The sequence below is a fragment of the Canis lupus genome, chromosome 31 (assembly GCF_011100685.1).
Source record: "Canis lupus familiaris isolate Mischka breed German Shepherd chromosome 31, alternate assembly UU_Cfam_GSD_1.0, whole genome shotgun sequence".
Classification (NCBI taxonomy): domain Eukaryota; kingdom Metazoa; phylum Chordata; class Mammalia; order Carnivora; family Canidae; genus Canis; species Canis lupus.
In genome coordinates, this window is record NC_049252.1 from 29,326,005 (window position 1) to 29,398,093 (window position 72,089).

A 72,089-nucleotide genomic window follows, 5' to 3' on the forward strand; every position below is an offset into this window, starting at 1 on the left:
TATGAAGAGAAAAACAAAACAAAACAAAACAAAAAAAGAAAAAATGAGTCTCATTTTTTAACTTTACTTTTTTATGATTAGTGAGTGGTAACATTTTTATATGTTGTAAATTTTATGTCCTTTATGTATGTGTTCACTTAAATAAATTGGTCTGTAAGGGTTCATAATAAAATAAGGATAATCAAACCCTGACCATATAGGTTGCAGATATCCTATATTTTTCAGGGAATTTCTTGATTATTTTTTGAAAGAGATTTGACATAGAGTCAGGTCTGTCTCTTCCCTCTCTATCCCATGAGCCAGCTACAGGTTAGCAGCTGTATTTCTGCACAGGATCTGGAAGCCCAGAAGCTGAGAAATGCTGGTGGGGTTCTGGGGACAAGGCTCTGTTAGCAGAGTCTGGTCATGGACAACTGTCATTCCATAGGATCACAAGGCAATGGGAGCTCTGGGTAAGGTTTGCTTTACCTCTGCCTGCATTGCTTGTTGAGTGTCTTGCTGTGATTCCCCTCGAACCTAGTGATCCAGGATGGAGGCTGCCCTGAATGCCCTGGGATGTGGAGCATATTGTTTCCACATTCCAAGCTGGCCGCTGTGATATTGAGCCTCCTTCTTTGTCCTTGGTGGATGCAGGGCCAGCAGGCTGTCTTTTCTTGGTTTGTCAAATGTTTCCCTGCACCTAAATGTCACTTTGGGCACTGGGACCTTGGATGTTGTCCTCATTCAAAACCCATTCATCTTTAGTCAGCAGTACTTGAGTGGCATGGAATGCAAAGGCAGCTGTTTTCTTGGTGGGGGTCATTATTAGAATGCCTAGAATTCCTGCAGCCGTCTTGATACCAGACAGAGAATGAAGCCCACACCAAAAGCAGAGAGAGAAAAGAACTGGGTTCTTGTTGACATTCTTGAACCACTTATTCAACTGGCCCTGAAGCTCCCTACAGGGAATATTTATGATATAAAATAATACATTCCCATATTGATTATGCTGGTTCCAGTGAGGGTTTCTTTTATTTGCGGCTAGAACCTCCCAGAGGATGGAGTAGTTATAATGCCAAAACCCCATAAAGCCCACAGCTTCTTAGCGTGTCCCAGGAGCAGTATCTGAAAATGCACAGTGGCATTATTCATTTGCAAATCTTCTCTGAGATGAAATTTTGTTCACTTTCTCCTCTTGTGAACCAGTGCTCCCACCTCTGCTAGCTTCTTTTTTTCTATTCTCCTGGCTCCCACTCTTCTAGGAAAGTCCAGAAGACCCTTCCAACAAGTGGATGTCTCCCCCTCAGGTTCCTGTTTGTGAGGAAGGATGAATCACTGCTTGTTAGTTGGTCCCAACTCACTATAGTGGGGCGGGGGGGGGGGGGGTGCGAGGGAGAAGCTCACTACGGGGTGGATGGCTCAGTAGTGGAGGTGACTTATCCCCTCAGGGGATGGCTCGCTAGTGGAGGGGTAACTCATTGGTGGGAGGGATGGCTCACTAGTAGAGGGGGATGGCTCACTAGTTGAGAGGGTCACACACTAGTTAGGAAGTGACTTATTATTGGGAGAGATGGCTCATTGGCTGGGGAGTAGCTCACTAGTGGGAGGGGCAGCTCACTAGTGGAGGGGCAAAGATTTCCAGCTGGAGAAGACTTGAAGAAAACCAGTCACATTGAGTGTATCCGGTTGGCAACATGGATGGTATTGTTCTCCAGGACCCAGTTTCTTTCCTTCTCTATGCCTTGTCATCCTTGGAAATTGGCCTCATCCTCCAGCTGTTTTCAAGATGGCAGCATCAACCTGAGAAATAGCATATTGAGGAATGGGGGACATTTTTCCTATGGCTTTCCCTCAGGGGAGAGGACCTTCCCATCCTGCTTTACTGTACCCCCAGCTGCAGGTTCTGTTCATGTCTTACTGGCCACCAGTGTGTTGCAAGGTCATCATGAGGAAATCACTCCACTAGAATGGAGGGCTGCTTCCTGAGGAGGCCCAGCCTTGGGCTCACAGCTACATGGGAGTGGGGCAGATGTCTGAACACAATGGGCATACTTTTCAGAGGGAGGATGGGAATAATAGATACTGTGACAGTCCAGGGTGCCGTCTATAAATATGATTTGCAGAGTTTCACTATGTTCCAGGACTTGATCTACAATATTTCTAACACCCACCTCAACCCCATGAGGTTGTAGCATTACCTCATTTTACAGAGGCGTAGACTGTGCTCGGAGGTTAAGATCTTTTTTTTTTTTTTTTTTTTTTTTGATAGTGTTAACCAACCCTTTTTCTAAAATGCTGTGGTAATAGAGTTTGTGAGTGGGCAGTTCAGGGTATAATTTCCCAGGTGGTGAGTGGAGATCAGCCAAGTGCAGTGTGATGCTCTCCCACCCTTTAGTCAAGTCAGGAACTCCCGGGGAGCAGGCTCTCCCCTGGATGCTCCTCACCACGAACCGTTGAAAACCACTGTCAGGCAAGACAGGCCTGTTCATAATAATGGGAAGGCTTGCCAGGTACAGGACAAAATTACATCGGAGAACAAGTCAGGCACAAACCTTTCTAGATTGACATGTCTCTCCACCCCCACTCCAGCCCACTCAGGGCCACCCAACAAATGATGCCCTGGGGCCTTGGCATGCAATTAAAAGTGAAGAAATGCTTAATCAAATCATGCCACTTGAAGTGAGTTGGGCTGGAAAGAGAATGCTGTGGAGCGTTGGCCACAGTGGAAATTTACCAGGCCCAAGCCGACACCAAATACTCCCAGGTTGTTTTGAAACAGATACCGTTGTGTTCTGTAAAGTTCTGAGATCCTTTTGCAAATATTTAAAAACCTTTCTATTAACAACGATTGCTTTAGGAGATCACACACAGACATATACACACGCATCTGCACACACACCTCACTCCCCCTGCTCCAAAGGTTTCTACTGTGTGCATGGGGAAAGCAGAAACCCACAGCAGGCACTGCAGGCACCCCGAGCATCTCTTCAAACTGGCTGAAACCCATGAATCCCCTCTATCATCTGTTGAGACAGCTCCATTAAAAAAAAAAAAAAGTTTATTTATATTTTCCCCCCTCAAAAATGTCATGACTAACTTTCCATTCATTATCAAAATATTCTTTTGCCACTAATTTCCCTTCTTGGTTAAAATAAACAAAGAAGCAAACCCTGTTGGCATTGCATCTTAGGATGCACTCTGCTGTAAACAAGAGAAACTTTTCTTAACAGATCTTGAAGAGCCCTCCCGTGAGAATTTCCTCTGTTTATCAGCTTCATGTGGCACAGAGGGCAAGCAACCATCATGAAGTGCAGGGGAGAGGGGAAGCTGTCTCGAACATGCCAGGACTCAGCATCTCCTCCTTCAAGGTGATGCTCTAGTTTCTCAGGTCAGGTGCTTCCTGCCCCCGTGTCCAGCTAAGGGCGCAGAATTGAGGGACCTGGACCTTGGGACTGGCTATTGTATATCCTCGGGCAGTCCTTTCACCTCTCTGCCACTCACTTTTCTTACCCATAAAATGAAGCTGTAGGATCTTATGATCCCCAAGCCCCCTCTAGCACTGAAACTTTAGGATTCTAATCCAGCAATGTCTGCATGAAAAGAAGGGGGGACTCTTGACAAAAACAACAACAGCAAAATCTTAGTTTTTAGGATTCTGGAACATGCAGTGAAGAATCCTATGTGAAATTGAAACATTTCATTTTTGAAAGGCGGAATACAAGAGAAGAAGAGAAGTCAAAAAACTAACTCACCCAAGGCTTCCTTTCCAACAACACAGCTGAAAGCCTGCCCCAATGCCCCAAGGATACCCTGCTATGCACACTTGAACTGTCACCAATGGTGGGAGATTAAAAAAAATCTGCAAATGGAGGAAGAGGAAGGGGGTACAGAACACCCCTTTTTAACTGCCCTGAGCCAGGAGGGCAGTTCTCAACCCTTTAGCTTCACTTCTATTCCATGACCTAATCTGAATGCCTACCTGTGAGGCTTCTAGAGAAATGTTGAGGGGTCTGAGCGTGGGATGACTCTCTTGACCGTAGAGAAGAGCAGAGGTCTAAGGAGGGACTTACCTTAAGGGAAACCAAGACAAACCATTGAGTCTTTCTGTGGTAGATGTGACTGTTGGTAGATGAGACCCTGCTCAGCATCCATTAGGGTCTTCTGGGCTGGTCTCCTGGACTTGTTCTACATGGAAGGGATGTGGGGGAGAAAGAGGGGCCACTGTTAGAAAAAGTAGGGGCTTTTCAAGATTGGCCAAAGGGAGATGTTGTTGTCTCTGCTGAGGAAAGTCCCTCTTGGGGTGTGATGGCAGCAGTGATGTATATGGCCATGCTTATTGGAGACCCCCGATGTATTGTGAGATCCTGTAATGGGATTAGGTCCTGCAGCTACAGCAGTGAATGTGAGATGCCCTGGGGGCATTTAGAAATGCGAAGGGACTTGAGGTGGTGGAGGCTTGGATTTCTGTAGTACTACCAGGTGGGAGCTATCATAGTCATCCCCCTAAATCAGGGTAGTGTAGAGAAATAAAGATGAGACTGATGATGCTCTAACAGCCATGCCTCAGTCATGGCTTCCAGTTCAGGCCAGGAGATGGATGCTTGTGCCAGTTTCAAGGGAAATGAGAACAATGAGGATGATACAGTGCTGTCTTCCATAAATCTAAATTCATTTAATTTAAAAGACTGTTCTCTATTTTGAGATTATGTCTTCTCCAATTTTGGTATTTAAAATGTCCTTTCTTTTTTGAAGTGATGGCACTAGGTGATAGTTTTTTTAGAAATGTCCTTATTTGACAAAATAAAGAATTGGCAAATCCAGCTGATGCCTGTGGCCAATTCTACTGGTTTTTCTCTAAGTATTGGTTTTCCCTTTTTCCATGCCAAAAGAAATGTAAGGGGGCATGCGACCACCCAGAATAAAGCCTACAGTTCCCAGTTTTCTTTGGAGCTAGGTGTGGCCAGCTATTGAAGTTATGGCTAACGGGATGTTTGCAGAAGTGATGCCTGCAATTTCTGGGTAGTGTCCTTAAAGAAGGGACTTGTCTGCTCCCTGCTACTTTACCTCCTCCTGAAGCCTGGAATATAGGCATGGGGTTATCTGGGACTATGCAGATGAATGCATTGAGAGTGGCAGAAGAACCGGACGGAAGGAGCCTAGATGCCCCCAAACCATAGCATTACCATTTCAGCTCAGGATGCTTATGTAATGTGAGAGAAATGGACTTATATTTCATATCTCTGCAGATAAAATGAATCAGCATTTACATGATATTTGCAATAATGAGAATAGATGAAATTATCCAGGAATAGAGAGTAGAGGGAGAAATAAAAGAGCCTAGAATGGAGCCTTAAAGAAGCATAGTAGTTATATACAGGAGGAAGAACCCTTAAGGGGACTGAAAAGGGAAAGCCAGAGAACTACGAAAGGAAAATGGTGGAGAAGAGGCAGTGAAAGAATATATTTCGGGGAGGAAAGAGTTCCAATTCCAGTGATGCTGAGAGGTCAAGGAAGAAGAGGCCCAACATAGCCATTCTGTTTAAAATAGAAGTAATTGGTGGTTTTATCAAGGATTGTTTCATTGAAGTGGTGAGATGAGAGCCAGGGGGAGGGAGTGAGGAGTCAGCAGGGTGAGAGAGAGAAAACGTGCTCAGAAAGTGTGGCCATGAAGGAAAAAGCAAGAGGGTAGGAGCTGAGAAGAGAGGAAGGGACTTCTTTTGTTTCTCTTGTTTTCTTCTCTCCTCTCCTTACCTTACCTCATCTTACCTTTCCTTTCTTTTTTTATTTTTTTCCTTTTAAAAACTGCAGAATCCAGGGCACTTACCTACAGATGGGAAGGACCCAGAACAGAGAAGAGATGGAAGGAACAGGAAAATAATACCTACAAACAGTTCCAGGGTAGATGGGAAGCAGGGGAGGCAGGGAGCATCTGCAGAGGAACTGGCCCTCAGCAGGAGGACAGAGAGTTGGGTGCAAACTCAGCAATGGATGTTAGGCAGTTCATTCTCTTTTTTCAGTGCAGTAGAATCCAAGGTGGTCCATGCATCTGTGGGATTTGCCTCCAGCAGCACTCTGCTGGCTGGGGGTGGGGGGCAGGTGGAGAAGATGGATGCTCATGTTCATCCAGGGTTGGAATTTTGCTAGATGGGTGGGATGTGAGGACAGAGGAATAAGAGAATACATAGTATTTGGAAAAGAGTAATTAAACGAGTAGACCATTGAATCTAAGCAAGATAGAATGGAACCTGAAGAGAGTGGAAACAATGGACAAGGAATATCTGTAGAGGTCATTGATCAAAAGACGCCAGTGGAGTTGAGTAACAGATGTAGTAGGATTATGGAATTGAGGGGAAAGTTAGGATATGAGGCTACAGAGAGCGGGAGCACTTGGGTTTGAGATTCAGAGGTGGAAGAGCCTCGAGTGTCAGTCAAATCCAGAAGAGCATGGGAATGGGAGCTGAGGAGGAGGAAGGAGGAGGTTACTGGAGATGAGAGGACAAGAAGCCAAGAGGCTAGGATTGAGGCTGGGCCAACTGTCAGGATTCTGAAGCAGCAACATGAATGGGGGTGGAGAAAGTTGTGAATCATTTGCTAAATATTGGTTGGATGAAGAAATGTACCAAACAAAGTGCAGAAATGACCTAGACTAAGGCAAGGAAAAGACCTGAATGACCTTAGCCTCAGTTGAGCAAGAATTTGTAAAATCATGAAAGAAATGTTCTGGAAGTGACAATGCAGAGCAAGGAAGATATGAGCCCAACTCCTAGTCCCAAGGTCAAGAGATAAGAATAAACAGTTTCCATTTGGAAAGTAGATAAAGTATCTCTCTCTGGGTCAGCCAGCAGCAGCCAGCTTAGTCACCTTAGCACTTCCTAGGAAGCCTTTAAAATGCAGATTCCAGGGCCCCATCCAGGCTAATTAAATCTGAATGTTTAGGGAAAGTGCCTGGGCCTAGAGCTGCCTTCATAGGCACAAGTCCCACTAGGCCCAGCATTCAGAAGAGCCCCATGCTTAGTTTAATGCAATCTTGAAATTCTTAATAACTTTTGAACAGGAAACCCTGTGATTTCATTTTACACTGGGCCTCCCAAATTTAGGTAATCAGGCCTATTTGGGTAGCAGTATCCTTTAGAAATCTCCTCAAGGGAGGGGCACCTGGTTGGCTCAGTTGATAGAGCCTGTGACTCTTGATATTGGTGCTCTAAGTTCGAACCCCACATTGGATGTAGAGATTACTTAAAAATAGAATCTCCCAACAAATTGAAACCACAATGAGATACCACCTCACACCTGTCACAATGGTTAAAATTAACAACTCAGGAAACAACAGATGTTGGGGAGGATGCAGAGAAAGGAGAACCTTCTTACTCTCTTACACTGTTGGTGGGAATGCAAACTGGCACAGCCACTCCGGAAAACAGAATGCAAATTCCTCAAAAAGTTAAAAATAGAACTACCCTGCAACCCAGCAATTGCACTACTAGGTATTTATCTGCAGAATACAAACATAGTGATTCGAAGGGGCACCTGCACCCCAAAGTTTATAGCAGCAATATCCACAATAGCCAAACTATGGAAAGTGCCCAGATGTCCATCAACAGATGAACGGATAAAGAAGAAGTGGTCTATATATATATATGATGGAATATTACTGAGTCATCAAAAAGAATGAAATCTTGCCATTTGCAACAACGTGGACAGAACTAGAGGGTATTATGCTAAGCAAAATTAGTCAGAGACAGACAAACACCATATAGATTTCACTTATATGTAGAGTTTAAGAAACAAAACAGATGAACATAGGGAAAGGGAAGGGAAAATAAAATAAGAGAAACAGGGAGGGGGGCATCCATAAGCGATGCTGAACTCCAGGAAACAAACTGAGGGTGGCTTGAGGGAAGGTGAGTGGGGAGATGGGGTGACTGGGTGATGGGCATTAAGGAAGGCCCTTGATGCAATGAGCACTGGGTGTTTATGCAACCGATGAATCACTGGATTCTACCTCTGAAACTAATAATACACTATATGTTAACTAACTTGAATTTAAATAATAAAATAAAATAAGATCCCCCTCCCCCAAAGATAGAAAGAAGACCCCTCAAGGGATTCTAATGTGTGGCTACAGTTGAGAATCCCCAAGTTAAGCCAAGAGTTGGAGGGAACACATGAAGAAATGTATAGGGTGCAGAGTATAGGGTATAGGGTGGCAGACTGAGTGGAAGGAAGGTGGCAGAGGGTATGAGGAGGAGGGCGCATGTGTACAGAGATTCCAACACTAGAGTTATGCTTGGTTCCTTGAAGAAGGGTGGGTGCTGGAGCCTACCAACTTTGTCACGGCCTGAAAGAGGCACGCTGGTGGGGTATGGGGCTGGACAACCTTTGCCTTGCTGTCTTCTGGGGAGTGCATGGGCAGCTGGGGAGGGGGGCAGTGGATAGAAGAGCCTATGTAGGGGTAGCGACAGGTGTGAACAAGCTGAGCTGAGGCACTGTATGACTGTCTGGGGTGCTGGGGCCGGGTGGGTGCAGACTGTCCAGGGCTCCTCAAAGCTGCGAGACCCAAGATGTTTGGCTGGAGGTCTAGGTTCCGGAGCCGCCATCACATAGATGGAACATGGAGCAAGGCCAGACTCAAGTTTCGAGCACTCACAGTACTCAGGGAGCCTTACAGAGACGGGGCATGTCCATGAGAATCTTGCTTTCCCCTGGGAGTCTGAGAGGAAGTGAGCAGAGCTATGTAAACCGAGACAGGGCTCTGGGAAGAGGAGGCTCCCCAGAGAAACGAGCCACGAACACAGGCGCCACGGGGTCACTTGTCAATGAGATGTTGGTTGTTTTTCTAAACTACAAGAGATAAGAGGTGGTGAAATCTCTCAGCTTCAGCCCTTTAGTATAAATATTTCCTTCAAAATCAACCCAGACAAGGCTGGGTCTCAAGGAGAAGCCAGGTACATGAGCCCCATTGTCCCATCTCTGGGAGCTCTGTCCGGGGCTGGCCAGGTGCATCTGAGGCTCCTGAGGCCCCTCCAGAAAGGATGCTGACCTAAGGGCAAAGGAGAAGCTGCCAGAGCAAAGCTTTTATCAGTGGTCATGGCAGCAGCAGACACCATTGTCACTCTGCCCAACTCAAACATGGCTGGGGAGCGGGAGGGGTTGGGAAAGGTCGTCTGAGTGGAATATCTACAGATTTGCCAGAGCAAAGCTAAGCACTTGATCCTTTAGGAACGGCTGAGGCATGAGGGCAGCTTCTCACCTGGATACTTTTCTATCCACCTTGGCCTCATGAGAGCCTAGCCCTTCCTGCTCGCTGGCCGTCGGCGTCTTGTGGTCCAGGGGGATCTGTTCCAGGAGCAGCTGTGGTTCCTCTCCAGGGGTAAGGTTGAGTTGACCCCAAGTGTAGTCGGGCTGATGGGTGGCTGTCCAAGCGGTGAAAGTCCACCTGCCTGTTCTCATCCAACAACAGAATCAGGCAGCCACGTAGGGAAGACCCAGAGCATGCTGGAGAAGGAGGTGTAGTTTCCAGGGACACAGGCCACTGTGAATATTCCACTCTCCACGGAAAGGTCCTAAAATTATAGGGGGCCACTGAGAACTGCTCTGAAGTCTGACTCTGTATTTTAACTTGGCCAGGGATAAAATGGTCAGGACAGTCTACCCTACTAGTGGGTTGGTTGGGTGGTTGGCAAGGGTGATACCCTTTGGCTAACCCTCCTTAGTACTGAAATTTCCTTAAACCACTGTTGGAGAGGATGGGCTCTCCCTGCCTCTGCCAGGTAAACCTAGACACAGCACGATGAATAAGGTTCCATCTGCTCTCGACTTCAGGCTGACGCTATCACATACCTAAGCGTGCGGTGTCCAAGAACTTGGGTGTCGTGCTTCTCATGCAGCTGATTCATCCCTGTGTACACGAAGGAGTGTTGTGTGGGGAGTGGGCTCATACCTCCTGAGCATCTCCAGGGACTTCACTTGTGACCCATCCCCTACTTCTCACACATTCTCCTGTTACCCCCAAGTCCCATAACTTTATCCCTTCCTGAAATCTCTCTCCATTTTTTTTTGCCTGACAACCTTGCCCTAACCTCTTTGCTCCAAAGAGCTTCTTGCTTTGCTGGCTCTTTCCCACCTAATTCTGCCTTTGAGTTAGAGGAACGTGGGGGGCTTCAGATTAGGAAGTTGGGGAAAGAAAAGAAGGTTCTGGATTCTGGAAAAGAGTAGACTGTCCCCCACCAGCCACCTCCTGACACACGCACTCAACTGTGGGTGCTGAAACGTCCTGCTCTTCAATGTTAATTTGCTGAGATTTGCTGAGCTCAGGAGGCCCATACTTCTCAAGAATGTGTCTCCTCACTGACCTTGAAATGCATTAAAAGGTCACTTTCTGCTCTCTGAGGATTTTTCCCCTTCACTGCAACAGGTAGGGGGAAGCCATCCTGACAAGTTCTTTTCCAGGTGGAAAGCTTCGTGGCTTTGCAGCGTTGAGAACTGGCTCCCTCCTCTTTTGTGCGTGGGTCAGTATGGCTGTGTGGCGCGCCTGTGCACATGGGGAAGTCCTCTCTGGTTCTGACCATTGTGTGTCCCTTCCTGGCAGGCAGTGTCAGTCCTCCTGCCAAGCACACAGAGTCCTTCCCTGATCTGGGGAACTAGAGCACTTTATCCCTGGGGCATTTCCTGGTTCAGAACACCTCTGATGTCTCCACTGCATCTGTTTCTGCCTCAGGGTCAGATATCGGGGCTCCAGCACCTCTGGTCTGGGTGTGGGTGTTGTCCTATGTCTATCTGCAGCCCTTGTCCTAAGCCAACAGTTTCCAAACTTTGCCCTAAGTCAACAGTTTCCAAACTTTTCTGATTATGTCCCCGTTTAGTAAAAAGTTGGAGGGGAGGTACATATTCTCCATATGTTTACTTATAAGCCACGCACTCTGTAGATTATAAAACACATAAAGTTGAGGTTAAAAGAAGGAACAAGATGACATAAACACGGTTTTAAGTGTTGTTACTTGCGGTGGCTTTGTATTACCATGAGTTATTACCTCAAGGCAGAATATGAATCTAGATTTAGGAGTTCTTGTTAACAAAAAGGGATATAAATGCACAATTAGAATAGTCTTCTTGTTGATTCAGAGTCATTTTTGACCAGCCTCCTGTCAGTTCTGATCAACTCCCCAGGGTTTTTATGGTGCCATGGGTGAGGGGGGTCCACCTGTAGGGGACAAGTCAGCTCTGCTTGACCCTTTGTTCCCTGTCCATGCAGCCTCAACAGTATTTCCAGTCAGGTTTTTTTTTTGGTAGTAATCCTAAAACTATTCATTCACTTTGTGAGAATCGATTCCCTCACAATGAGATGATCCAAGTCACAAATCCACTTCACTGGATGCAGGCAGAGTGTTCCTAGTCTCATTCCGCCCAGGAGCTAGCTCCTCCATCAGGAGGCCTCAGATCCTACATGTGAGGGACTAAAGTCAGAGACCTATGCCCACCTTGATATTAAATATTAGAACATTAGCTTGCTAGAGTTGCTGTCACAAAGCACCGCGGATTGAGTGGCTTGAACAATAGAAGTTTACTGTGTCACAATTTTAGAGGCTGCAAGTTTGAGATGAAGGTGTCAGTAGGGTTGGTTCTTCCTGAAGGATGTGAAGGAGCATCTGTTCCTAGCCTCTCTCCTGGCTTCTGGCGGTTGCCAACAGTCTTTTGGTGTTCCTTGGCTTGTAGGCACATAACCCTGATGTGTCTTCATCTTCACATGGCAGTGGGTGTGTGTCCAAATTTCTCCTTTCTGTAAGGAGAATTAAGACCAACCTTAACAACTTCATCTTAACCTGATGAGCTCTGTAAAGACCCTGTCTTCAAATAAGATCATGTTCTGAGATGCTCGGGGTTAGGGCTCTAACCTATCTTTTCTGGGAGCAACATCATTCAATCCATAATGATTAGTAAAACTCCTTATTTTCTTGCTTTTAGGTAAAAATAAATAGAAGTAGAAGTTCTAATGGCTTCTTGGATGTTATCCCAGTGGATTATGCTCTGGTGCACCCCTGAGGTGTGTGTACTTTTCTTTGGAGACCACTGCCTCATGAGTTTGGTACCTCCTCCTCTTTTCTTCATGATCATTCACCCCCAGTTCTCACTGGGGGCAAAGAGAGTGTGAGTGTGTAGAAGACAGGCCTTGAAGAGAGCCATTTGGAATTATACAGATTAGTTTAATGATGGACTTCTGGCATCAGGATGGCCAAGTGAGCCACCAGCAAGCCTCGTCTCCCTTCTTCCAAACCTCAGAAATAATAATAAAGACAGTTTTAATGCAGGCATAACTTCATTCAAAAGCAAAAAGACAGAAAGCAGTTTAGTGGTTCTTCAAAATGTTAAACCATGTGACTCAGCTATTCCACAACTAGGTATATGCCCCAAAGAGTTGAAAATGTTTTCAAACAAAAACGTGCATGTGAATATTTATAACAGCACTATTCGCAATAGCTAAAAGGTGGAAATGACCCAAATGTCCATCAGCTGGCGAATGGATAAACAGAATGGGTCGATCCATACAGTGGAATATTACTCCACCATAACAAAGATTGAAGTACTGGTACCTCTCATATCACAGAGAAACTTTGAAAAACATGTTGAGTGAAACAAGCCAGACAGAAAACGTTGCATATTGTATGATTCCATTTAAATGAAATGTCTGGAATACTTCTATGGGGGTAGAAAGCAGATTAGTGGTTGCCAGGGGCTGGGGGCAGGTGTTGTTGGGAAGAATGGGGGGTAGTTGCTTAATGGAAGGGGTTTCTTTTATGGCCATGAATGTGTTTCACAACCAGATAGAAGTGATGGTTGCAAAATATTGTGAATCACTGAATGGTGTACTTTAGAGGGGTTGGTTTTGTGTTATATGAACTTACCTCAATTAAAAAAAATTAAAATCAAGAAGGGGACGTCTTGGGGGAATCCTTAACCATAAAGGGCTTGAAAGGCACTGTGGGGACCCTCTGGTTACAGGTGAACAACAGCCCCAGGAGGAAGCACTGAGTGATACCTTCCAGTGTAGTGACAACCCTGCAATTCATTGGCCAGGACAGCCTCTACCAAACTGTCCATGGGAAAAGCCTAGCAACAACATGGAATTTTTTTTTTTTCAAATCAAATGACTTAGTATTGTCTGCTGTTCAGAGATCTAGAACAATGTCAATGTATTAGTAACCATGACTTATACGACCCCTTCATGTCTTCTCTATCTCACTCCCAAACCTTAAAATCTTGTATTGTTAAGTTCCTCCTGTTTTCTTTGGAATGCAGTTCATTGACTTGGAATGACTATAATCTCCGGTGGAGAATAACATGCTTACTGGGTAAATAGCTCCTTCTCAAAAGAGCTGCAAAAAGCAGATTATGTGCAAATTCAGAGAATGCTTTTTGGTGCCAAGCTCTGGTTGGATTTGAAAGGTCCTGTCAAGTTTCAGATTCACAGCTTGACATTTACATGGTTATTTGTGCCACTTATTAACTGTGGTGTGTTAGTAGCAATCTAATTATGACTGCCATCTTCATTTGTCTTGTGAATGACAAGAGGAGATTGCTTTGAGACAAGAGTTCACCCTGGGATGTTCTTCTTGAACACATCTGGGAAAGGCTGGGGGTCAAAAGGGCTGATGGCTTTGGCATGAGTTCCTTTTTGGTCTGTTACGTTCTTGAAGCTTTTGCCCCAAGAACCCTGGTTGCTGGGCATTTCTGCTGTTCTGGGTCCAGGAAGAGGCAGAAAGATATGCTCTTGGGACCTGAGAAGCTGCTCCAAGTGCAATGTCTTGAATAGCCTTTGTTTCTAGGAGATTCTGAAGCACACAGATGGAAGCTCTGCCTTTCTTTAAGGTGGTTCAGAAAGCCAGCCTAAGTAGGGAATTGTGAGGAGCCAATATCCTGCTTTTTGAGAAATTTGTTCTAAGTTTTTACATTCTGACATTAAAAAAAGATCTTGAGCTGTGATTCCCAGCTTTGTGCCTGCAGTGCAAAGGGAATCTGCTCTGTTCTAAAGGGGCCTGGCCTCTCCAAGCTTCCGGTTATAACGGTTGCCTTCCCTCCACCTTCCCCACTCTGTGGGGCTGTAGGCTGAAATGGTTCCTGAAAGGTGGGGGGACGACTCAGTGGTGGGATGAGAGAGAGAGCACAGGCCAGCAGAAGAGAAGATCTATGGGATCTTGGCTCAGAATGAACTTCCTCCAGCTCCAGGTGAGCTTCTCAAAAACAGATTGAATCCTGACACTTTGCAAGAGAATCAAAAGAATAAGGAAAGCATATCAGAAAGTAAATAAGGGACCTTGGACCATATGAGTTTCTAGACCTGACACCAAAAGCATGATCATAAAAGGAAAAATTGATAAATGTTGCCTCCTTAAAGTTAAAGCACTTGTCTCATTGGGTCATAAGACCCTCTATAAAAGATGCATCCATCCTGTTACTGCTGGCTGGGAATGGCTTTGTCTCACACCCATGTGATTTCACTGCGTCCCTCACAGCCCTTGGAAGCCTTTGGGGAAGACTGTAGGGAAGGGAAAATTGGAATTGACTCACATTTTGCCACCTTCTTGGAAAGAGACCTATCCTCCTAGTATCCATTTTTGTAAAATCAAATTAAGTTGCTGATTGATACTTCCCCTTCCCTAAACCATCTTCATTGTTTGCTGTCCTTAAGTTCGGATGCCATTTGCCACACCCCTGATGTGGTGTGGCACTGGGTGAGAGTTTGGAGCAATGACCACCTACCTATCTAGAGTCTCTGAGACTTCAGATATGTGCAGCCATTTGCATTTCTGCCAGGCAAGGAGTTTCTAAAAAGAAAAAAAAAAAAAAAAATAGGCAAGACAAAAGTCAACTGAATGCCCACACAAATACATCAAACTGGGTTTTGACAAAGGAGCAAAAGCAGTTCAATGGAGGAAGGATGGCTTCAAAAAATGGTGCTGGAGCACTTGCTGTCCACAAGCAAAAATACCAAAACCAAGACCAAAACCTCCAACCTCTACCTAAACCTTACACATCAGGACTCATTATTGTTACTCTTACTCATTATCACATCTCATACATGTTTACACAAAAAAATCACTCATAATGGACATGGGCTTAAATTTACAATGTAAAAAACAAAGCAAAATAAAAAACCTTCTAGGAAAGAAAAAGGAGATCATAGGGACCTAGGGCTAGACAAAGAGCTTTTTGGACTTGATGTCAGAAGCATAATCTGTAAAAGGAAAAATTAATAAAATCCTCAAAATTAAAACCTTTTCCCTGTAAGGAGAATGGAAAGACAAGGTATGCCTGTAAGAAAATACTTGCAAAATGTATATCCGACAAAGGACTTATATCTAGAATATATAAAGAACTCTCAAAACTCAATAATAATAATAAAAAAAAAACCCCTAAACAACCCCATTAGAAAATGGGCAAGGACATGAACAGACGTTTCACTAGAGAAGATATGCAGAAAGCAAATAAGCAGAGGAAAAAATGTTTAACATCGTTAGCCATTGGGAAAATGGAAATTAAAATTAAAACCATAATGAGATATCACTATCACCTTTTAGAATGGCTAAAATAAAAACCAGTGATAACACCAGTTGCTGGCAAAGATGGGGAGAAACTGGATCTTTCACACATTGCTGATGGGAATATAAATGGCATAGCCACTCTGCAAAAGTCTGGCAGTTTCTTACAAAACTAAACATGCACTCACCATATGACCCAGCAATCACACTCTTGGACATTATCCCGGAGAAATGAAAACTTATGTTCACACACACACACACACACACACACAAAACCCTCTACGAAAACCTTCATAGCAGCTCTATTTGTAATAGCTTCAAGCTGGAAGCAACCCAAAAGTCCTTCAATGGGTGAATGGTTAAATAAACTGGTACATCCATATCTCTGTCAATTTCCTGCTTGTGATAATATATTATAGTTATGCAAGATGATGTTATCATTGAGAGAAACAGGGTGAAGGGATCTTCTTGAATGATTTCTTACAACTGCATGTAAATCTACAATGATCTTAAGTCAGTTTTTTTTTTTTTAAATGTTATATTGAGAAGTCAAGTGGATCAGATCCTAAGAACTAGAGAGCCGTGGCACCAGGACTGGACTCTCCGAAGCTCTCATGAGGCAGACCGCAGAAGATCCGGGAGCTAAGGAGGAGGAGCCTTTGCTTGAAAAGTGCAATTAATAATAGCATTGCCTCTTAGGATCCACCAGTTATTCTCCTTAGTATTTACTTAAATGAGTAAAAGAGCTTAAGTCCATACAAAAACCTACACACGGATGTTTATAACAGCTTTGTTCATGATTGCTAACACTTGGAAGCCAGCACGGTGTCTTTCAGTGGGTGAATGGATAAATAAACTGTGGTATATCCATACAATGAAATATTAAACATTGCAAAGAAAAGAGCTATCAAGCCGTAAAAAGACATAGGGGAATTTTAAAGTGCATATTATTAGATAAAAGCCTCGTTCTGAAAAGGCTAGATACTGTATGGTTTCAACTGTGTGACATTCTGGAAAAGGAGAGACTGTGAGACTGGAAAAAGATGAGTGATTGCCAGGGATTAGGGAGAAGGGAGAGGAGGATAAAGAAGCAAAGTGCAGAGGATTTTTAGGACAGTGAAACTACTCCCTGTGGTACTCTAATGGTAGATACATGTCATTATACATTTGTCCAAACCCACAGAATGCACACCACCAAAAGTGAACTTTAGTGTAAACTATGGACTCTGGGTGCTAATCACATGTCCATGTAGGTTCATTGATTGTAATAAGCATAAAACGTCTAAAAAATAAAGCCTATTAAAGATAATAACAGCACTGCCTTTATTAACATCTTCACACAATTCAAGGTGCTTTTAGGAACATTTTCTCCTTTTAAGGACCATCCTCAAGACCGTGCTGTGGGGTGAGTGGAAGGCAGAGGATGTAAAGTGAGAGTAAATGCTGTGCAGAGCACACCAGCAAGGGGCCAGGCAGTGGGCAGGAGGTGCTGATGGGGCCGGGGACACACCTGGCCTCCTAAAGGCAGGGATGGGTGAGGAGAAGACTCCCTGGGGCTCACTGGTAGGGTGAGCGGTGGATGGGGTCCTTGAAGCTCCAGTACAGGCAAACCAGATGGAGGCAAGGAAGAGAGGTGTGTGTGGTTCAAGAGAGGGAGGACCAGGGTGGAGAAGTGATAGGGGTCTACTAGGATTCTCTTTCTGTCACTGAATGCCGTGCTAGCATGTCAGTGGGACTGTGCAGTTTACCCAGATTAGGAAGGGGAAAGGGAAAAGCAGAAAAGGGAATTAGGAGTGGGGTCAGTCCAAATTCAAAATGGAAAGGGTAGGAGTCGGAAATCTCCGATGGATCCATTAATTAACCCAAAACTTCTGTGTACTCTGGAGACTTCATATATTGCCAGCGAATGGGAGAGAACATGGTGGGAGGGATTTTTTTCTTGGCGTCATGACTTCTAGGGTTGTATGCCTGCTGATTTCCCTTATGCATGCCTTCTTAAATGATCTCTTTCCAAGCACTTGTTTGGGGCACACGGTTGGGTACACAGGCCTGCCAGCTCTTCGTCCTGGCAGAGAAAGCTGTCTCCCTCTTGTGGTCCCTTGGGGAAACCACTCCTGGCATCTGGGACCTTTGGAGCTGGAAGGGCCCGGCTGGTACTTCCAAGCAAGAGGCACAGGCAAGTGGACACTGAAGTCCCAGCTTGGCCCTTGGCTATTTTAACCCAAAGTAGACTCAGAGGAGGCCTGAAAATCAGGGGAAGTGGAGACGAAAATGAAGCAATGGCAGAGGGGCAGAAGATTCTAGAGCCTCATGGGCTGAGCAGGTGCTGCTGCTTGGTAACAGGGGGAGCAATGTTTGGAAAGAGGAATGCTTTTGTCCTCCAAGTCCTCTTTTTGTGGGTAACCCCAGCGCTCCCCCAACCCAAGATGACTACAAGCATCCTCCTGTACAGTGGGGCAGCAGATGCCCACGCTTTTGTGATCATAATGGTCTTCCTTTATGGGGACAGTCACAAAGATTTGAAAAGGCAATGACACCCCAAAGACCTGTGGTTGTATCGCCCCTTCTAATCTTGGATCTCAGTGATGTCTGTTGAACTGAGGTCTCCTGAGCAGACCTGTTGACTTGGGGTCACGTGGCATGGGTGGCCAAGGGCCCAGCCCTCCTGCCTCTGGGGGCAACCCACTGCCAGCCTCCTCCTTATCAATCACTGCAAAGCAAATCGGAGGTTAAAGAAGGAAAGAAGGTGCTGATGCTTGGTGAGGAGAGAGGGAGATTTTGGTGAGTAGCAGCCCCATTTGAAACTCCAACGGGTCAGATCAGATGCCTTGGGAAGTAAGTCCCCTCACCTCCAGGGCTGAAGTACTGCCCCTCTTGGTGGCCTCCTGCGTTTGGGGGGGCCTTTGATTTCCACGGGGTAATGGCCCAGGGCCTGTCTTTCTTACCCACTGACAGTGGTCTCCCTTCCTGGGCTCTCTCCAGCAAAACACAGCAGTGCAAGGCTGGCCCGGCTCTGCGGCTCACTGTGATGCGCTCAAACCCACGAGGGCCATGAACCAGAGGCTCTCGCCTGTCTTCATACCTGCTGCCTCTAAGCCCGAACTAGGATGTTTTCAAAATCTCCATTTTGTTTTTGAAATTTCTTACTTTCCTTAGTTTTTCACCTTTTATTTGGAGACTTTTCAAGTGTGCAGAAATCTGTGAGAAGAGCACAGTGCACGTCTGTCTGCCCTTGACCTGCATTTACCAGGAGTGGCATTGGCGCGTGTGCTTTTAGCGCTCCTTGTGTAGACCTATTATGTCATTACCATTAGTTGCTGAACCATTTGAGAATAAGTTGCAGACACCATGATCCCTCATCTCTGAATACTAGTAATGACTAGTAATAACAATAACTCATTGTTAAATCACAATATGTTTATGAAGTTCAGAAAATTGAACTCTGATACAATACTGAATGTAATATATAGCCTATATTCACGTTCCACCAATGTCCCCCAAAATGCCCTTTATACCAATGTTCTGATCCCAAATAAAAAAACTTTTATCGGGACGCCTGGATGGCTCAGTGGTTGAGCATCTGCCTTCGGAGCAGGGCGTGATCTCGGAGCCTGGGATCGAGTCCCACATCGGGCTCCCTGCGAGGAGCCTGCTTCTCTCTGTGCCTCTCTCTCTCTCTCTCTCTCTCTCTGTGTGTGTCTCTCATGAATAAATAAATAAAATCTTAAAAAAAAAAACTTTTATCCTTAGTGTCAACAGGTGTTGAAAAGGTGGATCTGGCTACACACACACACACACACACACACACACACACACACATTACACACACCACACAAACACATACACACCACATCACACACGCTGCATACCACACTACACACACACTACACCAGGCAAACATATTACACATACACTATACACACTGCACACATCACACATACACACACCACATCGCACATACCACACATTTCACCACACACACGCACCACACTGCACACATCTCACACCCACGCCCCACACCCACACCCCATACCACACACATCACACATACACACCACACAGACCACACTACATACCACACATACACATCACACACACACATCACACACACCACACAGATTTAAGCTTCACTGCCAAGTATGCTCCCTATAAGAGGATCTTAACGTATTTTTTTTGTATTTATTTACTTTTTATTGACAAACTGCCTCCCTCCCATGCTGGGGTCTTCTAACCAGGCTCATTCCTCCAGCTGCTGGGAAAGGGGCTCAAGGGGCCATCCTGTCTCGCTGGCATGCTGGATGTGGGGTGGGGAGGCGGGGAGGATGGGCTTGAGCAGACCACGAGGCACACCCATCTTCCTGCAGGAAAGCCTTGCTCTCTGATTATCAGTGGGCAGCAGGGAGCTTTTGCTTTGGACCCACCACCATCCTCCTAGGGAAGAGGCAAACAGAGCTAAAGAGGACCGCAGGGGTCAGCTGCTGCTCAGCCTCCCTCTTCCGGTGGAGAAGACAACGGAAGTTCAGAGAAGTGAAGCAGCCTGGCCAAGCTCCCTTAGGCACCACGGGGAATGGGGATCAAGCTGATATTTTTTCAGGCCATCCAGCTGTTTTACAGACACCCAGATCTGGGGAGCAGGGAACCTAAGGACAAGAGGGAGAGCATATTCCCTGGAGAGAAGGAGAAGCAGAGGCCGTGAACAAGCTTCTCGAAAGATGAAGAGGCAAAGCTCCAGATGTGGTGTAGCTCCCCTGACGTGAAGCAGCTGGAGAGCTGGGGTCAGGCTCATCAGCCCTGAGGAGGTGAGTCCATGGGGAGGTGTTTCCCACTGCTTCATGGTCTCAGTGGGCACCCTGGCAGGCGAGGGCCTGGAGGCTGTTCATGCCCCCTTGTCTGTCCCAACTTCTAAGTGATCTCGGTTTGGATGTTCTACTCTGCTTGGCTTTCTGTCTAGGACTGGAGTCTGCTGGGAGGAATTTGCCATAATCTGCTATTCTTGCTTTCAAAGTCACCAAGGGACGCAGACAGGAGACATATGCTCAGTGTGAACGAGACATCACAGCTAAAATCATCATTTTTCTAGTTGCAACCAATTGGATTTTACAGGACTAAGTAATTAGACAAAAAGTCATAAGCGGACAAAATAAGAGCTTTCTGCCAAGAACCCCTCTGCTTCAGGGTTTGAGGTTGGAATCAGCGGCCTGATTTATGGGGATCCTGTTCCCTGGGAATGCAGAACCCTGTGCCAGAGTTGTAGGGCTTCATTCCTCCTGAAGACAGCCTGGAGCAGAGACTGTCCAGGCCGCATCTGTTTTGCAGATTAGGAAAGACACACAGAAAGCACACTATTGTGCTTCTGCCACTCTCATGGCTCATGATGGCCTGAGTAAAGTGTTGATGGCCAAGCATTAACATGCAGTGCACACAACTTGGCCTTCCTTGGAGAATCTTCTTCTTTTTCAAAAAATACTTGAATACCATATTTAGAAGTCCATGACTACTAAGAGGGAAGTTTGGGCAAGAGGATCCCTCTTAGGGATCCGATCCTCTTTCCAGGATAGATCTTCTGTTTTTATTTTCAACAACAACAAAAAATAGCATGAATAAACTATACACATATCTTGGGAGTTTACTGTGTGCCAGACACTGTTCTGAGTACTTTACCTATTGTTTTCGTTAGTCCTTAGTATGGCCCAATGAGATAGGTCCCATTTTAGAGATGAAGAAACCGAGTCTCAGAGAGAGTGAGAAACTTGGACAAGGTTTCACATAATTAGGTGGCACAATCAAGATTCCAGCCCAAATAGTCTGGCTCCAGAGCATACCCTTAACCACTGTTCTTTATTTTTCCTTAACACATTCATCATTTTAAGTCAGTGTGTGTTTGCTATAGACTGACTGAATGTGTCCCCCACCAAATTCACATGTTGAAACCTAATGCCCAATGTGACGGTGTTAGGAAGTGGGGCTTTGGGATCTGATTAGGTCATGAGAGAGGAGCCCCCATGAATGGGGTTAGTGCCCTTATAATAGAGACCCTTGAGTGTCCCCTTGCCTCTTTAACCACATGAGGATTTGGCATGAAGATGGTTGTCTATGAAGCAAGAAGCAGGCTCTCACCAGACACCAAATCCATTGGCACTTTGATCTTGGACTTCCCAGCCTCCAGAACTTTGAAAAATGAATTGTTGTTTCAAAGTCATCCAGCCTGTGTTACCTTTGTTATAGCAGCCTGAATGGGCTAAGACCGTGTTAGAGATGGGCCTGGGCTGGGCTTTTCTAGATGAGTCTTCTTGTGTGTAGATCTGATGTAACCTTTCCAACTTGCTAGGACATTGTAGAGCATTCTGGGGATAGGACTGATATTCAGTGCCCTGAGCCAGGTAGGTAGCATGGCTTCTGGTGGGGGCATCAGCACTGCCTTATGGAGGAAATGTGAGAAAGAAGGAGAGTGGAAGGTAGCCTCCCAGATGTCCCTCATGATCCCTGTCGTCTGGTAATCCCTTCTCCTTCAGTGCATGCTGGACCTATCAACTGACTTCTAACAAATAGAATATGGCAGAAATGATGGGATGCCACTGTGGAGATTATCTTCCATCTTGGCTGCTCCCATTCTCTTGGATCACTCATCTTTGGAGAATCTAGCTGCCGTGTCGTGTGGTAGCTCTGTGCCATATGGAAAGGGTGAGGTCTTTCAACAACCAAATAAGTGAGCCTCAAAATGGATGTCCTCCTCCCCACCCCCCTCCAATCAAGCGTTTGGATGAAACCATAGCCCTGGTTGACAGCTTGACTGAAACCTCATGAGGGTTCTTGAGCCAGAGGCACTCAGCTAAACCACATCTGGATTCCTGACCAACAGAAATTGTAAAATGATAAACATTTGTTGTTTTCAGCTACTAAGTTTTAGGATAATTTGTTACACAGCAATAGATAATTAATACAAGGAACATCTGGCACTCATCTCCCTCAGGTGTCCCTGAAGAGCTCTGATGGAAAAAGGCTTGGGCAATCTGTGGGTTTTCATCAGCCCCCATTGGTGTGTCCTGGATGTGCCCTGAACGTGTAGGTGTTACCTGATGTCTAAGGGCTGGCAGGAAGGAAAGCTGTGTTTGGACTAACCAGTGGGGTATGGACATCTTGCCTGCACATGCTGGGCATGGAGGAGGAGACAGACGACTCAGGCTCATAGGAGCCACAGCCACCCCAATAAGTTTTAGTGCATACTCTTCCTACCCTTTTACCCTGATTCTTTCACCAAAAGTGGAATCTGTCAGAAAGCTTTATAATATACACAGCACTTCTATGTACATTCTTTCTTGGGTTTTTCTAGTTATCCTAGGAAGCAGATAAATAAGGAAACTGAGCCCCCCAAACTTGTATAACTCTATATGGTTTACAAGTTCGCTCATATTCATGTTCTCACCCAAGACATCATGTTCATGCTTGGGCTCAGAAGGGTTGAAAACCCTGCTGGTGGGCACCCGGGTGGCTCAGCGGTCAAATGCCTGCCTTTGGCTTGGGTCATGGTCCCGGGGTCCTGGGATTGAAGTCCTGCCTCAGGCTCCCCATAGGGGGCCTGCTTCTCCCTCTGCCTATGTCTCTGCCTCTCTCTCTGTGTCTCTCATGAATAAATGAGTAAAATCTTTAAAAAAAAAAACAAAAAAAAAACTTTACTTGAGCCAGGACCTGAACACAGATAAGAGACACAGAGCCTAAAGATAGCTCCCTCCTGCCCCCTGCTTGGTTTCTAAGCCCCAGTATACCTCTGAGCCTCTTCCTGCCCATTGAGGACCACAGAAGAGGTTCTTAGGAGGGGTTGAGTGGAGAGGGGGAACTAAAGAATTAGGCATCCCTTCAGAGAGAATTCTTTTTTTTTTTAAATTGGAGTTCAATTTGCCAACATATAGCATAACACCCGGTGCTCATCCCGTCAAGTGCCCCCCTCAGTGCCTGTCACCCAGTCACCCCAACCCCCTGCTCACCTCCCCTTCCACTACCCCTTGTTCATTTCCCAGAGTTAGGGTCTCTCATGTTCTGTCTCCCTCACTGATATTTTCATTCATTTTCTCTCCTTTCCCTTTATTCCCTTTCACTATTTTTTATATTCCCCAAATGAATGAGACCATATAATGTTTGTCCTTCTCCAATTGACTTATTTCACTCAGCATAATACCCTCCAGTTCCATCCACGTCGAAGCAAATGGTGGGTATTTGTCGTCTCTATTCAGAGAGAATTCTTTTTTAAAAAAAATTTTTTATTGGTGTTCAATTCGCCAACATATAGCATAACACCCAGTGCTCATCCCGCCAAGTACCCCCCTTAGTGCCCGTCACCCAGTCATCCCAAGTCCCCACCCACCTCCCCTCCCACTACCCCTTGTTCATTTCCCAGAGTTAGATGTCTCTCATATTTTGTCACCCTCACTGATATTTTCACTCATTTTTCAGAGAGAATTCTTAAAAATGCTGAAACACCATAGAAAAATATGCAAAGGAAAAAAAGCCCTCCCCCAACCAACCAAGGAAAAAACCTCTCAAAAACACAATTAATTTTTAGCTATAATTTAGGGACAATAACATTATACTTGACTTTGAAGGTTTTTATGAAGGTTAATTAATTAATTGATGAATCAGTTCATTAAATATATGACAGAATGTCTTCCATGTGCTAAGCATTATTCTGGATACTTGGAATGTAGTAGGAAACAGGATCTAGAAAATTCCTATCCACATGGGGTATATTAAATTCTAGTGGAAAGATCTGCTTATTCTATAGGAGCTAAAAGTATGTTTAGTTTTAATTCATGTGTAGAGGTGGGCTACTTTTTCACTGAACTGTATGCCATATATACTCTTCCACTGGTTTTAGGAATTTACATATTAAATTTTTAAATTGCTTTAGTTTACTTAACCTTATCTAATTGTTGGGCATTTTGACCATTATGACTAAAGCTGCTGTAAACCATTCTCTATAAAAAATTTTCAACAATTTCTTCAAATTATTTCCACAAAATAAATTCCTAGAAGGAAATTACTGGGTTAAAGATGTATTTTTGACTTTTGTTAGATTATATCAGATAATGCTCCAGGAATGTTGCATCAAACTGCATAATCAGTAATGTTATTTTTTAAATCCTCAGTATTGCTAGCATTGGATTTTTGTCACTTAGTTCCTTTTTTTGCTAATTTATATGCTCAAAATGGTATTTTACAGTTGACTTGAATTTTATGAAGCTGAATATTTTTCTTTCAATGTCATATATAGAAATCTAGTCAGGCTAGGTAAAGGTGTGGTAATAACATCACAAAAATCTTAGTGACTTAAGATTTCTTAAGGTTTAATAAAGGTGATAATAAAGGTTTATTTCTTGCTCATGGCTACATTTTCAGTGTGGGTTGATCAGAGATCTTGCTCTTCATTGTAGGAGCCAGACTGGTAGAGCATCCACTATTAGAAATGTTGTTGACTCCTGAAGAAGTGGAAGAGAATAACAAATTATGTTTAGGTCATTAAACACTGTGGCCTAGAAGTTACACATGTCATTTCTTCCACCATTTCATTGACCAAAGCAAGTCTCATGACCATACCCTACTTCAAGGGCAAGGGATCTGCAATTCTATCATAGTCCTAAAAAAAGATTCAGAAAAATATGAAAGAATTAATGACCACCACGTCATGATTTATTCTTTGTGTTTTTTCCTATATAAATGGACTATTTATTCTTTGGTTACTTTATGGGAGGCATTGGATTCTGAAAAAAAAAGAAGCATAATATTCTTTATTTAATGCTCTTCTCTGAGAACATTAGACACTCATGTCACCATCCCACAGAATTCTTCTGAGGTCCCCTTTCCCCTTCCACCAACTCAAAACCTGCATTAACCTGGAAGTATTTTTGACTTTGTCTTCAGTTTCTTTTTTGCTAAGTCATAATGACGAACTCAAGAAGTGTCCAGTCATCCTTTCCTCATTCTCAACAATGGGGCATTGTTCTCTCAGGTATTGCCTATAGCTTTGAGACTAATTGGTGTGGAGCCCAAGGAGTTACTTTGAAGTGATCGTTTCAGTGGATTCAAGGAGTGATTACAGGATAGTGAGTTACTTGTTCCTTTTCAAAGGCAAGTCAATTTGACTTCATTTCTGGTTAACCCAGTGCTTCCTTTGATGACACCCATGTAGAAGAGTGTTACTAAAAACAATCAAAGCATATTTGTACTCCAACTTAAATACTATTTGATGTATTTTTTGTTATCTGACTGAGAGAGTATGGTTGTTTCAGGTAAATGCAGACCTAATTTTCCTTTTAATATAAATCTGATAACTTTAATGAGTTGACTCTTGTATTTCTCACCTGATCGAGTTCCTTGTATAAACCAACTAGAAAAGAAATAATTAAGATAGAGATTTAGTTTTCATCTGGGATAGCACCTTTAAGAAAACTATGCTGTTCTTAACAAAGATCACTATGTGCTGGTTTGAATATCCCCATTTGGGGAAAAGGGTCTCATACAGAAAGAGGTGTGAGTCACTTGTGGTCAGGTAATTACGTGTGTGGGGGAATGAATGTGTGTCTGGGAGACTGCACAGATACTGGTAACAAGTGAAGCCAAGAGTCTACTCCATTATGTCATTGATACACCCCTGCTCAAGAGGGGCAGGTTCTAGGGTACATCTCTTGCAGTTGAATGCTGGGAAGTGCCTGATGAACCAGGCATGGAAGCGTTTCTGCTTGGGCTAGTGGGCTTGACAAAGGACAAGGCTCTCTTCTATTTACTCTGGGGGAGGCCTGGGAGCCTCATAAAAACTCACAACCCTTCATGTCTCACCTAGCCCCCAGTGATTCTTAGCCCTTGCCACACATTAGAATCACCAGGGAAGCTTTGAAAAATACTGACATCTGGGACTTATCCCCTAGAGATTCTCATTCCGTTAGTCTGTGGTGAAGTCTGGGCTTCTGTATTTTTTCAAGTTGAAATCCAGTGAAGCACAAATGCTTCACATTCTTTCTGTGTCCAATGTATGAAAACATACATGTTCACCATCAAACATCAAACAACCTAACTTTGGGGCATTTGTTTTTCATACTCATGAGAAGTAATTATTTCAAGTTCATTCTTTTTTAAAGATTTTATTTATTCATTCATGAGAGACACACACAGAGAGGCAGAGACAGGCAGAGGGAAAAGCAGGCTCCCTATGAGGAGCCCGATGCGGGACTCGATCCCAGGATCCCAGGATCATGACCTGAGTGGAAAACAGACTCTCAACCACTGAGCCACCCAGGTGCCCCGAGAGCTAGTTATTTCAACCCTTTCTCCTAAATTCTGTGTAGTATCTTGTGTGGTGGCTCCCCCAAAGGATGTCCATGACCCTTTGACTGTGACCTTATTTGGAGAAAGGATATAACTAAGTACAGACAGGCAGCTTGAGATGAGATCATCTGGATTACCCAGGTGGGCTTTAAATCCAATGAGAAATATCTCTGTAAGAATAATAAGAAGAGAAGACACAGACACAGAGAAGAAGGGATGACCATAGGAGATGGAGGCAGAGGTTGGAGTGACAGCCACAAGCCAAGGAATGTCTGTGGCCACCAGAAGTCGAAAGAGGCAAGGAAGTAGTCTCTCCTAGGGCCTCTGGAGGGAGCACAGCCTTGCCAACACCTTGATTTGAGACTTCTCCCCTTCACAACCACAAGAGGATAAATTTCTGTTATTTGGAGTCACCAAGTTTGTGGCAATTTGTTATGGCACTCACTAAATATGTCCCATGTCCTATTTCCTTTTTTCTTTACTCACCCTTCCTTTGGCTCTTTCCAGGTGTCTTTTGGCTGTTTTCCAGATAAAGTCTATACTTTTTCTGATTTCTCTTCATTCTCCCTTGACTAAGGCCTCCTGACACCACAGCAGCAGCAACATGATGCTGACCCGTGGATATGGGCTCCAACAAAGACTCTGGCTATTGTCTTGCTTATTTTGAACATTCTTCTTGGAGTGGTTCACATTTTCTCTTCACAGGTTTATCTCTCTACCTGTGCCCTCAGATAATGTCTCCTTTATCTGTTTTCCCCAGGGTCTTTGTAGTACTAAGTTGATGCATTGATGTATAGAAGCAAAGGCAGTAGAGATAGAGAAAAGGAAAGGGATAACCCTAGGATATGCAGCTAGGGCCAGAACAAGTTTTATGGATCAAATGCATGATTTTCAGCTCTTGAAAAGCTATTTGCAAAAAGGATCTTGTTCATTGCCTTCGCGGAAGGGCACAGGAATGTTGGGGCATCAGAATCTGAGAATGTTCTAAGTCTTCAGAGTCTGGGAATGCTTTAAGTCTTATTTCTTTGGTCAGTCCTTTTATTGTATCATGCAGAAAAGTAGCTCCTCCTTCAAATAGCTCCTCCTACTAAAATGGGCAGAAGCAGAGGGGAATGGAAGCAGCTGTGTTAAAACACGGTCTTCCTGAGTATTCACTGGCTTTGAGTGAAGTTTCACATTAGGCTAGTGTCTTGCCTGGGATGCCTAGTGGTACCTGCAGATGATGATGTGAAAGAGAAGAGGGCCTCTCAGTAGGGTCTTGTGAAGGTGTGGGTTCAAGAAGGGTAACCCAAGCAGATCCAAGGATCAGAGCTAGGGGACCCAGGGCAGGAAGCAGAAAGTCTGTAGAAACTATGATGATCAAAAAGGACTGTACAGGTCCCAGGATCTTCTGAATCAGTGAGCCAGTTCCTGGTTCCAAGTAGTGCTGGAAGGAGAGCTGGCTTGGTTGGTGCAGGTTTCCTTTCCTTTCCTTTCTTTTCTTTTCTTTTCGTTTTGTTTCGTTTCTTTTTTTTTTAGTAACTCTTGAATTTTATTTTAATGAACTTTTAATTTTAGAACAAATCTTATTTTAAGATATGTAAAAATATTGTAAAGATAGCACAGAGAGGGGCACCTGGGTGTCTCAGTCGGTTGAGCATCTGACTCTTGGTTTCAGCTCAGGTCATGATCTCAGGGTCATGAGATTGAGCCCTGCATCAGGCTCTGCACTCAGTGGGGAGTCTGCTTGAGATTCTCTTCCTCTTCCTCCCCACTCCTCTCTCTCAAATAAATAAATCTTAAAAAGAAAAGAAAAGATAGCACGGAGAGTTCCTATATGCCCCATACCCAGTTTCCCCTATCACTAATATCTAATCTGAGTATGAGTATGAATATTGGTCACAATTAATGAACCAATATTGATGCATTCTTTTTAACTGAAGTGCATACCTTTTTCAGATTTCCCCAGTTTTTCTTTAATGTCCCTTTTATGGATCCCATCTAGGATCCTACATTTACATTAATTGCTGTATCTTTATGTTCCTCTTGGTTGTAACATTTTCTAAGACTTTGTTTTTGATGACTTTGACAATTCTGAGGAGTACTGTTCAGGTATTTTGTAGGATTTGTATGATGTTCTCCTCATGATTACACTGGGGCTATGGGTTTTGGGGAGCTAAATGCCATTCTCATTACATAATATCAAAGGTACACTAAAGGTATCGATATGACTTATTACTGTGGATGTTAACTTGGATCATCTGAGGTAATGTTTGTCAGATTCCTACACCGTAAATTTACTTTTTGTCTCCCTTTCCATACTGTCCTCTTTGGAAGAAAGTTTCTGTGCACAGTCCATACTTAAAGAGTGAGGAGTTATACTTTGTCATCTTGAGGGTATACCTCATTCTGTATAAATTACTTTAAATTCCTTCACAAGAGATTTGCCTATTCTCCCCCATTTATTTATTTATGCAATCATTTATTTATAACAGGATGGGCTTATTGATATTTACTTTGTACATTGAGTTATAACCCAAAACTGTGTTTCAAATTTTGTTGCTCAAATTTTTCCAGGTTTGGACATTGAGAACTCTTTCAGTTTGACATAACCCCAACAATGTGAGTTGTTTTTTGTTTTTGTTTTGGTTTGGTTTTGAGTACTTCCTTACTTTCTGGCACTACAAGATGTTCCAGGATCATCTTGTATATTTTCTGCCCCTGTCTTAGAATCAGCATTTCTCCAAGGAGCCATGGTCCCTTTTATTGGAGAATGTTACTATAAACCAAGATCTGGATGGCCATTGCTTCTGGTCTCTTAGTTGACAGAGTAAGAGGAATATGTGTGTATACTAACTTGTGTCTATACACCTAGCTACAAATATTTATACACACATAACCATCGGTATCTGTTTTAAGCTAAATATGAGTTCATACTGATGTCTCCAACTCTACTCCATTACTACATAGATTATTCTAGCCTCCTCTTATTTCTTATCTGTAACTTCCCACCCCAAAAGTAAGAAACTCAACTCTCTCCACATGCTATCCATTTACTTAACTGCCCAATTCCAATATACATAGATAGTATTTTGAAAGTCATTAACTTGTTCCCTTATGTGAAATAACTTTATTAGATGGAATGCAGTGCGGTGTCTATGTACATTCCTCTGGCTTTTAATCTTACAGACTCTACCCATTTCCAAAGTTTCTTAGGTCAGCACTTTATTCCCCTACTTCTGTTTTTATCTGGGATCTCCTGACCTCTGAAATTGATATTTTGTTCCAGCTTATCTAGAAGAATACCAGGGAAGGATTTAGACTTGAACCAGAGTTTTTGGTTAGAATAATGGGATACTTTGATCATCAGGGTCCATATTAGTTGCTCAATCTTACACCAGTCATGCTGGGGTTGTCCTTCTATCCATAAGGACATCATTTCTATAGAAAAGGAGCAATTCCCTAAAGGAAATATTGGGACAGATAAAAAACACAGATGTCCACAACATTCTACTCCTTAGTCCCACAGCAAATACACAGATCCTTCTCATATTTATGGTTCAAAATATGCCTCCTTCTAACAAAATTTATATATATATATATATATATATATATATATATATATATATTTGCCTAAAGTCAAGCTAAAGCCCACACAATTACCATATCCAATTGCAAATCCAGGGTCCTGGCTGATGAGGTTTCTTTTCTTTTTTCTTTCTTTCTTTCTTTCTTTCTTTCTTTCTTTCTTTCTTTCTTTCTTTCTTTCTTCATTCTTTTAAAAAATATTTTATTTATTTATTAATGAGAGGGAGAGAGGGGGGTGGGCAGAGACACAGGTGGAGAGAGAGGCAGAGAGAGAGAAGCAGGCTCCACACAGAGAGCCTGACGTGGGACTCGATCCCAGGTCTCCAGGATCACACCTGGGCTGGAGGCAGGCCCCAAATCACTGAGCCACTCAGGCATCCCTCTTTCTTTCTTTTTCTAAGCTTTGGATATCACTTCTTATGGTCAAATACCCAGAAATATTTGGATTTTTAAAAAGAAGAAAAAACAGACTAATACTTAACCAAAGAGATTAACCTTTAATGGAGAAATAGCAAGGAAGATTTTCTGAGTCAGGAAACGTTCATACATTTGTAGTTCTCTTCACAAAATTCTGCATAGGTGCTCGACTACTCCATTCCTATGTTAGTCAAGTCCAGTGGAGAAAGCAGAAAATGAAGGCTATGGATTCATGTGTTTTGGGGACATTCGTTTCTACTCTCAGAATTACTTAGTATATGTTCTTATTTTGTCTATATACAGGGTTCACTTACCAGTAACTCAAACTCAGATAAGTATCTTTTACTTTTCATCACAGTTTCATTTAGTAATCACCTTGTGTTTGTTAAGAATTTTGTATTTTTTCTTTAGTTCTATTAATCTCAGTTGAATTTCAAAGCATTGAAATGAAACTATGTCAAATTGTTTACTTTGAAAACCTTTAAAAATGTCAATGAACTGGGAATATTAATTGGCACAGAGTGTCTTCAAAGGCAGAATGAGATACAATATTGACCATTGCTAATATGATAAGACAAAAGTTGACATTAATAAAAGAATTGTAATAATTTACCATCTATTTGATCTCTGATGCTTCTTAGCATACTATAAAGTACTATAGAATTAAGAAAGCTGTTATAAGTTTATGAAAGGTAATAATGCTCTGTTTGCAAGCAGAGCCTCTCAGTAGTTGAGTCTTTATCAATTCCATTTCTTTAAAGATTCTGGTATTTAACACACACACACACACACTCAAAGTTCCCCAAGTGGTAAAATATTTTAACCATTTCCATTTAATGAATTAATCTTTTTAATATAAAAATCTGAGTTTAATATAATTGTCTCACTCATAAGATTGATAAAAAGACAGAGGTATTACAGTTTGTGTGGACCAGTATTAGGACAAACATTTAAAATCAGGCGGCTAAACATGGCCCTCTCTCAATTCTAATAATGTATTACTATGATATATAAGCCTATCTAGAGATAATGTCAGAAGTTTCCATTTAAGACTCTTTATAGGTATGAGATCCTGCACTCTCTGCCTTCTGGCTTCCTGGCTTCCCTACAATAGACAAACTCTGATGAGTAGCCCATTGTAAAGCTCAATCTCTTCATGCCTCTGCTAGAAAATCTTCAGTAACTCATCATTTCTTAGGTTTCTACCTATGGTCTTCCATAATTTGGCTATCGCTTGCCCATTTACCCTTATTTCTCATTTATTATCCTCCCTCTATTCTTAGTTTTTCTTTTGACTGGAAAACCATTTCCTAGTTTTGACTAGCAGTTCCTAAGGGCAACGGCCCCATCTTGTTTATGGCAAACATCATAGTGGTTATAATCTCTTCCTAAATATGAATGAATAAATGAATGTGTACTTACTCAAATTCTACCCATTTTTTTCAACACTTAGCTTGAATGATACCACTTCTAAGAAAACTGATTCCTTCATCTGGAACTAACTTCTACCTTCAAGCCCTGTGATTTATAACTCCTTTTGTTACACAATTTCTACACGCATATATCCTTTGCTAATGATCTATGCTCATTCATCTTTGAAAACATGAAAGAATAGGAAGAGGAACTTGGAAAATAAAAATAAATAATAACCAGCTGATCTGATGTCTGTAACACACATTTGCTTTTCTTTTCACAAATGACAATTGATCTTATCCTACCAAAATTTGGTCTCTTCATTATGTTATCTCTTTTTTCTTCTTCTTCTTTCTCCTCTAACATAAACCTATCAATCTCTTTCTTTGCAGGGTCATTTTCATCAGCATTCAAACATATTCTTATATTTATCTTCTTAAAAACAGTCCGTGTTGATACTACATCCTTTTCTGATCACCACCACATTCTCTCTGCTCCCTTTTACAGCAAAATGTTTTCAGTTGTCCATGATAACCTGTCTCTACTTATTCATCTTTTATCCTTTATGCATCTCATTTAGATTGGGTTTACAACCCATTGCTTCACCGTGGTCATTCCTATCAGGGTCATCAGTTTGATCTTCATATTGCTAAATTCTGTGGTCATTGTTTTCTGTTTATATTCAAGCTCAAAGAGGCATTTAACATAGTTGATTATTCCTATTGAAATATTCTTTATGTTGGCTTTCATGACATCATACTCACCAGATTTATTTCCACCTTTTTTACTACTCTCTAGTAATGGAGATAAACTAAATCACAAATAGTCTCAATTAATCAAAAGAAGGAAGTAAAAGAGGGGAAAAAGAATAAAAAACAGATAGGAAAAATAGAAATAAAAAAGGAAGATGGTAAACGAAAATTCTAGCACATGGATAATCGCATTAAATATAAATGTTCAAAAAAACCCCAACTAAAAGGCAGAGATTGTCAGACTGGATAAAAATGCAAGATTGCACCATGTGCTTCCTACAGTAAACTCTCTTTATGTACAAAGACACAAATAGGTTAAGAGTAAAAGGATTTTAAACATACACCATGCTAACTTTCACAAATACAGTGAAAACTGAATTTGCTATATTAACATCAGACAAATTAGACTTTGGAACAAGGAATATTACCAAAGATAAAGGGGAATTCATAATGATAAAGCGATCAATTTTTCAAGAAGAAATAACAATTCTAAGTGTTTATTCATCAACAATCAAACTTCAAAATACATAAAGCAAAAACTTAACTGAAAGGACAAACAGATAAATCCATAATTACAGTTTAAGACACTCCTTTCTCTGTAACTGGTGGGAGAGAATATCAATAAGCATAAAGAACTTGAGCAATATGTCAACAAGGTGATATAATTAACATTTATTTTAAAATGCTCCATAACAACAACAGAATACTCATTTTTAAAATTTGCACATGGAATATTCATTAAGATAGGTCATATGTAGGGTCATAAAATAAGTCTCAATAATTTTTAAAAAAGTGAAGTCATATGGATTTTGTTCTTTAATAATGGAATTAAATTAGAAATTTATGACAGAGATCACCCATGGAGAGCATGCTGAAAGAGAGAAGATATGGTCCAAGGCTAAAACTTACGGAAATACCAGTATGGTGGTTCCACAGGAGGAGCTTTTGAAGAAATCCAGTGAGAAAAGGTCAGAGAAGACTAAACAGAACCAAGAAAGATGAGTCACAGAGCCAAGGAACAGAGCAATCCAAGGAACTACAATGCTAAATGAAGAAGTATCCAATAAAATGAATGTTGAAGCAAATCCACTGTGCTTGAAGACATAGAGATTAGTGGTGGACCTCAGAAAGAGATGATGTTGATGAAAAATGGAAAGTAAAGGCAGTATCTATCCTTTTTCCAAGCAAACCTCCTTACTTCTTGGGAAAGCCAAAAACATAAAAACAATGCAGTGGCTGGAGGGAGGGTCAGGGTCAGAGGAGGGATTTTTTTTTTTTTTTTTTTAGTTTGTTAATTTGTTGTTGTTTTAAAGACAAGAGAGATTTGAACATGTTTGTAGACTGAAGATTAAAAGCTGGTAGGAAAGGAGTTGAGAAGGGATGGAATTATGACCATAAGTGGGGGATACACCTTGAATACAGAGATGAGAAGTAACAACGTAAGGATGAGTGAAAATGTAGACCAGTTTGCTGGAAGTTGCTATACAGAGCACCACCATTGACTCAGCTTTTACCTTTATGTTGATGACTCTCAAACTTTACCCTTAGCCCTAACTTTTGATCTCCAGACCCAATTTCTAAGTGCTCTCTGGTCTTGTTCACTTAAATAGACCACCACTTTGCATTTACACATATGAAAACAAACTTGTATTCTGTTTGACAAGTTCCCTTTCTGTCTCCCCTCTCTTCCCTTTTCCCCTCTCTTGAGTCAGGCGATTAGAACTGCAAGTCAGCCTGGTATGTGGCATATCCTAGCCTTAGGTCAAATAAAAAGTTGGGCTCCACTTGTCAAGAGCTACAGGTCATGGAGTGGGCTATTGATGCGTATGGGTTGGATGTAGGTGATGGATCATAAAAGATGGGTTTTGTAAACAAAAGTAAAAGATATGATGACAAATCAAAGCCAGCCAGGTTACCCCAAAATGTCACCAATTCACAGAGGTGAAACAGGAAGGAGAATCTAGGTAGAAAACAGCAAGATGAAATTTTGTGCAATTAGAGGGTTTGAGGGTAGGAAGCAGATCCTGGAGGAAGCCCTGAACTGGTGAAATGCTGGATACAAACCCTTACCATGGTGATACTTTGAACTTGACCATGCACATAGAAAGAGTCATTAAAAGCATGAACATGGGGCAGCCCAGGTGGCTCAGTGGTTTAGCGCCGCCTTCAGCCCAGGGTGTGATCCTGGAGACCTGGGATTGGTCCCACATCAGGCTTCCTGCAAGGAGCCTGCTTCTCCCTCTGCCTGTGTCTCTGCCTCTCTCTCTCTCTCTGTGTCTCTCATGAATAAATAAATAAAATTAAAAAAAAATAAAAGCATGAACATGGCATAGACTCCCCAAGTTTATAGATTGAAGGATCCATCATTCTTCTACACCAGCCTTGGAATGTGGACTTTCCCTTGATTGTTCTTTTCTTTCCTTCATCCCCATCCTATCACAATTTATTTTTGAGCACTGGATATTCTTCCTCTACCATGTCTCTGTACTCTGGCCCCCAAAGCATGCATCTCTTTTTTTCTTGTCCTCTCACCAACCACTGTCTAGATTCCTTACACCTTTTGTTTCTAGTGAGTTTAGAAATGTAAAAAAAAAAAAAAAAAAAAAAGATTCTCTCATAGTTTTCCTGCTCTTGGCAGACTAGACCTGGCTAGAGGCCAGTAGTAGCAATGTGCATGAAAATGAAATATATATATATTATATATATATAATGATGAAGAGAAACACTGATCCAACCCTTGGAAAATAACTCTCCTGAAAGTTGTCTAGGTTTATATTCTGGGCCAAGATGTTGATTGTTGTTTATTTGCTCTGAGCCAGACATGGTGGCCACAAGCTGCTTGGCTTTCCAAAGCTCTCACAAGGCATTATAGCCCTGCATAGGCCCCCTTCAGAGAAGATTTAATTAGGGCAGACAATATTAATGTTTTGGCCTGAAGACTGCTATAGTCACTCTGCTTGATGGTGAGTTCAGGAGTCATCCATGCTGGGCCATGACCCCACTCTGTTGCCCGCATTGGTAACTTTAAGTTTCATAAATGCTTGGATGTGTAAGCCCTCAGAAAAGTATCCTCTTTCCTCACTTACCTCTACCACATGGGATCACCTGTGGTTTGGGGCCAATGTATTAATAGCACTATAAATACAGCTCAGAAACTGGTCATCACTTCTCTCTTTGATATCACCTTTTTTAAGGACAAAAACCTCCATTTTGTGGTAGACATTGCTGCTTTTGACATACAGGAGTCTAGAAACAGGGTCTTGTCAAAATTCAGTTCAGATGTGTGGCCACATTTATTCCAGCCTTGGCCCAGCGGCAGCAGAGTATCTGTTACAAATAGTTAAGCTACCAGTCACATCAACCAGCAACTATTCCTAGCCTCTCTGCTCACAGAATTAAACTATTGATACATCCTCATGTCCTCACATTCAAGAAATATAAAAACCTGTGAGAGCACTTATTGATAATGACTCTTCCTGGACCCTAGTATAAAGGGACAGGTATCCCAACCATTGTGTGAGAAAGGGAGAGAACTGTGACCTGAGGGTTGGGTGATATGTGCTGTCATGGAGGCCCATGTAAGGCAACGGAAGGTGGCAACATGGCCTGTCACTCAGGCCACTGAGGAATGCTGACCAACCTCAGAGACAGAACTGGCTAGGGAGAACAGCACCCCTAACAGAGACAGCCCTGAGTTTCACTGAAAGATCCAGCTGACCTTTGGTGGGGGACGCATCGTGGTTTAATTTAGGGGGCAGAGAGACTGGAAATAATTTCCTTGCCTGCATGTGACTCAGGTAGAGAGAAGACACAGTTCTAGGTCTCAAACTCCTGTCCCTAGGTTTCCTCAACAGTGATTCTTAAAAAAAAAAAAAAAAAAAAAAAAAACAAAACAGTGATTCTTACTAGTGGTACCACTTCCCTAAGGAGAGTGTATAATAATGCGAGGGGGGGGGGGCATTTTAGTTAGTCACCATGCTGTGGGTGTTGGCATGAGGAACTGAGCCAGGAGGCAAAACAGTCAGCAAGGCCTAGGACCGTGGCACCCAACAAAGATTCATCTTGCCGGGATGTCTCCCTATGAGAAACACACATGGCCTTCCCAGAAAGCTCCCATCAAGTCAGGACAGTCTCTGTATTTTGGAGTTTCAATATGGTGTCCTGCCCCTGTCTTTGCCTGTCAGACCACAGAGCTCTGAGCTCCTAAAGAGAAGGCCTCGCCAGCTCGGCCTGCAGGGGTTGGCACTGGCCAGCTAAGGCAAACCAAGGGCCCGTTCAGTTCAGCAGCTCCTGCAGTTGACAGTGACCCCAAGCCTTCACTAGCACCGCAGCAAAAAATATCTGTAGTAGAGATTGCTCCTCTGAGAGGAGAACTGAATTCTACAGCAGGATTCATGATGAGGATGGCTTTAGAGGGCTGGGTGGGAAACAGTTTTAATTCACTACCTGTAGCTCTCAGGGAACAGAGATGTCTCCTGAAATACGAGTTCATTCAGCTTTTAGAAGGTTCTAGAAGTTTGCACTACCAGGTTTTTCTTCCCTAGGCACCAACCCAGTTGCTGGTTGGTCAGTTTCTTGAACCAGAGCAATGGTATTTTGACAATGGCTAGAACCAAGCTTAGACATAGAGGTAGCAAGATTCTGGCTCCCTTTTTAAGTTTTCTTCTTCTCTTCCCCTCTCTAAAGGTAAGAGCAGAGCCTGCCCGTGGTTTGCTAATTGTCTTCAAGTGAAAAGCCTGTTTAATTCAGAAGAGATTTTAGACTCCCAGGGGCGTGACGCCCATCATTTCACAATGGAGAATTATTTTGTGGTATTTATTTTACGATTCCTGACCCTTGTTCTAAATCTTGCCGGTGTGTTTTCATTTAAAATGTATTAACTGAAACTTGGCATCGTGACTTGGCTCTATTAAGCTCTACAACAGCTTAATCCAGATTTTATTATACTGGGACTTGAGTATATGAACTGTAATATGGGAAATGCTTGGGGATAAATAAAGTAATTTTGATACTTACTATGCGTTTAACTCTTCTGGTGCCCTCTTGGCAATTAAACTGGAGTACTTGTGGTTGGATTTCAACATTTTCTAAATGTTGTGACAGTGACTGTTAAGCCTTCCTGAGACTGGGGCTAATGGGATCTGGGGTAAATAGCAGACTCCGTTGGAAGTTCTAGGTTCTGTGATTGTCATTCATTAGGCTTGTCTCGTGAATGTGGGGCCTGATGAAGCAACCTGAAGAAAGCAGCCTCAGTCTCCACTCTAAGTTCCGGGATACTCAGATCTGCTCACATCCTTACCAACTATACTTGGAGCTCCTGTGAGTTATTCAACCTCAGGGATTGCAAGTGGACCTCTTGACCTCCCCCTCAGACCTGCTCCTTGACTGTACACCCCTTCTGGAAGTGGAGCCACCATTTAATCAGTTGCTCCTGCAACTCACTCTCCTCTAACACAAACTTCTGTCTGCAGTCCATCCACTTCTCTCCATCTCTACTCCCCCATCCCAGGTCCAGTGCCAGTACTTCTCACATGGGGTACCCATTAGCCTCCTACTTGTCTTCCCATGACTGTTTGGGACTATGTTCATCTGTGGCCTTCTCTCCTACAGCTAGGGTAGTCTCCTCTAAGTAGAAACCAAAGCACTTTACAGCCCTGCTCCAAAGCCTTCAATGGTTTCCCAGTGCACCGGCTTAGAATTTAAGTCTTTCATGTATCCCGAAGACCCTGAAGAATGTGTAAGGTGGCCACCTAGCTAGGTCCTCTCTTGGATCCTGTTCTAAGTCCTTCTGTTAATCCATCAAAATCTGTGTGTTTGTGATTCCAGGCACTCTATCTGGAACTCCCAACCACATTCTCCAAGGAGATGCAGGTCTGCTCTTGTCTGCTGTTCTTTCTGGACCTCTGGAGACCCCAGGGTGCATATAATGGTGGGCTTCCTCCATGAACCCTCAGCAGCTATGGGTACAAAGCCCTTTGTCTCAGGCTGACTGCTGGAATTAAAGTACTTTAGACTCCTTTTCCAGGACATAAAATAAAATGTGCTTAATTGTCCCTAGATGTAATGCAAATAATTTATTTGCTTTTAAGTTTCCATGTGGGCCTAGAGAGTTTGTATGTGAAAGAAATATTTACTAAGTTTGTAAATAATGTATAGAAAGTTAGAAGGGAAAAGAAGGTGAAGGTGGGTGAAGGCTGTTTGCTTCAGTGCTGCTGGCACCTACTGAAGGAAATCTGAAAGGTCACATTCTAAGGCCATTTTCCTCTGTTTTTGTTTTGTTTTCTTTTGTTTAGAACAAATACTATACTTTTGAATTTAGGATAGCAGATTTGTAAACCACTAAGGAGGGAAAAGCAGATGTTTGAAAGAGATGTACAAAGTCTTTTATCACTAGTCTTTTCCATAATGAGCTGTTAAGAGCTAAGACATACTTCTGGAGAATCTAGACAGGCCCCTGGAAGCCCAATTGAGCTTGATCCACCCAAGACCCAGCTAGGAAAAATAGAAGGACATTTCTCCCAGGCCTACCCAGTTGGACGGAGCCTCCTCACCAGTTTCTCAAGCACCTCTTTATTGCACTGTGCCTCTGAAAGTGGAAGGGGAATTTTCTTAAGAGGTCTTCTAGTTTGGCTCCCTGGCCTCAACAGGGGAGCTAAGAATAATAAACACCTTGTGCACTTGGATCCAGAGAAGCTAAGTGACCTTGCCTAAGGTCACACAGCTAGTAAACAGCAGAGCTGATGCTAGAACACAGGCCAATGTGGGCCAGACCTATGATGTTAACTCCTATGCCGTATCTTTACTTCCTAGTCCATATCTGTGTAAATCCATGGTTCTCAACATTTCTGTGTTGTCATATTCAATGCTGAAGTGATGTGCTTCTCCCTGTTGTTTCTCCTTTTTCCGAAGTATTGCCCACCTCTTCCTTCTTCCAATCTGTCTACAGGCCAATATGAAATAAAAATGTAGTAACTCTCTTTTTAGAGAACGTTCTAACCCCTTGGTCCTCTGTCCCACCTCCTTTGCCCATCATAACAAGGTTGAGAAACTAAAGCATTTAGAACTTCACAACTGCTCACCAGGCAGAAAACGATTCCCTTTCATTTATTGTGCAAAAATATGCCCAAAATGTGGAACATAATCTTCTCCATTCCCAGGGATACTGGCCTGGATTTCTGTTAGCAACATTATTTTCTTTGGAGCCTTATGCACCTATACAGAAGGATCTAATTATGTTTTAGCAAATCTCAGTGAGAAAGATCTAGTGTAGTAGGTTGATCTCATTTCCAAGTCAAGATCACATGGAAATTGTATTCCACTTTTAAGCCATACAATCTTATTATATTTTAAATGATTTCATAAACTGTTTGAAATTCTTTCAGCAACACAGCAAGCTGTATAAAAATGTATATGCAAACACACATATGTAAATCTGAATATATTGAGAGGGAGCATAGAAAACATAAGGTACTGGGGTTAAAACCACAGAGACAGGACATGAAATGGTATGTCCTCTTGTACCTTCCTTCATATACTTGTGCTAGCAATCAAAGAATATGTACCATTTTCCCACCTGAACCAAAAGTAATCTTAATTAGGGAACCACAAATAATGTGAAATGTGATCATGCCTGTGATCCACTAAAGCCACTCTTCTACTTTCCAGGTAGAAGGCTGAAAATTCTCAGGACCCCCTCCATCTATAGGCTGCATGCTATCTGTGGGAGCATGAAGAACACATCTGATATCTTGCCATAATGGTGCATTTCCCTAATAGGGAATGACTAGTTTACTGCCTCCTGTAGCATAGAGTTCATGCAGCTACCACCCTCTCCTGTGAATTCAAATGGGTAGATTCGTGAATGGTACAGATGGAGAAATAAATTAACTTTAGAAAGGATGCTGGCATTGATGCTCCTGGGACTGAACTTCATCCAAGACAGAAATAGTCTTTGTGCTTTCAAAACTGGGAAGTCTGATGCAATTTTACTCTCCTTGTCAAATGGCTGGATGTTGTGCAATGACCATGAGGGGGAAATGGGAAAAGCATGAGCCATTCAGGTGGCTTGATATGAATAACTTGAAAATGAGGCAAATTATCATGCCAGGATTTTCTATTAAGGTATCAGAAGATTTTTTTGGAGTTTGAAATGTTGACAATTGGATTCTGTGCCCAAACAAATTGTCTATGAAAGGTTCTTGCCTGCTTGCCTTCCTCCCTTCCTCCCTTCCTTCCTCCCTCCCTTCCTTCCTTCCTTCCTTCCTTCCTTCCTTCCTTCCTTCCTTCCTTTTCTTCCTTTCTCCCTTTTCTTTCTTTCCCTTTTTTAAAAAAGATTATTTATTTACTTATTCATGAGAGACACACACAGAGAGAGAGAGAGAGAGAGAGGCAGTGAGAGAGAGAGAGAGAGAGAGAGAGAGAGGCAGAGGGAGAAGTAGGCTCCATGCAGGGAGCCTGACATGGGACTCGATCCCTGGTCTCCAGGATCACACCCTGGGCTGAAGGCGGTGCTAAACCTCTGAGCCACCTGGGCTGCCCTCTTTCCCTTTCTTAAATACTTACTGCATATAAGCTAAGTGATATGGTACTAAGAGAAATAAGACATGATGCCTACCTTCATTGACTAATGGGGGAGATGGATGTGGACCCAAATACCAATTCTACACTTGATCTTAGCCAAAAGGCTGAGAAGTGATACCAACTCTAATATTTGATGGTATGTGCTGTGATTGTACCCCCCTGGGGATGGGAGGGACATTTATGTGTGCATTTCTATTTGAAATTACTTATGTGTTTATGTTCCATTTCTTCCTACTAGAATACCAACCTTTTGAAGGCAGGGATTAGCTTTATTCATCAGCATATTCCCAGTGTCTGGGAAAAAGCCTCATTAACAGTAGGTTCTAAACAAAGATGTGTTATGAGCACAGGGCTGCAGAAATGCTGAAAAGGAGGAGATTGCCTACAGCAAAGATGGTGATGAGACTCAGAGGGAGGATGTCTTGTATGAGAACAGGGCACAAACGGCAGTGTCTCATTGGGTAGAGAAAGTGAAGCAGACACATCCCTGGAAGAGGGGACAAGGTGGGCAAAGACTTATACGTGTGAAAAAAACTTCAAATGGGAAAGTTAGGGCAGGGAAGTCATGTTTCAGGCTTAGTCGATGAGGAGCAGGAGAGGAAACTTTATCAAGAAAGATTGGGCTGGACTGTGAAAAGGTCTAGAACAAAGTGAAAAATAATATGAATTCACTGAGTTGTTGGAAGGTTAACAAAATCTTTTCTTAACTATTTGGGATATAGAAATAAATAAACTCTGTGTGTGTGTGTGTGTGTTCACTGAGCATTTCACACATAGTAAATAACTAACAAAATTAGTTTCCTTGTATAGCATGCCAAGGAATTTATCCTACAGTTATTAAAGTCACCCCCTGCCTGAGGTATTTAACAAGGGGAGCAGCACGATAAGATGGGTATTTTGGGAAGCTCCAGAAAATGCAAGAGGCTGTAACAGGGAGGCGAGGTTAGACTAGAAGTTAGAAGTGATAATGACCAAATTGAAGTCAAATCTGTTTGGAGAGAGAAGGTTTCCATTCAAGGGATATTTAGGTGGTAAAGGAATAAATCTTCATATCCAATTCAATGTGGAGAGGAAAAAGGAACTGAGGATGACATCAAAATGCCTTTACTGCATTTATTATTGTCTGATATGACAAAATATATCTGGTTTTTGTTTGCTTGTTTGTTTTGTGCACTGTGTCACCCACTAAAAGTGAACTTGTTCTTTTTTTTTTTAGACTTTATTATTTATTTGAGAGAGGGAGAGTGAACGAGAGAGAGAGAGAGAGAGAGAGAGAGAGAGAGCACAGGCAGGGCTCGATCCCAGGACTCAGAGATCATGACTTAAGCCAGAGGCTTAACAGACTGAGCCATGCAGGTGCCCCAAATGTGAGCTTCTTAAGGATTCTGCCAATTTTGCTCTCTATTGTATTTCCATAGCCTAAAACTGTGCCTCTCTCCTAGTGAATACTCAATTAGTATTTGCAAATGAATTAGTGAATGAGTGAGAATGCTCTTTGCCATAGATCAGATAAGGAAGGCAGGAAAAATATCAAGTTTGGATGAAGAGGTTGGAAAGAAGGCACAAAGATAAGGATCTCCAGTTGGGTGGAGCTGCCTGAGGTTCTGTGAACCCACAAGAAAAGCCAAGATTACAAAAAATAGCAAATGCTGGAATCATTTTGAAGTTGTTAACATGGTGGTGATGAATGAGATTGTTACAGAAGATAAGAAGGGGCACAGATTTAGAATGAAAACCTGGGGCACACTAATATGCAAAGGAAGACGTGGAACCAAGACAAGAGATGAGAAGGTGCGTGGGAAGTGTCAAAGGAAAGTCCCGACAGTGTGTTGTCCTAGAACCATGGCAGGAGAAAGCTTCGAGAAGGCTAGTGTCAACCGACAAACCCAACAGCACAGTAGTTTAATGGTTCAAATTTCAAGGGAGAGAGCTATTGATGTGCTAGGGCAGGATGTTGGCTTGCAAGTCTGGTTTGCAAGACCCAACTGTTGACTTTTGTGGAATTTTGTGAGCTATCATTAAAATTTAAAAATTAGATTTTATAAGCTTACCATTAAATATATTTTATTAAAATCAAAGATAATAATTAGTTTATTATTTATTTTCAAAGTTGTTTATTTATTTTATGTTTATTATTTATTTTATTATTTATTATCAAAGATGCTAATTATTTTATTACATTTTACTATTGTCTGTGTTCTTGAGGTTCTTTGTGTCTATTGAATCTGTGTGGTTTTATTTATTTATTTTTTTTTTTTTTTTTTTTTTTTTTTCTGTGTGGTTTTAATGTTGCATAGTGGCATGATAGTAACTGTCTCCTCTCAGCTTCGCATTCAGTGATGTTGGTAGCATGAAGTCAGCTACAGTAGGAATATTTACACCATGGCAATTGGCAAAGGAATTAAATCAGGGCTCTTCTCCCCACACAGCTGGTTATTAAACATTTACTATTTACAATGGCATACCACTGCTTAAATGGGGGGGGGGGCAGGGAAGGATCCAGTGTGAGGTCCATTTAGACTAGGGAGGATGGGAGTAAGAAGCCATTGGAGAGGGTGGTGGAGATGCTGGGGACAATGGTGCTTGGATGAAACATGGCTCTGAGCAGGTGGTGGACTGGGTCCCAGAGCCCAACTATGGGGAGGGCCTATTGTCTGCTGACATGGCGTAAGTTCCATTTAAATATATAACAAGATAATGAGATTTTTTCAGCCATATCCTCAAGGAGACTATGGTTGCTCCATTTAGTCTACTTTTCTTTGTAGAGTTCAGCTTTGAGCATTTACAAGTTTGTCTTGAGTGTACTGCCATATTGCACCCCCCCCCCCCCCCAGTGTGACAGACCATCAGCCTATTTATTTTGCATAAACTCTCTTCCTTGGCAAATTGCTAGACAGGCAGTTATTTTGTGTGATAGACTGCTTCAGTACGGACAGTTTCAATGTAGTCACTGGAGATCCAATTCAAATGCCATCCTTAAATCAGTGAAGTAAATTCCTAGAACAGATTGCCAGAGGGAACTTAGTATTTCTCGATCTTTTTAAGCCCTGCTTTGATTTTTGATAAACATGCAAAGCTCAGGCTCTTTAAAAATTTTACTTGAGGGGCACCTGGGTGGCTCAGCTGGTTAAGCATCTGACTCTTGATCAGCTCAGGTCTTGATCTCAAGGTCATGAGTTGGAGCTCCATGTTGGGCCCCATGCTGGGCATGGAACCTACTTAAAAGAATAATAATAAAGATATAAAAATATTACTTGAGGTTCAAATTAAGCATAATCTTCCCCACTCCATAAAAACACTCCAGTGTTTATAAACTACATGTGCCTGCCCCTTTACCCTCTCTTCTCATATTGCCTCTCTCCTGGGAGGGGAGTATGCGACCTGCCAGCTGAAAGCTACCGGATTTAATACCCTGAACAATGACGTCACGCAGGTCCATCAAAAAGGCAAGGTGCAACAAAAGCTCCAATAACTGAAGCCCCACATCACTAGTTATTTACCTCACATATCCTCCCACAGAAGCACGCAACTTCACCTGTTACTCTGTGTGCTGGTCTCTTTCTCCTCTTTCCCACTTAGGATGCTTTTGCATGATACTTGCCAGATTTCATAATCATCTCTCCAATTGTCCTTCCTGGTGACCATTTACAATTCCATTATATTAATAGAACGCAGTCTGCCTAAACCATTTCCTCACAGTTGGGTACTTGGGCTGTCTCCAATTATTCACTTGAATACACAGCAGGACTCGAAACATCTTTTTACACATGTGTTTGTTTCCTTGGAGTTGTTCCTGGGGACATTTTTTTTTTCCCTAGAGGCTCCACCAGGTCAAAGAGTAGAATGATTTTTATGACTTGTCCCTTATTGCAAAATTGCTCTTGAAGACTTTTTTTTTTCTTTTCAGTTTATGGTGCCACCAGCAAAGTTTATTGAGCCTGCTTCCCCAAAGCCCTGCCAACAAACAATTTTGCCATTTTTATTCATTTCTCCTGTTGTTTTGGTTGCAGCACAATTCCACATAGCTAAGGAGATGGGGTCAGAAAATAATCTCCCCCTAATTAAAGCCTGCTCCAGGTATATGTAGAAGGTTTTACTATATATTATAAAGAGTTAAGAAAGATTTTTATCATTCAAGTACAAAAGTGAAAAATAATGTAGGGACACAGGCTACCCTTTTAAGTTGTTAGAGACAAAAGAGAGATAGCATCAAAAGGCAAATGATGAAGTACATTGTAGAGCAAATGAGAAGGTAGATGTTTCTTGTTATTATTTTCAGCCCTTTACGAAGCAAAAGAATTGCTGGAATTACTAAATTTGGGGATCAACCTGTAGAGTAAGCTTTGTTTTTACTCTTCCTGTTAAATATGTTAAATCCAACACTATATGTGGGATATTATCTTTTCTCCCTACTTGGCTTGAGATCTGTTTTCTCTCTCAGTAGCAGTAATGCAAAACAAGAACAATGAAAATGCTATTAAATTGGGTTTTTTTTTTGCATTTTTAAGAGCGCTCATTATTTACATAGCAGTCCCTACAGGCTGCATGTGGGTATCTCTGGCATTCATAACAAACAACAGACATATACAGCACATTCCTTTAAGAAGACGGCTGTATTTATACTTTATTATTTTTGGACATTTAAAGCCAATTTCCTCTAAAGGGACACGACTTGCATTTTTAGTTTCATGGAGAATCTTCTCAAAGGAAGCAACTGGATTCAATGCAGCTATCGGATTCTTTCACAGATTGCAATGTTATATCCCTGCGAGAGACAAATGTCTCCAAAGGCTGCATGTGCTGTGCTCTACCTCTAGTTGCTTATTAAGGTCTTAACTTCTGTAATCTCAGCTCTCTCTTGTTGTTAACTACTGAGAAGTTATCTGTTATTTTTAGAACTTGTTTAGCACGGTGAGATTTCCTAATACACATTTACATGGGCTGACTGAGATCCTCTTCCATCTTTGAAATAAAGAGCCTATGTCTACAAAAGCAACGTGAGGTGCCATACTGGGGCACATTCCAAATGACCCAGCCAAGAGAACAGCTTCTGCCTGAAATAGAGGAATTTGTTCTCTTGATGGGATGGAATTAAATTTCATTATTGTTTTCCTTTCTTTCTGAGAACTTATTTTTTCTCTCTTTTAGCTTATTCAACATCCCTAATGCATTTGATACACACTTCCCCATTGGAAATTGCCCCACCTTGGTATCTCTGACCTCTTTCTCTGATTGTCCTGCTCTCCGGTAACTTCTTATCTGGAATCTATTGTGGCTCTTCTTCTTCCTCCCCCCACCTTCCAAATGACAGTAGGCCCCAACACTCAGGCCTTCTTTTCTGTGTGTATTTCTCCAGGGAGTTCTTCCGTCTCAACGCTTCTTCTACTGTCTCTGGACAAAGACTCCTGAATCAGCATCTTCTAGTACATTCCTCTTCGCCAGGCTCCAGTCCCTTACCTCTTAAGAGCTGTCTACAAGTCATTTCTATCACCACATCTTCCTGACCGTGCTGTCCGTCTGGCAAGCGCAAGAAAACACCTTCCTCCCCAGTATGCTCCGGTCAGCGAGTTCTCTCAGCTTTAGCTCCTCTCAATCACCTAGACCTACCTTAAGTATCTTTGGCCCTTTGCCTTTTCCTCAAATCCAGGCACCAAACTGTGCTTGGATGTACCTCAAAATTTCTCTCACATTAGTTTTCCGATCTTGGTCTGATTTGCTGCCTTTATATTCTGCTCCCCTTGCCTGCATAACCTGTGAGCTGAACACCCCCGTGCCCATCTCTTCCCACATCCCTCCACCCTGCCCATCCTCTCAGACTTCCCAAGCATCATGGTAGCTGCTTCCTTGCTTGAGTATTCTCAGTGCCTCCCAGTCTAGACCTCCCAGTTCTGTGTCTTTCCTGGACTTTATAATCTGGCTCCAAGAAGCAATGTTTCTTTCCCTCTAACCTCCAACACAAAACATTCCCATGGGCTGATTGCTTTGTCGTAGCTACATAACAGTGTGCTGTAACTGTCTGGTACCGACTCGCAAGAGCTAGTATGAAATTTTCAGGAAGTTTTGGGGCCAGTTAGATGCAGCTATTATTAAAAAGTAAATTGTATAAACCTAAATAAATTATGTTTAAAAAGTCCTTAAAACTCATGAGTTTCTAATTATTTTACTCTTATCCGTGCTTTTGAGATTATTTATGTTGCATGCGGAAATGCTCTATGATGGTGAGCTAACACACATTTCTTCCTAATTCTGAATTCAGTAATCACACACTGGTATCTAGGAATCAGCCATGTTCAGAATATTTATACCGCGGAGATTGATAAATGCCACAAATAGTGGTTTGTTTCTTTTCCTAAGAGAGGAATGTTGAACATTACCCAGCATTCTACTGTGCTCATCCCCTGTATATTCCTCTGTCTGGGACTTTCTCCCCCCCCCCCCCCTTATCTTGCAGATCTTCACTTTTTCCTGCAATACAAAGTCTTTACTCATCTATAAACACCAGTTAAACTCTCCTTCTCCATCACACTTCCTCTGACAGTAATTACTTTCATTGATCTATTTTCCACCCAAACCCTGTGTTCTTCATATCCTGAAGGAGACAATCTAGTACTTAATAGGATGTTTTGCATTAATTTGGCTTACTTCGTTGATTCAATCATTGTTAGGTCGATGTGTTCCTGTAGAGCCTAGTATGTGCCATGCCTGGTGCTGGTTTTCTTTCTGGCCTTGCTCACTTACTGCCTTTGACTTCCTTCCACTACAGCTTCATGCACCTTGAAAGTCACCAACCACTTGACTTCAACGTCGCTTTTGAGTCCAACACAAAGCGGAGCCTAATGGGGGCTCAACCTAGATCCATAAGTTGATACAACACTCTATAAGTATTAGATGTCCAAGGATACTGATGGCGACTATTGCTGAATTTCAGGGGAAAAAGTGCCTTGGTTCAAGTTGCTTGAAACTTTTGTTTCGAGTGCTGAAAGTTTCAGCGCCTCAAGTCTCATATCAGGGGATGGGGAGATGATGATGAGGTGTTTAGGAGGCCTGAGTGCAGGACCACGTGACCATGGTCACACCACTGTTCAGTTTCTATACTCAGATAATATTATTTGTCCTGCTTACCTACTTACTTGGTTACTGTGAGGACCAGAAGAGGTAAGTATGTACAAGTGCTTTTGCAAGGGTTCCTCTAATGTACAGACCAAGAGCCTTTACAGCACCCCCCCAACCCTTTACTATATCCATGCCATGTTCTTTCCTTCAGCCATCTGTAAGCAAGAACAAAAGGACTAATCTGTATCTTCCTGATTGCACACCATTTCCCCCATTTTTTCCCTAAGATAAGGAGGCAGAGATGCCAGGATTGATGTCCAAAATGAGATTAGAAAAAGCAGGAGCGTGGCACACTGTCATTACCAGTATCAAGCAGTCATGGCACCATCTCCACAGGTTTTGGTGGCATCATAAAATGTCCCTCCATAAATACATAGATACATCCATATAGGTAGCTGATTTTTGATGCTTTCAACCATCCTGTGAAGTGAATAGGGCAGGATGATAATGATGATGATGACTAATGATTCCTTTTTTATGGGCTTCCCCAAAGACACATGGCGGCTCAGTGGTTGACCAGGATGAGAAGCCAGGTTTCTTGTTTCCAAGCTTAGCATGAATTTATAAGCACCCACTGTCCCTCTCATCTCTTCAGCAGCACCACTCAACTTTGTGCCTTTTCATGAAGGTTTCTGTCCAACATCTCTGTGACACAAGGGAAGGAACCTACCCTGGGAGTCAGGGGGTGTTATTTGAAGCAAATGACTTTGAGCTTCTCAACCTCTTTGTACCCCGGAGATGGATGGCATCTGTCACAGGCAGTGGTTGCGCTGCTGCTCATTGTACTCGCCTCACAGGGCTTTGAGAGGCCAGAAGATGGTAGATGTGATCATGCTTTGAGAACTAAAGCTACATGAACCAGGACATCATCAAACATGACAATGTTCCGTATTTTTAAAGCAGCTCCTGGAGAAGTTGGTGAATGAAAGCCATCCCTGTGCCAGCATTTCTTCTCTTTCTGTGGTTTTCCCTGACTTTTCCTGGCTGCATCCTCCATACAGAAGGCATTGAGGAATCCATACAGTTGTTTCTTTTCTTTACAGAGTCTCTAAGAGTCATGGCAATTAATCTGAAAACCTTTCTATCACTTGGCCAAAAAAGATCAGCCATTAGATTGGTCACTTGTAAGACTATTAAGTCTCATCTGTCCTTTTTTGCCTCCTTCTGACATTGAAAAGATACTAACTTGTCCCTCAAGTTCCTGTCAGAATTGCAGGGTCTATTCTCTTGTGGTGTCTTAGGATGGTTGCAGTCCCTCACTGGACAATTTGAAGAGTAGGAAGTGGGGGGTGAGTAAATGTCCAGTGGAAACACGAACAGGCTTGGGCTTCTGGTGGGCCCATTGTTATTTGCTGTTTTACTCTTCTAAGAATAGGAGCAAATCAGACTGAGGCCAAGCATTTGCTGGAGTGTCAGTTAGTACTGACTTTATGAAATGGGGATAGCTTTTTTTGTTTTTGTTTTTTTTTTTGTGTGTTTCTGTTTTGTTTTTGCAAACTACTAATGTTCTTTTACCTTTTGCATTTTTGTGGGGAGAAAAATCTTCCCAGTTCTCCTTCCTTTGTTGGCGCTATCCGTTCCCCCTCAGGGGAAGAAGTTGGGAAAGAGTCAGAGTTGCCCTGTCAGGATTAAAAGGGAAAGAAGTTTCTGATATCCAAAATAGGATTTTGCAGCAAAACAATAGTTTTGAAGACCAGACTTCGCAGAAAGGGAGAGGACTTTGAAAATTCTTTAACATACCAGGAACTAAGGCTGGAGGACCCATATCCTAAATTTTTTCCATAATTATGGAAGAGATAGACTTCAGCCAGTGACAATTAGGCCTTGGGGCTTGCAGTTCCAGGGTAGGGGAAAGATATGATAGACGGGAAGGGAGCGCTTAAGCTCATCCTACATAGGCCTTACATTGTGGGTTTAGGAAATAAATGAGAAGGAAAAAGACTGGGTCAGGTACCAAAGATCTTGCTCACACACTTCTATCCCATGGGACTTCCAGAAACATCTGGATAGGTGAGGTAGCCCCACCCCTCAAGACTCAAGGCATGTTTTCCTGGGTGTGTTAAAGGGAGGCTTCTGACCTCTAGGAGGAACCCTGCTTCTCATCATTTCCAAAATGGCAGGGGAGAACTGGCAGCAGGCTGACAGAGGGGAGGCAAGAGACTAAACCCCAGTCCTGTGTGTGCCCTCACAGTCACAACCCCAGAGTTGGGGGGGCGGTGGGGGCCTACTGGGTAAGCTGAGGGAACCACAGTTCAGGACTCTGGGAGGAGACTGTTTCATAGACTTCTCCTGCATCAGCCTGGGAAAGACATCAACTGAGTGGGTCAGAGGGACAGACAAATAGATCGGCCCTCCCCAGCTATCCTCACCTTCAGTGTGGAATGGGCAGCAGATGGGCCTGGATGTCTTTGAAGAAACAGGCAGAAGCCAGACAAAAAATCTGGCTAGGGAATGCTCTCCAGTAGGGAGGTCCAGAGATGCCTTTCCCTGTCTCTTCAAAGTCAGGAGAGCCTTACCTTTCCTCCAAACACTTAGCTGCTATATTGGAAAGAGGCAGAGCAACAGGGGAGGAAATCTGAACCATCCTAGAGAGACTGTTAAGATCAGCCGTACAGAGAATTGAACTTTGAATAAACTGACCAAATGTTTGCATTGAAAGGAGACCACTTAAATTGGAAAAGTCTGAACTGTTGTTAATGGCCAGGCCTGGTTGCCTCCACTGCCCAGCAGGGTGGGGGCTCAAGACAAATAGCAGATGAAGTTATATAGAGAAAAATAAAGGATCGTTTCTTTGAGCCTCTGTGTTGTAATGTGAATAAATTTGTGGCCTCAATATATTTGCCTTCTCAGTCCCCTCTCTGCCAGCAAACATTTCTGACAGAGATCCCAGTCTCCTGCAAATTTCTCTGAAAAATCGCAACTACCTGACTGGTGTTTCTATGCATAGTTAGTACTGTCCTGGGATAAGGTGAAGAAATGGCCTGATTACTGTTTTCTATTTGAGGTTTCCATTTTCTCCTAGCTGGCAAAGGTTAGCGAGGGTGCCTGAACTTTTTGCTATTATAGTCACATGTTCCCTCCGGGGGGTTAAGCGAGGAGGATATTTCCACACAGCTTTCCCCAAGGCTCCCCCTTAGCTCATAAATGAGGAAACTTCCATGACTATGCCCTCCTATCCATCCTTTTTACCATCTTCCTAGTGTGTTTGGTTAGGACTCAGAGGATTTGAGTCAACCCTTTACTAACTGAAGGCTTGAGGATCCATGAGACGTATGCATCCTGTTTCTTGGACTTCTATTCCTGCTAGGAGCTTTCTGTTTCCCATCCACACTTCCCCTGGGCAGGTCTGCCCTTCTCTTTTGTCCCACTCCACATGACTGGATGGGTGGTTGGGCCAAGGGCCTCTCTTGGGCATGGACATCTCTTTTCAGAGGTTGGAAGGTGGAGTAACCAGGGCCAAATGCTTCTGCAGGAGTTTGATGGTCTCTGGTTTAGGTGTGACCCTAAAACTATCCGAGGGAAGTCGGTTATTCTCTATCCTGGCATCCTATTTATTTCATTCATTGCAATTATCATGAGATGTGCCTTCCTTATATGTTCATTTGTTTACTTAAACAAGAGGGAGGGGCCCTGTGTGCCCTGTTTATGGTTACATCCCTAGTACCTGGAGTAGTGCCAGGAATACAGTTAGTACTCAATAAACATTATTGAATTAATGTGTTGAGGGACAGAGGGAGTGACACAGGCATTAGGGAGTGGGGTCGGGTAAATGCATAAGATAGAGGAAAGGAAGAAGCTGAGGTGGCACCCTGATTCGTAGCTTGACTTTGCTACTTCCTAGAGCCCTCATCTACTGAGGGTGAGTTAGTTCCCTCTCTAAGCTGTGGTGAAAAGAGGAGAGTTCTATCGTAGTCTATCTTCTACACACATGACAGATATTTTAAAAAATGGCATAAAGTTCATATTCGGTGTTGGTGTTGGTGATACCTTTGTTAAAACTGATGAGCCTACGTTGATGACAGGTGTGATTTTACTACCATATGTCTACCAACCATTTGAGGCAGGCTAGCCTGCCAAGAAACTTCTGGCCAGATGATTGAGGAGTGGCGGGAGGGACCATGCAGACTCACTTTACTCAAGATGCCATGAATCCCAGATGCAGGCAGGCGAGCTTCGAGTCCAGTTGGTTTAATGCCACTGTGAGACTCCTATCTCAAGGAGCCGATGTGGCGTCGTCCTTCAGGGGACTTGCTGTATTAGAGAGCTGTGTGACTCCTCTCTACTTCCAATGCTAGCATTTGAGTGACAGCAGGGAGGCAAGCCACGGAGAAGGTGGTGGCCCAGCTTCTCTCCTATGCCGGCGGTGTCTGGGCTGGCGAGGGGAGTGAGAGAGCCTTCTGGTTGCTGTTTGATGTACTGGGTTCCCGTGCAAGATTCAGTTTGAAGAAGGTTTCCATAGTAGAAACCATTTTAAAATCTTAAAACCACAAAATTACATAACTTCTCCAATTTTTTCCCATTTGTGACGTGACCACTTTACAATCCTATATGTCTCCAGGGTGGCAGCAGTTGAGGGCAGAGTAGCTTCTCTGAAGAGCACTCTAATGCTATTTATAGCTCGTGGCAGTCATTTTACCCCCTCTAAACTCCTGAAGAGTCTTCCTACTGAGTTACTTTTCTTTTCCCCTAAAGCTACATGCTTAGTGCTGAGGAGGCCACGACCCACGGATAGCTAGGGAGTAAAATAGCCTGTCCACCTGCTAGACTTCCAGAAAGGTCCAGGGTCATTTCTCAGGGTGACTGCTCACTGAAAGCTATGCCAACACCTGGAAATACTCTGTAGTGTGTAGATGTAGTATAATATGGATGTGAGGAAAAATTGAGTCCCTAATTAGTTGAAAGCTTGCACAGGCCTCCCAAGAATTCTGTGGTAGAACCATCTGGATTTAGTCCTTAGTCCTGGGATTAAAGGTACAGTTGGCTCTCATTCCAGTATTCCTGATGGAATATCAAGATATTGCTATGGATGCAAAGCGTAGAGTCACAGGTGGTTTTAATGTGATTTTTTTTCTTTTTAATATTTATTTATTTATCTATTCATGATAGACACACACACATACACACACAGAGAGAGAGGCAGAGACACAGGCAGACAGAGAAGCAGGCTCCATGCTGGGAGCCCGATGCAGGACTCGATCCCGGGACTCCAGGATCGCGCCCTGGGCAAAAGGCAGGCGCTAAACCGCTGAGCCACCTAGGGATCCCCTTCAATGTGATTTTAATTTTGATTTTTTTTCCTGATAAAATGGGAGTCTCTTTCGGATTATGCACATTTACACACATGAATCCTACAGAGCAATGCCTGACCCATAGCTCAATAAATGTTCATAACACTGGTCCGCCAACCTTACGATGTTTTCGCCTGGGTTGAGGAAGCATAGGAGCAGTTTGGTAGACTTCGGTCTTCGTTTGCAAGGCTGGGTGAAAATGATTTCCAGGTACAAGAATTGACAAGCCTGAAGTAACTTTCCCCATGGGCAACTTACGTTTTCCTGGCCTAATAAGTGGGAATCTTGATAAATATATTGCTATGTTGATTATGTGGGGGCAGAGTCACTAAGCAGTGGGGTAAGCTTAAAGCTCAGGCCTCAACCAGATATTTTAGAAAGGGCCCCTTGCCCTTAGTTTAAGTCAAAATATATTCAGAAACCCTCCCACCCTCCTCTTGCCAAAACTCAAGGGCTGCCTCGGAGATATTTATGCCCTTTGGGAGAATCTGCCAACATACAGTTGTCTCTACTGGGCAGTGAGACTACTGCGGCCCCTCTGTGTCGCCAGCTCTGGTTCAGACAAGACGGGCCTGTCTTCTGCCTCCGGGACTCCTGGGTCTCAGCCAGATCCCGGGGTGAGCTGGGGAGTGAGGACGGGGTGGGGTGGACTGCTTGGGGCTGGAAGATGAATGGTTTCATCAGTTTGACAGGGGAGGAGGGAGATGGGCCGTGGGGCTTGCAAAACATCACATCTTGGCAAAAATACTTTGAAAAACAGGAGATTCCTGGAAAGCAATAATGCTGACAGCGGAGAGCGAGTCCGGGGCCTGCCAGAAAGTGGAGCAGGGCTTTGGTTGAGATGCCGAAGAGGTGCTGAGTCTGAGAACAGGCTGGCCTCTCCTGCTGTCTGCAGGCCTGTTTCGGCTGCAGGCACTGCTGTGAGCTCCCTGTTCACGCAGCATCCCCTACCTGCACGTAGAAAACTGGCCTCTGCTTTGGTCAGAAACGGGGCCCTGCCTCCCTCTCTCTGCCCCGGCCCAGCTGGCTCCCACCAGCATCGGGTCCTGCTTCAGGCTGTGCCCTCCACTTCTGGGGTCTCCCTCCGACCTGCTCGCAGCCCAGTCATCTCTTCCCTTCCAGGCTCAGCTCAGGCACCACCTTCTCCCCAGACCTTTCTCACCCAGGCCTCTGGCCCTCTCCTCCTCTCAACTTGTACTACACACAGCCCCACTTTGCAGTCCTGGCTCACAAACAGCGGTGTTCCTGTAGATGTTGGTGTCCTTTTTGTCCTTTTAGAGTGGATTTCCCGAAATGTTTCAGCTCATCTGTTGTGAGGATCAAAACAGTTCTCTTCAAACAGCTGCGTGAAGCCTCCGATAGGCTCTGGCTGGCGCCTTGGCCCTTCTCCATATGGGTTCCTCCGTTGGGCCTCCTCTATCCTGGGAGATCAGAGGCCCTCAGGGCCGGCCCGCACCTGGTACTGGGCTCCCCATCAGAAACAGGAGCACCACAGACACCACGGCCCTGTCTGTCGGCTGGGGTGTGTGAATGCTTTGGGAAAGCATCTCCTCTGAAGGCTGGGGCGCCGTGGCTACCAGCCAGAGTAGGTGATCGGCACTCACAGTTCAAGGCACCTGGTGACCTCCCACGACCAAGGGGATGGGTGTCTGCATAGGTGAAGATAGGGATCTATCCACTCGCGATTTCAGACACTTCCTCCAAATGACCTTTCTACCAGAACTGTGACCCAGAAGCAACTGACTTTGTCAGACTTTCTCTGGTCTCCAGCCCCTGCGGCTTGCAAGGAATGTCAACAGTCGATAGCCTGGCTGATGGGTAAGGAATAGGAGGGGCGGTTGTGTATTGGGTGCATGCTGTGCCATGTGACTATTATAGACCGAATTGTGTCCCCTCCAAAAGTCATAGGTGGAAGGCCTAGCACCCAGGTCCTCAGAGTGTGGCTGGCTATATTGGAGATGAACCCTTTGAAGAGGTGATTAAGGAAAGTAGGTCATGTGAGTGGGCCCTGATCCCTTCTGACTGGGGTCCTTATATGAGGAGATTAGGACACAGACACATAGAGGGAAGACCATCTGTAGATGTTGGTGTCTTTTTTGTCCAGAAGACAGCAGCCTACAAGCCAAGGAAAGAGGTCTCAGAAGAAGCCAGCCCTTTCAAGACCTTCACCTTGGGCTTCCAGCCTCTAGAACAGTGAGAAAACATATTTTAGTCATCATCTGCAGTACTTGGTTATGGCAGCCTGAGCAGACTAAGACAGGGACATGTGCGTGTGCCTACATGAATAGTCCTGAGGTGTCCTCAACAATCACATCCTGAAAGCTCTGTAAGCAACTCAGGTGCCATTTGCCTCAAGACTGCGCTCCTCCTGGCCTCCCGGGGCTGGTGATGCCAGGTGAGGAATTCCACAATTCCAGTGTTTATGATCCCGTGTGGGGACCCAGCTAAATGCAACTTTGTTCTATGTGCCCATGAGACCCTGCTCAGGAACAAAGATCAGAGACCAGGGGAAGCTTGGACCTGGCAGGTGATGGGGACGTAGGGCCATTTTGTCCTTGAGATGAGCTGACTTGGCCGATGGTGGAGCAAGGGTGTCTGGGAGGCCACCGAAGCCCTGTGCAGCCCCAGGATTCCCCTGACACAGACAGGAAAACCTGGGGCAGCCCCAGAGTGAAGCAGCCCTGGGGACTGATTGCCAGGGTGGGTTTCCCAAGGCTTCTGCGGAGAGCTTCCGGAGGCTGAGGACTGGGCATTGTGACTCCACCCATGAGGTCCGGGGGCGGGGAGGCAGTGAATCTTGCTGATATTTCTTTCCTGTCAGTGGCCTCTATAGCAGCTCAGCCCGGAGCTCACCCCAGAGTGGAATGGTTTGTGGCCCTGGCACAACACCGACGGTTTCAAAGATTGTAGTTGCAAAGATTGAGGCAATTTGTTTTAATTGGAAACCTCTAGATGCATTTCCGGCACTGATATTCCCCAGATGACCCCCTCTGCGGACTGGGAGCTAAACAAGAAAATGTGTGGGTTTCAGAAAACCTGATGATTGGAGTTTCAGACAAGCCCCGTCCCGGAGTTCTGCATGTGTTAATGCGCAGATGAAAGGCCCCGTGTGACTTGGATCTACAGAAACTGTTAATTCTAAAAGGCCTTCTTTTGGTCTTAAAAGGTGTCCTTGAAATTACTCCCAGGTTTTGGCCCCAACTGACTTTCCAGTCAAATATAATTGGCCGAGTTTAGAGCACAGCTGTGCGGATTTTGAAGTTTGCCTTTGAGAGTTCAGTGCTGGTGAGTGATCTCAATGATGACATGTGTAGAGAAACCAACCAGAGCACCAGAGGAAGGATAATGGGGTGCATTTTGGAAGATACTCTCATGAGGTAGGCCTGGCGAGCACAGGAGCCCAGAGCTGGTTCCACACAGCAGGGCCAGGTCTACAGGGGTCCATTCATTCCCCTCTTTGCCACCCCCACTTGCACTTTTGACTATTACCTGTACCTGTGGACGGCTGGTGGATGAGATGTGTGGTCCATGGCCATGAGCAGGGAAAGCTAATAGACTCCCAGAAGACCCGTCCCCTGCCCTGAGCCTCATTAGTGTCTTGTGGTTTCCAAACGTGCCAGTCGGCCATAGATTTTCAATGTCACGAAAAGATCTATGGGTGGCATGTTTTTCCGCACGCTGACGACAGTGCCCTGTCAGGACCTCAATGTCAAAGTCACGAAACTCAAACATATATTCTCTTCCCCCGAGTGGCTTTTTCTCTTGCAATCCCTGTTTTTGCCGATGACCCTGGCCAACCCCACAGAATCCCCTGGGCCGCTCTCCTGCCTCTCACTTCTCCTCATCTAATGAGGTGCGCCCCATTCCAGATCTGGCACTCTCATTTCCTCTCTTCCCTTCCAGATCCTTCCCTACTGTCCCTCTTCTGGAGACTTTCTGCTGCCTCCTCACTGGTTTCTGCATCTCTAAGTTCTCCTCCTAATCTGCGAGTTCTCGAATTCAGTATACATCAGCATCTTAGAGGTTGTTAAAGTGTTGCTTCCTGGGCCCCTTCCCTAGAGATTCTCCTTTTGCAGGTGTGGGACGTGGCCTGGGAAACTTAACGTGTATTCTAACATGCTGCTGGGGCATTCTGATCCACTTGGTAGGGGACCACGTTTCGAGAAGTTCTGCTTTTACCTATTTGGCCCCTGTGGTCAGGGAGGTCTTCCTGTGGCCTAGCTGTCATTGGGCGCCTCCTCAACTCCGAGCCATCCAAGGCCCCCGTTGCCTTGAGCACAACCTACTGGGTCAGGCTTTCAGAGCCTTCCGTGTATGGGCCCCAACAGGATTTCTGGTCTCATTTCCCACTTTTCCCCTCTAACTGTGTAGGCTAGCTCAGTGGATTTTAAACTCATTTAAGAAACTGAATCCAAAAAAAAAAAAAAGAAAAGAAAAGAAAGTAAAAAAGAATCGATTAAAATAATTAAGTATTAGTATTAGTGCAGAGTCAGTATTTTTTTAAGGCTTTAAAAAATTTTTTAAAAGATTTTATTTATTTATTTGACAGAGACAGATGAAAGAGAGAGAGTGCACAAGCAGGGGGAGCAGCAGAGGGAGAAGCAGGCCCCCCACTGAGCAGGAAACCCAACACGGGCTTTATCCCAGGATCCTGAGATCATGACCTGAGCTGAAGGCTGACACTTAACCGACTTAGCCACCCAAGTGCCCCTAGAGTCAGTGTTCTATATGAAATTCAAATTTACATAAGTGGAAGCAGGGACCAAAGATTTTTTTTTTTTAATTATAGAGGGCACACATGTAAAATTAGGAAAATTCAATTATTTGCTGTGGTTTGGGAAAAGACTAGTATTGGCATTTTCAATGTTACATGAATAGCAATCGAGTTAGTGCAAATCTGGGGTGTATAGTTTAGGGCCTAACTAACCCAGGCTACTTGTTTTTGAGTTAACATGAGGGGCACGTGGGTGGCTTAGTCAGTTAAGGGTCTGCCTACAGCTTGGGTCATGGTCCCGGGATCCTGGGATTGAGCCCTGCATCAGGCTCCCTGCTCATCGGGGAGTCTGCTTCTCCCTCTCCCTCTGCCCCTCCCCGCCACTAATGCTCATTCTCTCTCTCTCTCAAATAAATAAATAAAATCTTTAATATGCCTGAACGCGAAGGGTGTGGGCTTTGAAGTCAGACAGCCCTGGATTCCAAATGTGATTCCACAATTTACTGGCCCATGACCTGTGGCCTAGCCTCTCTGAGATTGTAAAATAAAGACAGTAATGCTCAACCAGGGGTAGGCTGGGAAGGGGATTAAGGATAATGTAGAGCTGAGCCCACAGTCACTATTGATGAGCAAAGGAAGCTCGATGTGGTGGAGAGATGGCTATGGCTTAACCCCGCAGGCCAAGAGTAGCTCTGAGCTGGAGGATGCAGTCCTCTGTGAGCCCTGGGAGCTTGACCAGCTGGCAGAGTAGAGAAGGGACCAGAGGAGCATGCTGCGGGGAGGGGGGAGAGAGAGGGAGAGAGATTGGTTGTTGCTATGGCAATGAGCCCCACAGAGGGGACTAGGGCCAACCAAGAAGGCAGCAGTGAGCCAGGTGGCAGCCCAGGGCTTTGGAAAGACATTTCAAACTATTCCTTCTCCTGCAAATGCTCAGGTTATGGTAGGCCTCAGGCCCATCGTGGATCATTTAGTAGATGATAACAGGTAACACAGAAGCAGTTCATGGCTTCAAATTATCCTCTCAGCTTCCATTCTCTCCCGGATTCAATCTGTTCTTCATAAAATCGCGAATAAGCTTCTGAAACAGAAATCTTATTGGAACCCTTCCCTGCCAGTCTTCCTTTGACTCTCTGCTGCCCACTAGTTTTCAGGTAAAGTCCACCCCCATTAGCATGACCCAGGTGAGGTCCTTTACGGCTTCCTTCCTGGCCATTACCCTTAGAAATATCCTTACCCTAAATGCAACAGCCATGTAGAATTATTTGTTCTCAACTTTTGATGCCTTCGTGCCTCTGCACATCCTTCTTTCCCTCTGCTTGGAGGGTTCTTCCTTTTTCTTCTTGGCAAACCCCCCCCCCTTTTTTTCTTGAGTACTCAACTGAAATGTTACCTACCATGAGAATTCTTTTCCATTTCCTTCAGAAAAATTAAAATACTATTTTCCGCCCAGCTTCTATGGTACTCCCTGTGTACTTCTAGTTAAGCCCCTGTCACTGGATTCTGTAAATGTTTAGTTTAGGGTTGTTTTCTCCCCTAAGTGAATGCCTTCTCAGTATTCAGGACTCAGCCCAAATGTCATTTCTTCAAATCCCCAGGTCTAAGTAAGGTTCGATCCTTTGCTCTGCTCTTTTGGAGACCTGAATCTTTCCTTAAGGGTCTCCGTGTAACTGCATGTTCATGGGTGAGATTACCCAACCAGTACCTCCTCCCCTCTGGACTATAGGCATCAAGAGGGCAGGTATCAGATTTATCATTGAATCCTCAGTCGGTAGCACATTATGTCTGGCACACAGTAGGAGCTTGATAAATGTTCTTTGAATATATGAGCGAGTGAATGTATGAATGAATGGTTGAAGTGCTCCTCCTTTGGGTAACAAGAGGATCATCAAATCCCTTATTCTGGAACTGCTTTCTTTTTGGTTGAGTTTTTTTGGTTATAGTTTTCTTTAAGTTTAAGCATAAAGGGGAATTTATTGGAAGGTTATTTGGCATGCCATGTGATCCAAGGAGGAGTTGAAAAGTCACACTTAAGGAAGATGGTACCTAGGCTGTTTTACTGATGTCAACCCCAGGAGTTAATAGGCCTTTTCCTCCGGAACTATGCTATTAATATGCTTAGTTCTCATCTCCTGATGTCTGTTACTCTCATTCAAAGTCCACATTCCCAGAGGAAAGAAGCTGATTGGCCCATTTAAGTAAAAGATGTGTCCCCTCCCCCAGTCAGCCCTGAAGAGGCAAATTCATGCTGTATAAACAGGGCTGCCAGTCGCCCATTCTTGGAGTTCCCAGAGAAAAGAGTTCACCATGAATGAAGGACAAAGTTACTGAGTCAGGTGTGCAACCTGGTCTTCTGATTCATACCTGATATTATTTCTTCTCTCCCCCCCACTCCTTTATATAATGTCTATTGTCTGTAGCAGAGCAGCGTATGGAGTTGGGAGAAATGATGTGATGGAATGGAGGGGAGGGATGAACATCAGTTGGAATTTAGGAACACTCTGAACAGTGCACCTTTAGCATCACTTTCTGCATCAGGTAAGATAATGCTAGCTCCCAGGAAACCAATACAAGAATGTATTTGGGCACAAACACAGTAGAAATTTCTTTCCTGCTGTCCTAAAATCTCAAATATGTTCCTGATCTGCTGGTGCCTCTTCTCCAAGAAGTGACTCAGGGACCGAGGCTCCTTCCATGCTGTGGGTTTTCCATATTCAGTTTAGAGAAGTGTATTTGCATCAAGTCAGTGGAATGGGAAAAAGAGGATGGGACCTGGAAATGATGCCCAACACTCCTGCTCACAGTCTACAGGCTAGAACTCAGTCACATACCACATCTAATTCCAAGGGAGACTGGGGAATGGAGTGAGCCTGTGAGCCCAGAAAGAAAAGGAATTCAGTTTGAGAAGCCGCTAGTCCATCTACTAACTGTTTCCTGGACACGACTTTTGGCTGTTTCTTCTGGGCAGTGGATGAGTGTGCTTGTGTGTCTAGTTCTGCACTGTGCTACCAAGGGGGGCATGTCTGAATGAACAGGAAAGTTGCTATATGTTGGTGTTGGACAGCCAAGGTCTGGACTTCTGGGGGCTTGTTCAACTACACGATGATCTCACTCTTTCTAGAAACTGTTTCCCTAATCTATGAGATTGGGTCCCCATTTATCTTGCTGATACTACATGACTAGGTTATCCTGGCCCCAACTGGTCGACATAGGATTAGACACTCGACTGGCCACCCAGATCCTCTCATTTGGGAATTTGAAATTAGATCAGAGACTCAATCTTGGAAGTTGGCTGTGAAGTCATCTTCATGGCAGCCCTGGGGATGAAGACCCTCAACTCTCTGCAAGGAAGGCCCCGGAAGAGCTGGGCCCTGGCCTTCCCATGGCTGGTTGTTCGTGGCTTCCATGGCTTGGGGGAATCTCTACTCCCAAATTATTTAATGTCTAAGTTATTCAAATTGGTGGCTATTTCTTGCAACCCAAATAACTTTAATCAGTAAAGGAATTTAATGTTTATCTTGGACAAATCACTTCAAAACCACAGATTTCTCATTTATAAATTGAAGATAATTTTATCTGCCCTGCCTATCTCTCAGGACTGTTAAATAGAATAAAGCACATGAAGCACTTAAAAAAACTGAAAAACCATACAAATATAAGTGGGGGCTATTTGTCTATAGCAGGAAGAGTTTCAAGAGCTTTTTTTCCAAGTATGAAAACGAAGGTTTTCTTTCTTTTTTAGCTTAACTTTAATTGCTTTGTGGTCAAGTTCTCTCAAGAGCAGGAAATCTCCATAGTTTGAGGTTTACTTTTCTTTTGCTAGATATGTAATACTTTGATTATTTCTGACACTGAAATTACCCACGGTTTGCCTTTGCCAAACCAAGCCCAATTTTTGTATTATTATTGCTGTTAGAGGCCATATTCAGTGGTGCTGGTTGAGAGTCTGAATCGAACAGTTATTCTCAACCCATCACACCCAATGCCCTCTTTTTATACTATCTCTCATTCCCCTATACTTTTCTGAAATGAAACTGTTAGTTCACTAGGGCTGCCATAACAAAGAACCATAGACCTCGCAGCTCACATACCAGAAATGTGTTGTCCCACAGTTCTGGACACTGGGAATCAAAGGTCAAGATGTTGGGGTGTTTGGTTCACTCTGAGGACCTTGAGGAGAGGGTCTGTTCCAGGCCTGTAGCCGGCTGTCTTCTCCCTGTATCTCCTTATATTGTCTTCCCTCTATGCGTGCCTGTGTTCAAATTTCCCCTTTCAATAAAGGCACACTGGTCATATTGGACTAGAGCTTCCCCCCGCCATGACCTAATTATTATTTGATTATTTTTGTAAAGACCCTATCTCCAAATAAGGTTGCATTCTGAGGTTCTGGAAGTTAGAACTTCAACAGTGGAATTTGGATGCTGGTAGGGGGAGGAGACACAATTCAGCCCATAACAGAAATGAGGGACACAATTCAGCCCATAACAGAGATGAATCTAATCTCTGTATGTGGATTATATTTTAAATGGTCCACATAATGCCCTGACTTAAAAAGAAATGGGAAGTAATTTGTAGCAAATTGTATGTTTACACGGGTAAATGCTCCAGCAAGAGTGAGGCAGAAAATGTAGGGCCCAAGTCAAATACTTGGGTGTGCAGCCTCTGTTTGAGAGCAGCAGATAGGATTGCAACCTGCCACAGGCGACTCAAGTACCATGGGGCACTGTCGGTAGTGACATGGTATCCCAAATAGCGATTGACTCTTTACAAAGAACAGTCTTCCCTCAATTTATATGGGAGTCTCACTCCTGGGTAATTGCAGCATATTTTAAACCTTGCAGCAAATACTTTGTGTTTGCATGTAAAACAAACAGTTTTTATCTCTGGGAAGCTCTGGTGGAACATTTGGAAGTCAGCAGGATGTGGGATCACTCTTTACTACAGGGGACTGTCCCAGGCTTTGCAGAATGTTGAACATTCTTGGCTTCCACCAAATAAATATCAGTGGGACACCCCTGGTCATTGAGACAAGAATACCATGAGAATTTTCATAATGGTTCTGACCCATTGAGAACCATGGGAGCAGAGAGGAATCCAACAGCCCAAGGAGAGCGACTGCCAAGATGAGGGATGAGAAGCAATGGGGGTGCACTGTGCTCCATGCTGAAGGGACCATGTTTGTTTCCAGCCAGACACTGGCATCCCTGATCAAGAAGGGCAGGACCAGTGCTCTCCTATTTGTCATTTTGTATGCCTGGGCGCAACTTGGAAGTCACAACTTGTCTTTGTCACGGTGGTATGTCCAGAGCCCAGCCTAGTGCTGGGCACATAGCAAGCATCCAATGTTAGTTTGGTATTGTTGAATGGCAGTCTTAAAGTGGGGTTGGATGAGTTGGTGTGAGAAAGTTCCATTTGTTTGTTTTATGTTTATTTGTTCACTTACATATTCCTTTGAAAGTTATTGAACTATGAGTTCACATTGTGCTAATTCCTGGAGAAACCCAGCAGTGAGAGGTAGTCCTTGATTTCAAAGTGTGCAGTCTAGGGGATCCCTGGGTGGCGCAGCAGTTTGGCGCCTGCCTTTGGCCCAGGGCGCAATCCTGGAGACCCGGGATCGAGTCCCACATTGGGCTCCCGGTGCATGGAGCCTGCTTCTCCCTCTGACTGTGTCTCTGCCTCTCTCTCTCTCTCTCTCTCTCTCTCTGTGTGACTATCATAAATAAATAAAAAAAAAAAATCAAAGTGTGCAGTCTAATGAGGGAGAGAGATCTACATGCAGGTCCACTCCAATGTGGTGTGAGTTAAGTGTTGGGAATAGTGGGAACAGAAGAAAAGGGGCACTCTAGCCAGGCTGGGATGAGAGGTAGAAATTCTGGTAATTATCAGAATTATATAGCCCCAAGGAGTGATGTGCTGCTGAGCTACTACTCTCCTTCTTGATGGGGAAATAAGATAATGGGGAAGTAGAGGAGGAACCCCAGTTTTGCAGACAAAAGATAGGTCATAGGATATCTTTTGTGCCATTTGTGGCCCATTGTAGGTCCTGATCCTCCCAAACTTCAGCCCGGGCCTGGAGCTCTCAGATCCTCCTCACCCCAGTTATACTTCCTTTCCTCTTCTTTTGTCACTCTTCCTGTCTTCTTGGTGTAAGCTCTGCCCTGAGCACAGGAGAACAAATATTCAAGGATGGTGGATCCTGGGGGCTTAGTCTGGCTTAGGCCAGATTGAAGAAGCCAATCCTTTTGGGAGTAGCAACAGACTCCTGCTCACCACCCCCCCCCCCAGACAGTCCCCTAGGCCTGTCTCTTTGGAGACCCTACTTATAAAGTGCTGGTACAGTGTACTCTACCCTCTGCTGCCCACCCCCCTCCCATCTGTCTTCTCCTCATTTGCCCATGCTCCCAGCTGAGTGGACCATCGTAGATGTTTTCATTCATGTCCAACCTTCTAAGAAGGAGTTCTGGATTCCAGCTAGAATATGAGGACGGAGACATGCTTAAATGCACTCCTAATGGTAACAAGAAGAATTGAATTAAACAAAAAAGCTTCTGAGTGGGGTCCAGGGCCTCCATAAAACATCTTTGTGCTGGAGCTGAGAAGAAGACTTTGATGAAGGAATGATGAAGGGAACAAATGGGAAAAATGTGGTCCCTGCTCATCCTCTGTGAGTCTGAAGGCAGCAGAAACACTTCCAGGCATTATTTCTAGCCAGGGAAAGAGGCTAAGCAGTTGTCTGGAGCCAAAGACTGCCAGGAGTAATAAGAAAACCCTTTAAGTGAGCTTTCTCCATCTGTTTAGTTTCTCATGCTGAAAAAAGAAGAAAAAATATAAATAAATGATTCAGAGAAATGTCACATGCAATTACCTCCGCCAGGGAAAAATAAACAAGGCTTCACTTCATTAGGAAGGTTCTCACGTGACTGGTACCTTCCGGTGGTCTTCAACATTATGAGCTTCCAAGTTCAGTTGCTCAGACTCAACTTGGCTGAAACTTGGCTCTAGCAGCCAGGTGGGGCCATCTCTGGGGGGATCTAGTGCACTGGGCATCTCTCTCTTTCTCTCTGCTCAATCACATTGTCCAAAGATGAAATCAGGTTAGAGGGAGCATCTGGGTAGCTGAGAAGATGAGGAGTCAGTAAAGGCCCTGGCCTGTCTAGTATACTGGTAGGAAGGTGGGAGCTTACTCTGTGAGCACCCATACTAGCCTTCCATTGTTTTTAGCACCAGTCGCCCTAACCAGCTGGCAGTCCCTCAATGGGATCCTTGAGAGCAAATTACAGCATGGCCCCCGTTGGCAAAAACAGTAATGTGCCATGCCCTTGGGATTGATTCTGCCCAACAAGATCAGAGCAAAGAAAGTCGGTTTGGACCTTTAACTTTAAAATTGATTTAACTTTAAAATGGTGAGAGCATTGCTCTTATTAGCTTGCAGCTAACCTTGTAAGCCTCCAGCAGGGCCAGGAAAGTTGGTCATTCAACAGCGCTCATAAAAGCAATGTCCTTAAATTCTCTCTGCAAAGCACCCAGCCCAGGGTCTCATGCACTGATCTTCAGTAAATGGGATTTATAGATGCTGAGTAATAAATGGGGATTGCTTCTGTGCAAAGATCTCTTTCCCCACTGCCACCAGAGCAGACTATACCCCAGCTTTTCAGAAAAAGCCTATGCCATGTACCACCAGCAACCTCAACATTTTTGTTCCATGTATCATGGTTTCTTCAAAGCTTTCCTTCCTTCTCCCCTGCCCCTCATTCTTTTCAGAGGAGGGTGAGGAGGCATAGGTCTTCATCTCTCTACTAATGAGACCCTAACCTCGGTCTTAGTCACATCTACTCCTTTCTTATTTGGAAACTTTCTCCAACAATTTATTTCCTCTTAAACTCTCCTTCTCTGCTGCTTTCTTCTTCTTTTTAAAAAGTATTTGTTTGTTTATTTGTTTACTTATTTAAGAAAGAACACACATGCACACAAGTTGATGGAGGGGCAGAGGAAGAGAACATTTAAGCAGACTCTGTGCCGAGCAGAATCTGATGTGGGGCTCTATCTCACCACCCATGAGATCATGACCTGAGCCAAATCAAAAGGTGGATGCTCAATCAACTGAGCCACACAGGCCTTCTTCGTCTTTATCAACAAGTGTCTCTGGCTTTCCCTTCACACCTTAATCTTGGCTCAACTAAAAATGTGGTTATTTTGAACTTCACAAAACCAATCTATCCTTCCAGTGGGAGAACAATCTCCCAAGCAACTGAGACCAAATTTTGGAGTCATTTTTGATTCATCTGCCTTCCTTGTGTACCTCTTGCATTCAGCCCTTCTTTTCCATTATCATTGTGACAAACCCAATTCAGATGCTTACTATGTCACACTGGACATAGAAATAATAATGGCTGTTTATTAAGTGTTTATCATCTGCCAGGCACTGTGCTGCATGCTTTATATATATTATCTCACTCTTCATATAAATCTTATGAAGTACCTGCTGTTATTATCCACTTTTTTTTCAGATGGGTAAATTGAGACTTAGTTAATCAAGTAATTTACCCAAGGCTAATAGAGCTGACAAGTGGAAGAGTCAGGATTCACAGGCAGGTCTGCTGACCCCAGAGTTTTAAACTGTGATGCTAGGCTCACAATTGTGGTTGCTTCTTCATTGGTCTCACAAACACACAGGGCCTCCTGTGCTTCCTCTAGTCTACCTTCTTCACTGTTACCAGAATGATCTTTCTAATGCCCCAATGGGACCACATCTTTCCTACTCACAATTTCTCATTGGTGCTTCATTGCCTGCAGGAAAAAGTCTAAACAACTTGGCTTGATATTTCAAAGCCAGTCCCACCTAGAGCCTTATACTCCTTCTTCTCTCCTTTTCAGCTCTTTTTACTGTAATCTTCTCTTTTCTCCAAAGTTAAGTGCAAATGTAATCTCCATGGAACATTTCTGACCACACTAACTGAAACGATTGTTCTCTTTGCTTAAGTTCACCTTGTGCTTAATTTGGACCCATGGTGCGTGTGGTGCTTGTACCCTGAGCTGATTTATAATATGATGACTTGCATACCTGTCTTATTATATTATTGAGGTAAGGGATATGTCTGTTTGTTTTTACAACCCCTACAATATCTGTCAAAATGTTGCACACCAAGGAAGGGTATTAACTGAGGTAACATTGGCTGCTGTGACAAATACTCCCCAAATATTGGTGGCTTAACACAATGAATTTTTTAATATTATATTTATTTATTTGAAAGAGAGAGAGAGAGATAGTGAGAGAGAGCGTGAGTAGTGGGGAGAGGGAGAAGCAAAGCTCCCCACTCAGTGGGGACGAGAGGCTCAATCCCAGGATCCTGAAATCATGACGAGCCAAAGGCAGACACTTAACTGACTGAGTCACCCAGGTACCCCCCACAATGAATGTTTATTTCTGAATCTTGTAAAGTTTAGTTGATGACAGAGGGGGTGAGAGTGGTGCTCTGCTCCACATAGTCATTCAGGGACCCAAATGGAAAGAGACACCTCCATTTTCTTTTTTTCTTTTTTTTTAAGATTTTATTTATTTATTCATGAGAAACACACACACACACACACACAGAGAGAGAGAGAGAGAGAGAGGCACAGGCAGAGGGAGAAGCAGGCTCCATGCAGGGAGCCTGACATGGGACTCGATCCCGGGTCTCCAGGATTAGGCCCTGGGCTGAAGGTGGCACTAAACCACTGAGCCACCCAGGCTGCCTGAGACTCCTCCATTTTCAACATGTGGCTTCCAACTTTGCTTTGGGCATTGACAACAAGACAGCAGATGTAGTAACAGAGAAAAATGGGGGCAGATGGCCTGGTGGGTTTCATGGCCTAGGCTTAGAAGTGACACATTCCCTTGGCTAGAACTCAGCCTCATGGCCACAGAAGCCATAAAGAAAATAGCATTGTGTGCTAGAAAGGAGAAGAAATGGAGTTCTGGTGAAGAGCTAAACAGTCTATATTTGTGAAATGAATAAATAATATATTGCTGTTGATTTATCAAGGAAGTGAGCTAAGAATGGTCATCTCCAAAGTGGGACACACACACTCTAGGATGTGCAGGATGATCTATTGGCACAAGGAAAGGTGTATTAGAACATGTTTTTAAACATCTAAGATAATAAGAAAGAACTTCAGTGTTGCCAGCATTGGGCATATGAAATGACACTGGTGCTTATAATTGGTCCTTATGTCAGCTCTTCCCATGTCTCATCCAACATGTGAGTCATCTTGAAGGAAGCGTCAGCATCCCCAGTATGCAGATCCATTCATTCATTTTAGTTCAGGGAGATTTGGCAAATGCAAATCATGTGAGCTTAGTTAAGTAGGTTTATGGTTCATATTATCTTGTTTTTTAATAAAACCAATCCTTGCAAAGTGATCAAGCAGCTTTAAATCTACCTACAGAGAAATTGCTGGTTGTAGACAATACTAGTAATGAAAGCAGTAGTAAACCATTAGAAAAAATGTAAAGGCCAACCCTCTGATGCAAGCAAGCTCTTTGCTGGCCACGTTAGGAGGCAAAATAATGATAATCTCATCAGTTCTGGCAACAAGTGACCAAAAAAAAAAAAAAAATTGAAATGACCACAAAAATAAGATTTATGTCATCTCATTAACGATGTATCCTAAGCTAAATGGGTATTGTAACCGGGGTATCAAGTAAAGTTGGTATGAAGCCAAAACTATGTGCAAAACATTTAAACACTTGCTATCTGGAGTATCAAACGTCTACAATTTTTTTTAATGTTTAGAGCTATTCACTTACTAAATCCAGTGCTTTACAAAAATCACAATAAATTTGATAAACATTTGGAAGCCCTTAAGGGCTTATTCAAATTTCTTATTTAATAGTTTCTTATTCAGTAGTAAATGGGAAAAGCTACATACTCTGGAAGAGACACTTGTCACTCCTGTTGCGGGCCCAACAGGGGGGAAATAAGACATGGAACACAAGTCAGCGACTAACTGAAAATGCGTCTGTTTGCCAGCACACACTGTTCACAGGTGCATTGAAAACATCACTGAAGACTTAAATAAGTACGAGAAGAAATTAGGCAGTGTGGGAGGCTTGCGATGTGGTTGAAGTACAGATGAATCACATCCAGGACAACTTTCTTTGTGAACCTCTAGAAACAGGTGGCCTGGAGAAGATATTTTTAATGCGAGGTGACTTCTGTAACAAGAACAATGTTTTATGAGACAACAGAATTAGCCTAACCCTTGATATGGCAGCCAATATGACCCGAACGTAAAAGGAATCCCAGGGTAGCCCTACAGAGACAGATCCAAAGGTGATTTTCATTTACTACTTCCTTTGCAGGCGAGTTAGCACCGGGAAGAGGTTGTTGCTGGAAGGTACAGAGTTTTAGAGGACAATGCTGATGAGGCCAATTCTTAAAACAAAATAAAGCAATAAAACAAACACCAAAAAAACCTGTACAATATGTGAGACTCTTCCGAGTATTCCGTAATGGAAGGGGAAGTATCATAAACACATCTTGTATCGTGCAGAGGCTTACTGATTATCTCTTATAAAATACTAAAAAGCATTTGTCCAACTTGGAGAAGAGGCATCCGGTTGCTTTTACAGTAAGATTAGTCTTGCAAATTCAGACACTTTCTGCAGCCTGTGGCTGTCAGGGGCCTGCTAGCTGGCAGAGATTTCTGAAGTGATAAATCAACATAATCTGCAAAGGTAAAGATGATATTTTACCTCCGAGTAAGAAAGTTACTGATTCTCAAGAGGAGATCATGCTATGGAGAAAGCATTTTGAAAACAGATGTTTGGAAATATTCCACGACTACATAGTAGTGTTGTCAAAAATGATGTGTTACCTATGAAAACTCATATCTGCACATTTTTTAATAACAGAAACTTCTTTTTTAACCTGTTCCAAAATCTTCCAGGGGAAGTATTTCAGTGAGTTTTTAATCTGTTGGTTAAAAATATCAAAAAGCCGATGTCTTCCGTTTAGATCACAAGAAGATTCTGTTGTATCAGGACAAAAGAAAGTTACTAGTGCCATTTCAAGAAAACCATCATGGTTGGTAAAATGAATGGAACGATTCCTGACACAGTAAATACAAACACACATGTACATCTTCCATTTGGTTCTTCATATTGGGGCGGTAACCAATAGCCAGGCCGGCCAATAAAACCACTTCTCTAAAAACAGGCTATGTGGTTTCATGAAGCATAAAGCTAAGACTTGCAAAAATGATGAAGTGTACTACCCACCTCTCTCTTACCAAAGATATATTTTCAAGTATTCTTTCATTATCGGTCCAAATTTTATGGGAGACCAGGGGCAATGCTTAATTTAGTTGATAAAATTCTTCCAAGCATTGCAATCGCATGTCTTCCTGGCATCGCTCACTAGGTGATGATGAAGGGTCATGAGCGCAATAACAAAGTTTCTGAGTGATTTGAAGATTTTGAAGGATAGATGAGATCAAATCAAGATAAGAAGGTGTCATTTAAAAACACCCATCCTCTGGCTTTACCTGTGCTCAATTAGCACTTGAATAATGCCTGGATTGGTAGATGAGCTGGTTGGGGGGAAATGCTTGGCAGAGTGTCCTTTGACCATTCAACATTTATTAGTTCTCCACCACCTGGCAGGCACTGCAGGTACAAAGACACCTGAGACAATGGCTTGCCCTCAAAGGACATAGAATCCGGGTTCCACTGGTGATTGAACATGACAGTTGTGCCCCAGTGCTGATATCTAAGCATCTTTCCTCCTCCTCATTTCCCCCGACCCCACCCCACCCACCTTTTCTCCAGTGACGATTCCTTTCAGAAATTCTTTCAGTTCCCGCTGTTGTGCTCTACGTTTCCTGAGAGGAGCTGGAGATAGGTCTGTCATTCTAGAATCTTGAAACTTTACCCTAACTAATTAAGGATCTTCTAACAGTTCAATTAATCCCATCTGCTTTCAACCTGAATCTTTTTCTAATCTAGAGATTCGTATTTCCTGGCTCTTTTGTCATTTTGCTCACAATGTCTTATTAAAATCTCATCTTGAAGTTGTTGACAGCTCCCCTCTTATCTTCCTCTGGTAGGAGAATAGGGCGATACATTAAATTGGCATAAAGGGCCATGATATTAAACAACTGTGATTTGTGAGCATTAATTGTGTTCTAGGTCATGGGCTGAGCCCTTTACATACAGTTTTAAATTTAATCCTCACTTTAACCTTTGAACCTCTCTGGGGGAAGTTCAGCTGAGAGGGTTATCTGTTGGCCCAAAGTTATGCAGTTGGAAGGTTATAGTCTATGTTGTGGGACTCCAAAGCCCACAGTCTAACCACTATACTACCCCATCTTGCCTCTTTAACTATACACCAATCCTCCACGTAATACTTACATTAACTAAATCAGTCAACAAATATTTTCAGTG

General features: G+C 43.4%; 1 long non-coding RNA gene across 1 annotated transcript; it reads right to left on the reverse strand.

Annotated features, from left to right (window-relative positions):
- Positions 1-1,649: 1,649 nt before the first annotated feature.
- On the reverse strand, positions 1,650-9,520 carry LOC119867054. The gene is made up of 3 exons (XR_005382319.1): positions 9,230-9,520; positions 4,050-4,164; positions 1,650-1,779 (listed from the first exon to the last, which is right to left on the reverse strand). It is a non-coding gene; the product is annotated as an uncharacterized LOC119867054 (long non-coding RNA).
- Positions 9,521-72,089: the final 62,569 nt, after the last annotated feature.